The sequence below is a fragment of the Apus apus genome, chromosome Z (genome assembly GCF_020740795.1).
Source record: "Apus apus isolate bApuApu2 chromosome Z, bApuApu2.pri.cur, whole genome shotgun sequence".
NCBI lineage: Eukaryota > Metazoa > Chordata > Aves > Apodiformes > Apodidae > Apus > Apus apus.
This window is the reverse complement of record NC_067312.1, coordinates 16,252,087-16,324,175: the sequence shown is the minus strand read 5'-3', so window position 1 is coordinate 16,324,175 and position 72,089 is coordinate 16,252,087. Positions and strand designations below refer to the sequence as shown.

The 72,089-nt window shown below is 40.0% G+C and overlaps 1 protein-coding gene across 1 annotated transcript; it reads right to left on the bottom strand.

Annotated features, from left to right (window-relative positions):
• Positions 1 to 37,630: 37,630 nt before the first annotated feature.
• Positions 37,631 to 42,514, bottom strand: MRPS30 (mitochondrial ribosomal protein S30). Its single transcript, XM_051643277.1, has 5 exons — positions 41,847 to 42,514; positions 41,456 to 41,601; positions 40,033 to 40,135; positions 39,346 to 39,522; positions 37,631 to 37,930 (listed from the first exon to the last, which is right to left on the bottom strand). The coding sequence occupies exons 1-5, from the start codon at positions 42,475 to 42,477 to the stop codon at positions 37,662 to 37,664; spliced, it is 1,326 nt and encodes a 441-aa protein (XP_051499237.1). The 5' UTR covers positions 42,478 to 42,514; the 3' UTR covers positions 37,631 to 37,661.
• Positions 42,515 to 72,089: the final 29,575 nt, after the last annotated feature.

The following is a 72,089-nucleotide window of genomic DNA, read 5'->3' as shown; positions in this document are numbered from 1 at the left end:
CAGTAGTTCCCAGTGTCAAAAAAAGGGGCAGTGGGCACAAGCTGGAACACAGGAAGTTCCATTTAAATATGAGGAAAAACTTCTTTACAGTGAGTGTGACAGAGCGCTGGAATAGGCTGCCCAGGGGATTGTGGAGTCTCTTTCTCTGGAGATATTCATGATCCTCCTGGATGCAGCCCTGAGCAATGTGCTCTAGGTGATTCTACTTCAGTGGGAGAGTTGGACTAGATGATCTCTAGACGTCCTTTCCAACTCCAGAAATTCTGTGATTCTGTGATACTTACAGTTCTATATGGAGATTCAAGTATCTGAACTAGCATTTACACACTGCCTTAATATTCCCAGAAGGTTGAAGCTGAGGAACTGTCTTTAAGTTTTAAATGTGTTTAAGACTTTTAAAGAGGCTACATATACTTTTAATACATTTGGGAGGTAATTATCATGTCCTGTTTTTGTACAACCATGGTCTTGGTCACACCATTCCTGCACTACAGCAACAAAAGTCTGTAAATCAGAGTGTGGAGTCTTCAGCTCCTGCTGCACCAGAGAGAAAATAAGTGGTCTTGACTCCAGCAGGGTATTTCCATTGCAATTCCAGTTGTCTTTCCCTCTCTGCACAAAATTTAAAATGAGCCTCTCCCAAGATACATTTAATTTAATAAACTGCCCTGAAAATTCCATTTTCTGAGTCTCTCTGTTTCTAGTTCCGTGTCTACCAAGTGATCTTCCTTTTGTATAATTGTAATCTAGTTGCCGTGACTGCTGGAGTTAAATAGTAAGGGTTCCTAAAGTAAAAGTAGAATTGGTCTCAGGCAGTAGGGAAACAGTCATTCACCATTCTCTAAGGGTGCTTGCTGGGTCTGCGATCTTCCCCCACTCTGCTGCATTTCCATGCAAAATCTATGGAGCTGTCTGCACAAATAGAATTGGAGGCTAAGAACATGGGCTGTCACATATTTTAAGTACACAGGCATGAATAACCTACATCTTTAAAAACCGCTCACACCAGCAACCTTCAACAAATCATCACACAGGACCCCAGTGTGTGACTCCTCTCCCAAGTCTTCATATAAAATAATAAAATTTCACAGTTTAGCCAAATTAGAAAAAAGGGCCAGCTGGAACAAGTTGATGTTTCATGCCTCTGGGACAGAAATTTGAAACTACTGACAAAACTCAGGCTGGCAGAATAATCTACTACCAGGACTGCTCACTCTGGTTAACATACTCTTCATTAAAAAACCAAACCAAACCAAACCAAAAACAAAAACAAAAAAAAAAAAACACCACAAAAACCACATTCAGAGGCCCAATTCTTTCACTCAAAGCATGCCAAAATATTCTGATAAAATATTCCTTTCTAGAGAAAAAAGCAACTCTGTGCCATTCCTGAACCTGTTCCAGTCAGTGTGTAGTTTCTGTGTGGCCCAACTGGGAATGCTGGAATAAACAGGTAATTCTGGTTCCCTGTTGTAATGGAATCAGTCACAGAATCCCAGTAGGTTTATAACTGATTCAGCTTCTGCAAGCACTGACTTTTCATGTTGCAAAAGTGAGAGTTAATCTGATCATATTAAACAAATAAATACATTGATGTGTGTATTGGCCCTACAGCCAATCAGCTAAAACGTAAAACAGGGTTTAATTCCTTTCTGGGCCATAAATTAGTGAAATTGCTTTGCTTTACTAAGTAGAAGCCCAAGCAAGGCAACATTTCCAGGAAGATCCTATGAAGCTCCAGGAATTTCCCTACTAAAAGATGGGGAGGTGCTTAAATATTTATAACGTGATATAATAATTTATCAAAAATAATCCCATTAGAAGCATCAAGATCTGCTATGCTCTCGTTAGTAGACCAAAAGAGTGCAAAGAAACAGCAGCATCTGCTACTATAATTCCTTCCAGCTACTCATTTGCAAGTGCGACTTGCTAAATGACAGAATCATCCAGCCGATCACTGCTGTAAAATTTAGATATGTCTCTTTTCACCTCCTTTTGTGTGTGTGTTGTTTATACATTACAGAAAGCCATGAATATTTCATTCTGCAGCTAAATTAACCTCATACCACAACTGCAAGTTTTTATCCCAAATGCAGTCTATTCTGCACTTGGTATTTTGTTTCCTTTCAGACAGTAGAAAATAAGTACTTTTCTGCAAGGAGTTACTGTTTCAGAACAAAATGTTCTTTACCTAGGAAGTCTGAAAGTTTTGCCTTTAAATACTGTGTATAATAAAGACTTTTTCTACTTGTACTTCAAATATCAGTTGACAGATGTACATCTACTTGAAAACACAGTCCAAGCAATCAGACAAAATAACAAGAAAAATAAAGGAATTACAGAATCACAGAATCTTAGGGGTTGAAAGGGACCTCGAAAGACCATCTAGTCCAACCCCCCTGCCAGAGGATCACCCAGAGCACATCACACAGGAACGTGTCCAGGCAGGTTTTGAATGTCTCCAGCCAAGGAGACTCCACAACCTCTCTGGGCAGCCTGTCCCAGTGCTCTGCCACTCTCACAGGAAAGAATTTTTTTCTGATGTTTACGTGCAACCTCCTATGTTCCAGTTTGCACCCATTGCCCCTTCTCCTATCACTAGATATCACTGAAAAAAGCCTGGCTCCGTCCTCCCGACACTCGCCCTTAACATATTTGTAAACATTGATGAGGTCGCCCCTCAGTCTCCTCCAAGCTAAAGAGACTCAGCTCCCTCAGCTTTTCCTCATAAGGGAGATGTTCCACTCCTTTCATCATCTTTGTGGCTCTGTGCTGGACTCTTTCAAGCAGTTCCCTGTCCTTCTTGAACTGAGGGGCCCAGAACTGGACACAATATTCCAGATGTGACCTCACCAAGGCAGAATAGAGGGGGAGGAGAACCTCCCTTGACCTACCAACCACACCCTTTCTAATACACCCCAGGATGCCATTGGCCTTCTTGGCTACAAGGGCACATTGCTGGCTCATGGTCATCCTCCTGTCCACCAGGACCCCCAGGTCCCTTTCTCCTACACCGCTCTCCAGCAAGTCAGCCCCCAACCTGTACTGGGACATGGGGTTGTTCTTCCCCAGATGCAAGACTCTACACTTACCCTTCTTGAATTTCATCAAGTTTCTCCCCATCCAACTCTCCAGCCTGTCCAGGTCTCACTGAATGGCAGCACAGCCTTCTGGTGTGTCAGCCACTCCTCCCAGTTTAGTGTCATCAGCAAACTTGCTGAGGGCACACTCTGTTCCCTCATCCAGGTTGTTGATGAAAATATTGAATAGTCCTGGTCCCACTACTGACCCCTGACGGACTCCACTAGTCACAGACTTCCAACTAGATTCTGTCCCATTGACCACAACTCTCTGGCTTCCTCCTTTCAACCAGTTCATGATCCATCTCATTGCCTGACCATCAAGACCACACTTCCTCAGTTTATCTACGAGGAGGCTGCGGGAGATAGTGTCAAATGCTTTACATGCAAATGCATGGAATCATACTATGACCTCTTCAGTAATCAATCAATGATGAGACACCCCATAAGACTAGGTTTCTTTAGTTTTGGTGTTCACAGATCTTCTTGTTTATCATTTTTATAATTTCCCATGATCCTGGACAGTGCTTTATGTTGGAACTGTTCAGACCTGCATGCAGGAATGGGCTTAACAGAAATGCATGTATGTTCAGTACAAAATTAACCTCATTCCCAAGTCACTGCCTGACCATAAATGAACCATCACCCTCTGCTGGAAAGAGTTTAATCTACAGTCAGAGATGATTGAAAATGTTAGATCCAGAAAAAAACTTTGGCACACATAGTTAAAATATTGCAACATATAATTTTTTTAAAGATAATTATCTCCTGCATTAATGCAGATCATTGCACAGAACACCAAGACTTGCAATCTAGCACCAGGGCAAAGTCAGGCTTCTAAGAACAGGAATCACAACCAACTCTGGGATGGTGGCAGAAAATTCCTGAATGTCAAATAATAGGGAATGCTAGTGATACTGACTTGTCCTCAATCTATTTTCTCACCAGGTTATTTTGGGGTTTTTTGTTTGTTTGTTTTTCCTGGGGTTTATTTATTTTGTAGGGGAGGAGTAAAGCCCTAAAGAGTTTGATTTCGTTAATGGAGAACCAAATTCTAACTCTGCTGATAGTGAGATATTTAAGGGCACCGCACTACGCAGCACAACACGAGTTCTGGGAGCCAGTGGTGTGTTCTACCATCTCTTCAGTTTCCTTTGTACCATAAGGCCAGGACAACTCAGGCAAAAATCCCACCAGCATCAGATAACATTTGGACAAAGAAAATCTACTGCACTAGACTACATCCTTTTGATATTGCTTAGTTATTTGTTAATGTAAAAACTCTATTAATGAATTCTTATTAACAATTTCTACAGACATCTCAACCAACAATTAAGCAAAGATCTTCAGTCCTTAAAGCACATATACAGGACATCCACTCACTTAGAATTAAAGTATTTGAACTCCTATTCCTTTCCTTGTATATGTTACTGTTTAGTTTTAATATTAGAGCTGTTTACTCTGTTTGCAACATGTAAGAGACATGGTAGGCAAAGAACTCTTGATGGTCTTACACAATCCTTAAAAAAATAATACTAAAAAAATCATTGTCAGCATGAGACAAAAAATGAAAAGCCAGCAGCTCAAATTCCCAGGTTGAGAGAACTAAAAGAGTAACAGATGGCACAGACCACCTTTGGCCATCAAAATCAGGCCCAAGTAATATACTACCCAGTTGTGCAGAAGACTGGAAAAATAGATAGGTTCAAGTGAAGGGAAAAACATAACGGCTTGAGGGTTCAAGCAACAAACTTATTTTAGTGAAGCAATGTTAATGGATCACCAACTGAATCTCTGTGAGTCTCTTTTCTTTCAGACCTGCAAGCAATAAAAGGTATCCACATCTCAAAAATGTAAGATGAAACGAGATATGAAAAAAAATCTCATTTCTGCTGTTAAAAATAATATCATATTATATGTAAAGTGATTATGTGTTTCCATGTGGAAAAATGCATGCAGTTCTGGTCTCCCCGGTCTTAGAAAGGATAAGCTGTTACAGACATAGACGCAGATCTATGATGAAAAGCTACAGAGACCACAAACAACAGGGCATACTGGAAGAAAAATTAACAGTTTCTTGTTTAACAGCACCTTTTCACTTAATTTTCACCAGTTTCTGTCAGTGTATTGGGCACTGCTTGCTTCCAAGTGTAACAACTCAGTTTGACAAAAAAAGATTATCTCACACACTCACAGCTACAGACATTTAAGGAGAACATGGTAGAAGCCATGATAGTGGGGTGAACCCTTTCTCAAGCTCCAGTAGGCACCAGCTGGAAATGACAGACAACAGGTTCAAAACAAGTCTGAGAAGGTGGTTTCCACACAGTGTGTAACTACTCATCAAAGTCTTTGCCACAGAATGTTGCAGATGCTGAATTTTAATGTCTCTAAAAAGAATCTGGACATGTTCATTGAGGAAACTCACAGCAAGGACCATGAAATATAAAGACATCCATCTCTGGCTTGATGAAAACATGTGTCTCTGCATATTCTCATTCTGTTTCCCAGGTACCCTCTACTAGGTAACCTCAGGGGCAGAATATTGTTTAGACTGGCTTTTGTCTTGATCTGGTGCAGTATCACATTTTCCAAACTCAGAGTAGTGTGGTTTGCACCTTGCTCAGGTTCTGGCTAATTCTTCTGGTGCTTAAAACTAGCCACTATCTTTGTGGAGTCCCCTGCATATCTAAATATCTTCTTCTGAATATGCACAGATAGCTATCAGTCTTGACAACAATGTGCAAGTCCTCTGTCCCTCCCCATCTCCTTCATCAGCTAGTGCTCTCTCAGAGCACACCCTAGAGATGACAGTTACCTGCAGCTCATGTTGTCCCATCCTTTCTTCATCTCACATGCTTTTAAGCTGTTAAATAGTCCAGTGGGAAGAGCAGTCATGCAGACTGGGAAGACAGGATACATTCCTTCTTGGAAGTCAAAACATAACTATTAGATGGAGCATGAAATGCACTACTTGGCCAAGTAAGCAATGTTTGTCATTATACCAAGCAAAGAAACCATTTTTTTCTTTCCACAGAATAGCCTGAGAATGAAATACATACTGTCTGCTTATCAGGGCAGAGGAGAACTGGGGGTCTGAATGCGTTTAGTCAGAAAAGAATTGAGCATAAGCCCCTCACAGGTCAGGAAAGCTCTTCACCTACTGAGGTGTGAAGCACACAAAAACAATGCCACCACTTCTTCAATCAGTTTGAAAGAGAAGTTTGACTCCCTTTCTTCTTTCTGCATAGATAAACCTTATGCATCTAGCTCTAAGAGAAGATCTTGCACTGCACCCAACACAGAGAGAAGTGTGATCCTGGACAGTAAAACAAGGAGCTTTGTGGTACATTTAGGACCTCTGGAGGATTAGCATGAAGTCTGGCATTGGTTGAAGTGCTGGAGGTTTTGAATCTTCTCCTTCAGTTCCTTATCCCAGGCTGTGGATGCCACTTGTCTCAATGATCCTAATAGCTCTCTTCCAACTCAGCATATTCTATGATTCTATTTCTTTTTTTTTTCTTTCTCATTTCTTTTTTTTTTCTTTTTTTTTTTTTCTTCCTAATTTAATCTAAATAACAGGAGATTAAAAAATAAAAGGGAAGCTGTCAAAAATTTCTGACCATACCAGTGAAAAAGTAAAAGAAACCCTTGTTGCAATATGGTGCTAGTATGATCTAAAGAGCCCATTGCTATAGTTTTGAATACACATTGGTACTACCACTCTGAGACAACTCCTTGCTCAGCCTTGACCTCTGAAAGAGGTTATGGACCAGCCTGGCATCCACATGAAAACCTTGTGATTTTTTTTCTCAACGCTGTTCCATCAATAGAAACTTGAAATTCATTATTTAAAATAACCTGGTTCATTCTGACTGAGACTAAATGATATATTCTAAAAGTTCTCAGCTATTGGTTGTGGGGAAGCCAGAAACTTGCAAGGAAGAGGTGCTCAGGGGATATATAGCAGTGATTTCTTCGAGTCAGCACAAATGGAGCTGGAAAAAGACACATGCTACAGTCTGTACCACCAAAGAAATAATTAAACTACTAGGTAGAATGAAGAACTGAGCAAAACCGGTAATTTAAAAAAAACCCAAAGATATTTGACTTTCAGAATATTGAGTTTGAACTGAGAACAGAACATCCAGAAAGACAGACCAAAATGTGAAGCTAAATTCAGAGAGACAGAATGGGGTGAAGAGGTAAGCTTGGGAGCTGCCTGCAAAAAGAAGCTAGTGAAAGCTCTCACAATGGTTTATATCATTTCAATACTAAGAAAAGGAAGAGAAAAGATTGAGAAAGTAGGGCCCATGGATGCATGTGAAAGAGTTTAAACAAGGAAGAAGAGATGATGTTAAAGGAGATTATTATACAGCAACCAGAGGAATAAGAGGAAATCAACATAACAGCAGAATAATACAGAAAAATGACAGGATTATCTGTGTCAAAAGAAATTGGCTGACTAAATAGGTTAAGAATTAAATAAAAGTCCATTTGACTATTACTTTCATGTATACTCCTGAGGGATTTTTTAGGCCATGGCAATGAAGCTGAACATTGGAAAGATAAATATAAGAATTATAGGAAGCCTTGTAAAAGCCATTCTAGAAGTTGGCTTGCACTTTCAAACAAAAGGAGTACTGAACTATTCAGATTTATTTTGGTTTCTTTCAGAAATCTCTGTGGCTCAAGTGTGTCTGTACATACTCATATCTGTCATTTTATTACAGGAGCACAGTATACCATATCAACTCTCTAATGATACCCTGACTATGCAAAGACTGACCTATTATTTAACTAGATATTTCAAATTTCCAGATTTCCACAAAATTTTCCTAAAAACCATGCTTATATAAATAAGGTCATTTCAGGTACTACTTTAACAAATTAGCAGCTGTTATGTCACTATTAGTCACTGAGAAATCCAGGCTGTTCCCTCATTCAATTATGATGCTGCCAATTTCATTTCCTGGGTTTTGTCTTTCTGGCCAAAGCGTGTAGCTCGGGGAAAATTCATTTCTGCTGCCCTATAGACCTAACAGTACTGCAACACAACACTTTGACCTTAGAAAATGACAAGTAGTCACTGGTCAACAACACAGACACTTTTGGGTGAAATGCACATAAGCCAATTATACTGACATCCAATAAATCAAGGAGGGAGATATGTTTTAGCCCAGCCCAGTCACATAAGGCAGCAAAGTTAACTTTTTAAAATTCAGACTGTTTTAAGATATATCTTTTACTTGTACATTTAGTATCATATCCAGTCAGCTTACATACCACCTCAATTTCTGTGCTTAAACAACAGGGAAAGCTAAAAGCAACAGTATTATGTGACAACCTACTTCTCAAGTCCTGTCTGGAAGCCACCTATGTTTCTTGCTCTCACTACTTCTATTGGAAAGCCACTTGAAGTACTGCTAGACTGGTAAGAAAAGCAGGGCTAGTGAAACTCAAACACAACAATGGTATCACCTATAAGAAACTTGCAAACCTTTTTCTAATTCTTGACTACTTCAAAGAAAGCATGTAATTATTATTTCCAGTTCCAGAATGCCTTTCCATGCAAAAATGTTTTTAACCTTTTCCGACGTTTCTGCAATATGTTGTAATCATTTCCCAATTATTTGACAGTTTGAACAAAATCCTCTGTTTCATAGACATTTTGCACCCTTCTTCCAGGTTGAGATCATGATTTACAAACACAGGTGACTAAATAGCACAGTCTTGCAAAAGGCTATTAGTGTCTTGGGTACTGCTATTAATCTTGACCACTTTCACCTTGTGTATATATAAAAACACCTTACCATATATTTCAGGCTCCCAGTTGCTTGTGTTTTGTTTTGTTTTCTCCCCCCAAAAGCAATAGCCAACTGCTGTCTTACAGTAATTATGTGATTGACCAATATATCAGATTTTTTTCTCTCTCGTAGGAGTCCCCAGTTTATGGCATCACCTACATGTGCAAAGTTGCAAACTATATTAATAAAATTTATTTTATTTCTGGAACTGCAGTACTCAAATATACTATTTACTGCATCATGTATTGTAGTGTATATATAGTTCCTATATTGATAATTCCTCCCAGTTTTGTCTCAAAAATTATTAGAATTCTTCTGCCTTTTACAGCTAATAATTAATTAATACATTACATGACTGACCATAAGAATAATCCTTTGAGAAAGTCCTTCAGATCAAATATTCATTTCAGAGATCCCATCAGCACATTAACCTCATTTTTACTAAAGCTAACTTAAGTCTGTCTTACAACTCACACATTAATAGCCTTCTCCTCTACCTTAAGTAATAATATCATTGCTTTTATTATATAACAAACACTTCAGTGATATGAAGGTGGATTTCTTGTTTTCAGAGAATCAGTTCAACATGAAAAGCACTAAGCGAGTACAACAAGATCTACATTTTGGTAAACAGAAAATAGGGTGAATTACGATCTGAGTGTCTTCAATCATTATCCTCTCCAAATTTTTTCTTAAAAAGTAATATTGAAATAATATAACAAGTTTGTAATCACCTGAACCACTTCTCCACTCTTTTATCTGGATACTTAATTTTTTAGTCCTGGGGTGTTAGATCACAATAATGCTGCTTGAAACAATCCAATATCCCCCACTTTTGTGGGATGGAGCTAATCAGGTTCCCTCCTTCTCCTCAGGCAGCTGAACTCCTCTTTCCACAGAATCACAGAATGCCTTTGGCTGGACGAGGCTTCCAAGATTACCCAGTCCAGCCTTAGACCTAACACTGCAAGCTTGCCACCGGACCATGTCCCTAAGCACCAGGTCCACATGCCTTTTAAATGCCTCCAGAGATGGTGATTCCACCGCTTCCCTGGGCAAACTATTCCAGTGCCTGACAATGCTTTCAGAGAAAAAATGCTTCCTAATATCTAACCTAAACCTTCCCTGGTGCAGTTTGAGTCCATTCCCTCTGGTCCTATCACATGTCACCAGGGAGAACAGGCTGTCCCCCTCATTGCTCCAGACTCCTTTCAGGTAGTTGTGAAGAGCCATGAGGTCTCCCCTCAACCTCCTCTTCTCCAAACCAAACAACTCCAGCTCCCTCAGCCACTACTCATAGGACTTGTGCTCTAAGCCCTTCACAAGTCTTGCTGCCCTTTTTTTGGACAGGCTCTAGCACTTCTATGTCCTTCTTATAGTGAGGAGCCCAGAACTGAACACAATACTCAAGGTGTGGCTTCACCAGTGCCTAATACAGGAGGATGATCACCTCCCTGTTTTTGTTGGCCACAGTGTTCCTAATACAAGCCAGGACGCCATTGGCCTTCATAGCCACCTGCGCTCACTGCTGGCTCATATCTAGTCAACTACTGATCCCTAGGTTCTTTTCTAACATGCAGATTTCCAACCACACATCACCAAGTCTCATACACTGATAAAATTAATCCCCTTCTTCATGTCCTTTACTAGTTCATCTTCATTTTAATATTTGGTCATACACCCTTTTTGCAAAGAAAGGTATTCAGGTACTTCCTCCTATCCAGAGTGTCTTTAGTCTTGGCCCATTCTTGCTTTTCAGTGTCCTCACAAACAAAAAAAAATACTATTTGTTCTAGTTTCCTTTTAAAGGCTAAACTTAGCTTAACTTATCACAAATTTAAATTTATTCCTACCTTTTCTGACTTCCAAGATATCTCTTTCTTTGCCAATCAGTTTATTTTTCCATTTCGGTATTTGGTTCTTCGGTGAACATAATTCAGTTAAAGAAGTCAGACCAGCCTGGCTTCTCACAGGCAGCACTCAGCATTTTACAAGATTGTATCCTGCAATGGAATAAATCTGCATAAACTAACTGTGCATAAATTGTGTCTTAAAACAAAAGCAAAGTTCTTGATCTATTAAAGAAATATGTTCTGAAACAGTTTCCCAACAGAAGGTGAGAAAACCCCTGAACTCATTTTAGGAAAAGATTTCCTCATTCTGTGGAAGAAACTTGTATTATCTATAGCCTTGCTTCTATTCAGGGTATTCCTCCTAACTGAAAACAAAATGTCACTTCTTAAACAAATGGACATTTGAAGCTGTATGCAGCCACTTCTCAGCCTGTCTTATGTATAAACATTTAACCTGCACATCAATCCTCAGAAAGAGGACCACAGTCCCAAGGTTGTTAAGCTTTATTTGACTATCATGGCTACATATTGGTGTTCAAAACAGGGCACAGGATTTGCAGAACTTCACATCATATGAAACTACTTTAACTTCTTGATTTTATATCTCTGTCCATAAGGGAAGATAAGTTGGTTACTGTTATTCAGACAAAACTGAGTAATTCCTTGAGAATCTGAACTATCAGTGCTTAACTATATACAGATTATGCTTTTCATTTGATTGATTTGGGTCTTCAAGACATTCTCAGTAAAGGTTTGGGATACTCCTAAGTCTGCTCTTTCCCAACATTAAACTAATTCAAAAATTTTTTATTCTGTTCTTGCACATCTACTATCTCTTCTACTCAACTTGATACTTTCAGAGGTTGAAACACCTTAATTGTCTTCCTTATCTCAGTCTTTTCCTACATTAATTATCTGGATACACATGATATGAGCAATAACCTTGATTTCTACATACTAAACCAGCAGAAAAGTAACATATTTCAGATTGTCTTCATTCCTTCCTTACACTGCAGCTAAACCTTTTAGAGTCACGAACAGAAAGAAAGGAAGATGGGTCTTGTTTCAACCTAAGTTTTAAAAAATATCTACTGGTTTTGTGTGTCTTATTGCTAACTATATGATTACAGAACTGTATTAAGAGTTTCTATCAAGTCAGATGCATATAAAACCTGACATTCTGCATCCTTTCCTTTAAATATATTTTTCTATACAGATGCAAATATTTTTTGCATTTTTTCTGACCCAAATGTAGCATATTAATTTATTTACAGATTTTACTGATGTATATAACAGAAACCAGCACAAAAAAAAAAAAAAAACCCACACACAAAAAAAAAAGGCACCAGGACACAGTCTGCTTTCAGCAGTATTAGTGCAGGCAAGTTGAACTAATATTTTCTTACAGCACACCAGTCAGATGCAATTAAAAGCTATTGCAAATTTTGAGGATTTCAGAGAACCGTTAGCAGTCACAGCTGTCTGAAAATATCTTCCACAGGAAAAATGTTGGTGTCTGATTGTTACTGGTAAGACCTATAGGGACTATAGTCCTAAATGGATAGACCCTGTAGATTTGCTCAGAAGAGACATTTTCACAACATTAGAGGATCTGAGATTCCATTTATCATATCAGAGACAGTCTGGGGTTTTCTTGGCAGAGCAAGCTAAGGAATAGTAAGTGGTATATAGAAGTTCCAAAATTTCAAAAAAAAGCCAGCAAAATTGTCACCCTATGATGGCATCAAAGCCTCATATGAATCCAACAATACAAGTTTGGGAAGTGCTGGCTTGGAAATGCATTTCTCTAATAAAATTCAAACAGAAGGTCCTAACAAGAACAGAGACAGCCATGCCCTATGCCCAGACATGCTCAGCAGTTCCTAGAAGGCAGAGTGAACACTGAGTGCAGCCAGTCAGATAAGGATTTGAATGAAAGCGGAAGTTTTTGTCCCTCTTAATTCTGTGTTGCTAAAAATTCCTCCTTGTAGTGGACCTACCACCACATGTGAAACTTCTCTTGCTTTAACAGGATCAAGCAGGTATCCAGAGATTGGATAGATAGGGAGGAGGCTGTTCTCATCTGTAATGGTACTGGAGTCTAACACTGCAGCTCCCCTCCTCTTCAGGATATCATAGAATGATAGAATCATTAAGACTGGAAAAAGATCTTCAGAATTATCGAGTCCAACCATCAGCTCTACACCCCTACGACCACTAAACTATCTCTGAAACACCACGTCTAACCTGTTTTTTTAATACCTACAGGGACTGTGCCTCCACCACCTCCCTGGGCAGCCTGTTCCAATGCCTCACCACTCTTTCAGTGAAGAATTATTTCCTAATACCAATCTGAACCTCCCCTGGCACGACTTGATCCCATTTCCTCTTGTCCTATCACTAGTCACTAGGGAGAAGAGAGCCAACTCACTGCAACCTTCTCTTAGGTGGTTGTAGTCAGCAATGAGGTCTCCCCTCAGCCTCCTCTTCTCCAGGCTGAACAGCCCCAGCTCCCTCAGCCTCTCCTCATAAGACCTCTTCTCCAGACTCCTAATCAGCCTATCCACATCACTGAGCACAGCAGTATCTGGGCTTCATCTCTCTTATCTCTCTCCTGGCTCTAGCAAACTCCCAGCTGTACCCTATTGCATTCACAGTTAATATTATTACCATTTTCAGCTACAAAAATAGCAAATGGAGAGCAGAAATATCACACTCCTTTGTTCATTCACTGTTGCTTTTTCATTCACTAACAATGAAAAAACCCCACATCCATTGGAGTAACAATTTAGGAAAACATGACATATATGACATAATACAAGTATTCACATGTTCTAATACTTACTTTCCCTTGATGCATTGACTTTATTCAAACAAATTTAGAAGACTTAGAGCCTCACTGGGAATTTACTTCATATCAGAAACACAATTGTCTCTCCTTTGAATTATCATAGTCTAAAAGGTTACCAAACACTAATATAAAGCAAATAAAAAGGGAAAAACCTAGTTTATTTGAAAAGTAATTACTCTGCCAGGAATATTTTCCTTTATTTAATCTTAAAGGTATAAAGGGAGCCCAAGAAATGTGTCTGTCCTATGGTATTCAGGGAGACAGATCCAAAATATCATCCAATGCACCCTCATCCTCAGAGAGGCCTCCAGCTTGAGGACTGGAAAAGCTTGGCCAGTGAGAAGGGTCAGCCAGGCTCTGCCCTGGGAGGGCTGTGAGCAGTGGTGCATGCAGGAGGACGCAGCTTGGGAAAGCCTCCTCCACAAGGAAGGGTGCCTGTAGGGCCAGGTTACCTTCAGCACCTCCATCCTCTTCATTTGATCTTGCCCACAGCATCCCTCAGTTGGCCTCTGAAGGAATACAAAATTTTGCTTCCTGAAATCTTCCTTCTGTTCACATATGTTCAAGAAATAATCAGAAACTCTTGTTAATTCATCACTGTCAAAATCTCTGCCTTACCAAGCAGGGTAACAGAAAATGACCCATCCAGACATTCATGCAAAGCAAACAGTGATGTTCCTTCTTTCCAGGAGCAATTCTGTCAGGCACAAATTCCGTGTCTCAGACAAATAATGACTTGAAGCACTTGACTAATTATTCCCAACTACTTCAGTCAGCAGTGACTGTAAAATGCACCTCTGATCTTCAGTCTCTGGTAAAAGATCTATAATTTGTTATTTGAGGACCTCTGGTGGCAAAGACTAAGCACTGGCCTTCCCGCTCTAATTTGAACACAAACATTAAATCTCCACTGGAGAGGCTCATACAGTGATTTTGAATAGTAATCCTGTGCACCTTTGAACAGCTTGTACAGTGGCTGACTGCAATTTGCTGTAGGACACGATTCCTGGAACTAATATATCACTGTCCTCATAATACCCTGTATCATGAATGATTGCATAACTAGAGACAAGCAAATAATTACTTTAGCTTCTTTTTATGCTTCATGGAATTATCTATAAATTGCAACTGCTGTAGGCATAATGTTAAATGAAATAAAAGAAATAAAGGTTATTCCAATTACTCATATTTATTTCAGCCTCTTTCTTTTGCCTCCCTTCATTTGAACTACAGGGATAAGATAGGAAAGGATAAACGCGTATGACTTACACCCACATCTCCTTCACTTCAAGAAAAAAAAAAAACACCAAAAAAAACGAGCATTCTATAACCCCAGAAGTAGTCAAGATAGGTGAGGACATAGTAGATGAGGATTGGGTTAGGGATCAGTTGCATAATCTGGACATCCATAAATCGATGGGTCCGGATGAAATGCATCCAAGGGTGCTGAGGGAGCTGGCGGAGGTCATTGCTAGTCCACTCTCCATCATCTTCGGTAAGTCATGGGTAACAGGAGAGGTGCCTGAGGACTGGAGGATAGCAAACGTCACTCCAGTCTACAAGAAGGGCAAGAAGGAGGACCCGGGTAACTATAGACCGGTCAGCCTCACCTCCACCCCTGGAAAGGTGATGGAACAACTTGTTCTTGTCGCTATCTCTAGACATATCAAGGAGATGGGAGTCATCAAGAGCAGTCAACATGGTTTTACCAAGGGTAAGTCATGTTTGACTAACCTCATAGCCTTCTATGAGGAAATTACTAGGTGGACAGATGATGGTAGAGCGGCAGATGTGGTCTATCTTGATTTCAGTAAAGCATTTGACACCGTCTCCCACAGCATCCTTGTAGATAAGTTGATCAAGTATGGGTTTGATGATCAGGCAGTGAGGTGGATCAAGAACTGCTTGAAAGGAAGAAGTCAGAGAGTTGTAGTCAATGGGGCAGAATCTAGTTGGAGGCCTGTGACTAGTGGAGTCCCTCAGGGGTCGGTACTGGGACCGGTGTTGTTCAACATCTTCATCAACGACCTGGATGAGGGCACAGAATGTACCCTCAGCAAGTTTGCTGATGACACCAAGCTGGGAGGAGTGGCTGACACACCAGAAGGCTGTGCTGCCATTCAGAGAGACTTAGACAGGCTGGAGACTTGGGCAGGGAAAAACCTGATGAAGTTTAACAAGAGCAGGTGTAGAGTTTTGCATTTGGGGAAGAAAAACGCCATGCACCAGTACAGGTTGGGGGCTGACCTGCTGGAGAGCAGTGTAGGAGTAAGGGACCTGGGGGTCATGGTAGACAGGAGGATGACCATGAGTCAGCAATGTGCCCTTGTGGCTAAGAAGGCCAATGGCATCCTGGGGTGTATTAGAAAGGGTGTGGTTAGTAGGTCAAGAGAGGTTCTCCTCCCCCTCTATTCTGCATTGGTGAGGCCACATCTGGAATATTGTGTCCAGTTCTGGGCCCCTCAGTTCAAGAAGGACAGGGAAGTGCTTGAAAGAGTCCAGCGCAGAGCCACAAGGATGATTAAGGGAGTGGAACATCTCCCTTATGAGGAAAGGCTGAGGGAGCTGGGTCTCTTTAGTTTGGAGAAAAGGAGACTGAGGGGGGACCTCATCAATGTTTACAAATATGTAAAGGGTGAGTGTCAAGACGATGGAGTTAAGCTTTTTTCAGTGAAGACCAGTGATAGGACAAGGAGTAATGGATACAAGTTGGAGCATAGGAGGTTTAAGAGGAATATCAGGAAAAATTTTTTTACTGTAAGAGTGACAGAGCACTGGAACAGGCTGCCCAGAGAGGTTGTGGAGTCTCCTTCGCTGGAGACATTCAAAACCCGCCTGGATGCCTTCCTGTGTGATGTACTCTAGGTAACCCTGCTCTGGCAGGGGGGTTGGACTAGATGATCTTTCGAGGTCCCTTCCAACCCCTAGGATTCTATGATTCTACGATTCTATTTTTTTTTCTTTTGTTGATATTAGTTCAAGTCTTCAGAGTTATCCAAGCCACTCTATCAGAGCAAAAATCTGGCTATAGATAATTTTGGACACTATATGCTAACTAGTTCTTTCCAAGATATAAAACCATCTCTCTTAATGACCGAATTTTCAGAGCTTTTGTTCTATGAAATACCTTGTTGTCAATGCATCCAAATAGCTTTACTTTTTGCTAATTTCCTAAATCTCAATGGTAATATATACAAAAACACAACATAAACATCATGAAAGATTGAATTGGCATCCTAGTATTTTTAGCCACTTAGAAGAAGTTTTAGTACATCCATTTCTCCCAGACAGCAACAACCATTTGTCATCAATAAAAACAGTTAGGAGTAAATGAAAGATTATCTTAATTTTAAGCTGGATTTTTACAAGAAAGGCTGAAATCCTCTCTATTTTCCTACACATATCAAATGGCTGAAGAGATGATTTATCTTCTTCAGTAGCATCAGTAAAAAGCACCACCACACATGGAGGAAAGAACACCAGCTGGAGCATTTGAAAAGTAGAAAATTTTGGGGACTCAGAGTCCTTGAAAGCCACAGTTCACACATTGCCCTGGTAAGGCCGCATCTAGAATACTGTGTCCAGTTCTGGGCCCCTCAGTTCAAGAAGGACAGGGAACTGCTTGAAAGAGTCCAGCACAGAGCCACAAAGATGATGAAAGGAGTGGAACATCTCCCTTATGAGGAAAAGCTGAGGGAGCTGGGTCTCTTTAGCTTGGAGAAGAGGAGACTGAGGGGTGACCTCATCAATGTTTACAAATATGTTAAGGGCAAGTGTCGGGAGGACGGAGCCAGGCTTTTTTCAGTGATGTCGAGTGAAAGGACAAGGGGCAATGGGTGCAAACTGGAACATAGGAGGTTTCACGTAAGCGTCAGAAAAAACTTCTTTCCTGTGAGAGTGACAGAGCATGGGAATAGGCTGCCCAGAGTGGTTGTGGAGTCTCCTTCACTGGAGACATTCAAAACCCACCTGGACACGTTCCTGTGTGATGTGCTCTGGCAGGGGGGTTGGACTAGATGATCTCCAGAGTTCCCTTCCAACCCCTAACATTCTGTGATTCTATGATTCTGAATGCTGAGTACTCCAGCTTCACAGGCTACTACCTTCTTCTTTATTTAAAGAATTGCTAGTGTTTCACCAAGCTCTAAGGTTACTTCATAGTAGTCTGCTGGAGTCTGGCTCCACCAATGTCTTAATAACACACAACTGAACTTGAATATCAGGTCCAAACTGCTCATTACAATGAAAAAAAATCTCATATATCTTATTACAAATGAGAAATTATTGTGATATAGCTAATTTGTGATGATATATTTACATATTTTTAAAATAAATTTGTTTGTTTTTTACTACTGATCACATAACAGTTAAAGCTTCCTTGATTAAATTACTGTGGGGCAGTGGAAGGTGCCCTTAGTAAGGGGGTTGGAACTAGATAATTGTTAAGATCCCTTGCAACTCAAACCATTCTATGATTCTATGACAGAAGCAGAGATTAAAAATATCATTTCCATTGCAGATTTTGCAACTGGTCTTTGCACCACTACAAAAAAAAACCAGACAATATACATGGCAATGTGTCTAAATGTAATGGCTCCACTGGCTTAAAAATCGGCCTATGAACTTCTACTACTGCATAGTATAAGTCACAGTTTTCAAATGAACCTCAACACTTTATATACTTCATGGGTGACTGAACCAATTATTTTGTAATTCCTATTCTAATAGGTATATTGAGGAGGAAATCACAGGCAAGTGAAGAAGTCAGAAACATAATCAACTGTATGTAAGATATGCAGGGGAGATCAGCAGCCAGACATGTACTTGTTTCAGAATATCAGAACACCATCCATATAGTTTTGAATGAAAAAATCATCAAAGCTATTCAAGTGGTCATTCTTCCCTGTTATAGCACTAGGGATACCTTTGGGCTCTCCTAATTGGTCTATAATTCACTTTATCAGAGGCAGGAAAAAGACATTAGCCTGTCAAGGACTGCTCCTTTCACAGGCAAAGAGGTGGCTACAAAGCTCTGAAATGTGTACTGTTAAGAAAAAGTTGCTTTCACACTTCACAGATTAGTAGCAAGGAAGAAAATACCAATATCTCATCTTTATCTCAAGAATTTTCTAAAAGTTCACAACTAAACCACAGAAAGCTGGGGACTCAGCTGTTTTGGTAGCAGGATCACAATTAAATAAAGAATATTCAAGGATCTAAACAAGAAAAATCAGTGCAACTTTTTCAACAAGATTCCACTGTTACTCAATTTTACAAAGTCAAAGCTAATCTCACAGAGACATCAGAAAGAAAAAAAGGGACAAAATTATACCCCTACAGGTGAATCTTCATAAGGTTCAATTTTCTTCTCCAGCACAGTTTGTTCAGAATATTGTAGTGACTTATTCTAGAAGCCTGCTCCTACTATTACATCCCATTAAGTGTAGCTGTCTTGTACAAAATAAGTTGACAAAGATAACGTTGTTTTTGCCTTGAGCAGATAGGACCAGTTGGGTTTTTTTTGCTGTTGCCTTTAACAGCACATTATGTCCCTTACCTTCAGTATTCACAAGCTAAAAGAAGTTGTGCCAAATTATGATATTGATTACTGGAATATTAAAATAGGGAACTCCACTGAATCAAGATTTATTAGTAGCTTTTAGTGCTTAAGTATAATACTGTGTCATCAGTTGGCTTTATACACATCTGTAAAACATGTAAAACTGACCCCAACAAAATACTGAGTTAGTTAGGTTCAATATTAGTTGTAATAACCCTCTGACTTCAGCAAAATCTGTGTAAGCTCATTCATAATGATTCTTCTCAGATTGAATTGCAGAAAATATCATAGTTACTAATGCAACCTCCATTACTTGAAAAAGTGCATTTTACATACAGGGATGTAGCTTAATAATAATGTTGCTTAACGGAGCTTGGTGTAAGAATGTAAGTAAGGAAAGTCTGAAGAAATGTAGTACCTTTGTTTGGACCACCTGATACAGCCAGAAGAACACCAGACAAGCTTCTGGACATCTCTTTAAGTCTGTTGCGTTGTCTGAACTACATTGCCCTCAAGCAAGTGTGGAAATACAATTTTCGTTTGAAGCGTAAATTCATAGGACATTGGCAATGGTAATAATTTGGTCAAATCATAGTTCTAAAGACAGTTCCCATTAGTGAAAAATTATTTATTTCTTCCAACATATTTCTCTAGTCCTTAGCCAGACCATTTTTCAAAAGTCAATAGGTAAATAATTCATTATAGTATCAATCAACAGAAATTATAACTCGAGTTATTACTCCCTCCAGCTGTATAATAGAATCATAGAATTATAGGGGATGGAAGGGACCTCTTGAAGAACATTTGAGTCCAACCTCCCTGATACAGCAGGAACACCCAGGGCAGATCACATATGAACGCATCCAGGCAGGTCTCAAAAGTCTCCAGAGGAGACTCCACAACCTCTCTGGGCAGCCCGTTCCAGTGCTCCATCACCCTCACAGTAAAGAAGTTCTTCGTCATGTTGAGGTGGATCTTCCTGTGCTCAAGTTTGAACCATTGCCCCTCGTCCTATCACAGGGCACCACTGAAAAGAGACTGGCCCATTCTTGACATCCACCCTTCAGATATTTGCAGCCATGAATAAGGTCCCCTCTGAGTCTTCTCAAGACTAAACAGCTCCAGGTCTCTTAGCCTTTCCTCGTATGACAGATGCTTCAGTCCCTTATTCATCATTGTAACTCTCCATTGGATTCACTTCAGTATATCCCTATCCCTTGAATCAGGGAGCCCAGAACTGGACACAAAGATATAGACTAATTTCCTTGCACTCTTATGAACTTGTAAGAACAGATCTGAAATCTGTATTTTCAGCAGACTGCAGATATATCATAAGGAATAGTATCATATTCATTATTTATCATTTACACTACAGATGGTCTCAGGAAACACCAAACAGTTGTCTCAGGTTCTAAAATCAAGATTCTCAGTGGTTTTGTAGAAGTTAGAACAATGGAGATTTTGCTAACTGATTGCTAAACTTCCAATTCAAAATGTGTGTTCAGATATACAGCTTCATTCTAAGTTGAGCAAAAACAGGAATCTGACCCTAGATGACTACAAGTCATCTAAGCTGGTCAGGATGAGGAACAATGAGGAAAGGTGTGGGATGTTGTTACTTACTAATTTGATCTGGCCACAAGGATATCCCAGCATTTTCTACTGCATATCAGTCTCTTCAATCTGAAATTAGACATCCACCTTCCAAAAAAAAGAAGGGAAACCATCACCTGTATCTGTCAGGTCAGAGAGTAATGCCCATATTGGACCATGGCAAGACTATCTTATTTTTCCGTATCTGATACATTTCGTCCAAACTCGTGATTTGAACGTCTGTCCCCAGTAAGTCTTCTTGACATTGCTTAATCTCTCCATAGTACATCACCCAAATTTGTCTTCTAAAGTTTAAAAAAATATTAACACAAAATCTATATTCCAGTGATTAATAAACTCTCTGTATAACAGGAAACAGGGATTCATAACACTTCTGCAAACCCAGACAAGCAGGAATATCAGCAATGGTCTTCTACATTTTAGGACAACTCTTTAGCTATCACTGAAGTTATGCAAAATCTAGTTCATCTTTTCACCACTTTTCTGAAGACCACTTCTGCTTTATTGTATCTCTATAGGATTGTCTTCACATGCATGATAGACCAGGTGCATTAGAAAGGGTGTGGGTCCATTAGAAAGGGTGTGGTTAGTAAGTCAAGAGAGGTTCTCCTCCCCCTCTATTCTGCATTGGTGAGGCCGCATCTGGAGTATTGTGTCCAGTTCTGGGCCCCTCAGTTCAAGAAGGACAGGGAACTGCTGAAAAGAGTCCAGCCCAGAGCCACAAAGATGATGAAGGGAGTGGAACATCTCCCTTATGAGGAAAAGCTGAGAGAGCTGGGTCTCTTGAGCTTGGAGAAGAGGAGACTGAGAGATGACCTCATCAATGTTTACAAATACGTAAAGGGTGAGTGTCAAGAAGATGGAGTTAAGCTTTTTTCAGTGATGACCAGTGATAGGACAAGGAGTAATGGATACAAATTGGAGCATAGGAGGTTTAAGGAGGTTTAAGGTGAATATCAGAAAACATTTTTTTACTGTGAGAGTGACAGAGCACTGAAACAGGCTGCCCAGAGAGGTTGTGGAGTCTTCTTCACTGGAGACATTCAAAACCCGCCTGGACCCGTTCCTGTGTGATGTACTCTAGGTGACCTTGCTCTGGCAGGGGGGTTGGACTAGATGATCTTTCGAGGTCCCTTCCAACCCCTAGGATTCTATGATTTTATGATTCATTGATTCTATGAATGTCTCGTCTCACTGGCTGGACAGTCGGGCCTAAAGAGTGGTGGTAAATGGAGTCAAATCCAGCTGGTGGCTGATCACAAGTGCTGTTCCTCAGGGCTCAGTTGGGACCGTTTCTATTTAACATCTTTAATGATGATCTTGATAAGGCCTTAAGAGTATGTTATCAGTAAGTTTGCAGATGACACCAAGCTGGGCGGGAGTGTTGATCTGCATGAGGATAGGGAGACTCTAAAGAGAGACTTGGATAGATTGGATCATTGGGCTCATGTTAATGGTCTGGGCTTCAACAAGGACAAGTGTTGGGTCCTGCACTGGGGCCACAACAATCCCACGCAACATTACAGGCTTGGGGAAGTGTGGCTGGAAAGTGTCTGGCAGAAAAGGACCTGGGGGTTCTAATTGACAAGGAACTGAATATGAGCCAGCAATGTGCCCAGGTGGCCAAGAAAGCCAATGGCATCCTGGCTTGTATTAGAAATAGTGTGACCAGCAGAAGTAGAGAGCTGATTGTCCCCCTGTACTCAGCACTGGTGAGGCCACACCTGGAGTATTGTGTCCACTTTTGGGCACCTCAATTCAAGAGAGATATTGAGGTGCTGGAGCAAGTACAGAGGCAGTCAAGGAAGCTGGTGAAGGGCCTAGAGAATCAATCTTATGAATAATGTTTGAAGGATCTGGGAATGTTTAGTTTCAGGAAGAAGAGGCTGAGAGGAGACCTCATCAGTCTCTAAAACTACCTGAAAGGTCATTGTAGAGAGGTTGATGCTGACCTCTTTCCACAGGTAATTAGTAACAGAACAAGAGGGAATGGCTTCAAGCTGCAACAGGGGAGGTTTAGACTGGACATTAGGAAAATTTTCTTCACAGAAAGAGTGTTTAGACACTGGAATAGGCTTCCCAGGGAGGTGGTTGAGTCACGATCCCTGGATGTGTTTAAGGGTCGTTTGGATGTGGTGTTGGTGGATATGGTTTAGGGGAGAATTTTGGAGAGTAGGGATGATGGTTGGACTCAGTGATCGCAACGGTCTTTTCCAACCTGAATGGTTCCGTGATTCTATCTGAGAGAATCACTGAGGGTGACCTCTGAGACTTTGCTTTTATATATGGTTTCAAGTGGCCTACATGGACAACATAAGTCCTTAGATACCTTTGTACTGCTTGAACTACTTGAAAGGCAGATACTCAAATTATGTATATATATATATATATATATAATAATCAGCTGAGCTGAGAATTAAAAATTCTAGTGATAAAATACCTAATGACGAAGGTATCTAAAGATGCCTAAAACCATAGGTACCTAACTACTTTCAGAGTCTGGAAGAGTGTATAAACATGCACAGACCAATTAATATCATTCATTCCACATGCCAGAGCAAAACAATGAAGCTATTCCAATTTTAATGTTTTGCTTTTTAAGAGTGTTTGTAATGACTATTTCAAATGAAAAAACCTAAGGGGCTCTCTAACCTCCGTTTGATAGATGCTTTTTTCTTGTTTAGAATTTGAAAAACAGATTGTACTGAGACAGAGTATGACATGAGAAAGTTAATTTTTAAAAAAATCTGTAATGATGCAGACAAGAAACTGAAAGTACTTGCTCTGAAACTGTATTACATCTAGTGCATGATATTATAAAAATTCATCCATCCCACCCCTAGGGACATATGGAGATTTAAAATAGAAAATAGAAAGCACCACATCAAAAATTTCTCCACAGAGCTCTTAGATCAGGACAGCAGCAAAATGGGAAGTTCCAATGATGCTACGAGAAGTCCAGTTATTTTGGGGCATTGCTGTCTCAGGCATATTTTAAGGACAGAAAACAAGCCCATTTGCAAAACTGATATTTGCCCAGAATTTAAGTATATGGATGATGAGTGGCATCATCCATTTAACAAAGAGAAGCAAAAGCTTTGTACTTATCCTTTGTGGCCCTTCAGCAGTTTTATAAAAATTGCATCATGGCAGTAACACTTCAAACTTTTTTTTACTTTCTTTATTATGAATCCTGCTCACCAATATCCTTTTGAATTCTCCAAATACTTTCAGTATTCTGTAATATGTAACCTTATTTATACAATAATTTACACTTGTATTACAGACCAAGTTTCTTTTCAATCACAACATACTTAAAACAAGGTGGAGAGTTCATGTTATAATCCTGTGTTGTAATAAGCCTCTTTTCTGTGATTTTTGCAACAAGAAGTATAAAAATCAATTGCATTAGCCTTTGACTTGCAACATGCCCTTTACAGCTATATAAATGCTGTGTTCTCCGTTTTGTTTTTTGATGTTATGTTTGACTCTGCACTTGACATCTGTGTTTTGTTGTTTGGTTAATAAAAGTAGACCTCAAACTATTTCAAGACTACATTTCTTCTTTCCATCTTACCCTCATTGCTCTTGAAAGAATCGAATCCCCAAATGTATTATCTAAAGAAATGTGAGATAGACAAGCAAGTGGTTCCAATTGCAGGTCATAATCTCCCTACCCCATCAACATGATCTTGATAAACCCTCCTAAATCCCCTAGCTTCTGCTCCTCTAATCATGAGGGTTAGAAGCTGCAAGGGCTGCTTTTCACTTCATTAAAATTTCCTTTTAATCTTTTATAATCTGTTAGTACAGTACATAAACGCACATCAGAAGCTTATTGCTTCTAATTTCACAAAAGGGGATAATTTACTATACATTGCATATTTGCAAAGTTAAGCTTCATTTCACACCACTGTAAACCTTGGTCAAAAGGATGAATAGTTAAGCAGTTGAGCAAATGACATTTACAGCTACAGCTGGGTGCATTATTCATTGTAAATAATTTTTCTGATGAACATAAACCTTGTTTTTTCTTATGAAATATCCCAAAGTTGATCCCAAAAGATTTCAGTACATGGAGCTTTTTTCAGAAAGTACAGTTTAAATCATGTTGTCTGTGTGCCACTTGTGTGACTGGCTGTCTAAATTAGACTATTTTTCCTTCCTGAGTGGGTGACTAACACTTATTTTAAAGAGGAACATCTGCTTACCCCAACTACATATTGAATAAGTCACATTCTGTTACCAATTTTCAAAATTTCAGAGTAAATTAGCAATTATCTAAATATTCTGTCTCAATTATTAATAAAGCATGTTTCCCCTAGCAATACTGGTTTTACCTCATAGCTCTAAATAACTAACATAAATTCACGTTTCCATAGCAGAAATTCCTTCAGATAAAACCTCTAGGAAACCATGATATACCTATAATGCAAGCTTACAACATAAATTAAGAAGTAAAAAAATTCAATTACATTCTTTCAAAATATATTCTCTGACAAGCAACCTAAGAGAGGTCTCATTCCTGAAAGCAGCAATTTAGCATCACTTTACTTCCCTTTGTAGACATATAGAAGGAGAAGACTGGCAGGGGTTCTAATTAATTAATGTCTATAAATACATAAGGGCAGGGCATCAAGGAGGCAGGGACAACCTCTTCACTGTGCCCTGTGATAGGACAAGGGGCAATGGATTCACACTCGAGCACAGGAAGTTCCACCTCAACATGAGGAAGAACTTCCTTACTATGAAGGTTACAGAGCAATGGAAAAGGCTCCCCAGAGAAGTTGTGGAGTCTCCTTCTCTGGAGACTTTCTAGACCTATCTGGATGCCTTTCTGAGTGTGATCTGCACTATGTCCTGCTCTGGCAAGGAGGCTAGACTCGATGATCTTAGGAGGTCCCTTCCAAATCCTAACATTCTGTGATTCTGTGATACAGAAGGATTTTGGTTGGAAGGTACTGGTATAGGTGACCTAGTCTAACCTCTTACTCAAAGCAGGGCTAAATTAAAAATTTTATGCCATTCTGTTCTCATTCTTACATTTCCTTATAAGCACCTCATGGCAGAATATGTTAACAATAAAGTAAAAGGGAACCAGCAAATTTCAAGCTGATATTGGCTATATCTGATTTATTATTCTTTTACTTAGGTTCCTCTTCTTGGAGTGGGATTTTGTTTTGTGGGTGTTGGGGGTTGTTGTTGTCGTCGTCATCGTTGTTGTTGTTGTTAAAAAGCATTGAGGTCCTGTTTTAGAACCCAGAAACAAACATGAGTAACATGAAGATTAAATCAGTACGGTTTTCCCTGTACCCCTGTAACTAGAAGCCATCTCTAGTCATAAACATAGGCCAGCTCCTAGTCTCCAAAGCAATTTGGAAAAACATGGAGTTGTGAATGGCATGAAGGTTCTGAAGCACTCCTGTAAAAAAAGACTACACAGAGCTGCCACTTACAAATTTGAGGAGGCACAGTTTAGCAAGTATTTGCTCATATATAGTTTTGATAATATGTTAAAAAAGGGAGCATAAGAGGGGTTGAATTTATATATTGGTTGCTAGTTCTAAGTATGGTTAAGTATGGAATTAGGTGGTTCTGCACTCTCCCCAGTATTTTATCATGCACTGTTTATTTTATTTTGTCACTTGTTTCTAGTTCATTTAATGGTTCTCAGTTCTGTTCTTTCTTTTCAACTTTAACACTCACGCCCACTCTACCACTATGTACAAAAATCCCCTTGTCTTTACTGGCATCTCTGTACACAAAAGGCAGAATGTCTCCTCACTCTCAGAATTTTTTTGGCTAGCAAAAGTCAATAACTATTATTAGGCATCATACATTCATATACAGTAACACAGCAGGCAAGTGTTACAATTACTACTCTAGTGAAATCTTAAATAGAGTAACTCCAAATTTATACCAGTGTAACTGAGACTACAATTTGCATATTATTAACTGCAGCAGAAACTTTTAAGAACAGCTTCCCAGTAAAAACTGATTAACAGTCAGGAACATCAGGTTAAGCTCCATCTGCAAACAAGCTCCTTGGTTCTCTCCACAGTACCCAAAATAAGCACTTTCCCATTCCACTTAAAGTTTAATTTTCTTTGCTTCCAGAAGACAGTGAAATAAGTGGCAGTTTATTTGAAGGAAAAGCACTCTTCTTGCTCAGGGAAGAGCTTTACTCATCTGAAAGTCATGCTGCAAATCTTCCATGCTAATCTTTACATGGCATGAAGGCCAGCTTCTGAATGTATAAGGCTTCAGCTTTCTCCACACAACACATAAAGAGGAATCCACATCAGATTTAAACAACAGGAAGTAAGATTTGAAGTTAAGCAACACGAAGAAAAGTGATTATGAAGTGGTAGCAAATAATTCAAACTTAGCAGTAAAACCTCCATGGAAATATTGTCAGGTTCTTTTAAACCTTCTATCACTGATTTCAACACTGCATCCCCCTAGACCTCAGCTCCAGCACTGTACTCTATTTATTCACTCTTTCCTCATGTAATGACTCCTCCACTTCTGGCAAACTCATTATGTACCATAACAACTATTGTATCCTCCACAGGAAACAATAACTGCAATATTAAAGGATTTTGAAACTGCTGACTGGTTTCAAATTAAATATCATATTTCTGTAGACAGGAGCAAAGAACATTTATTTTAAAGCATGGAATGTAGTTAAAAGTTCCCTTGGCTCTCCCTAATAAGATTCAGTAAAACTCCTTCACAAACACAACAGAAAGCTTTCAACACGCTATGATGCCACATTCCCACTCCTCCCAATATTGCTGAAGACTGCCAAGTAAAAAAAAAAAAAAAAAAAAAAAAGTCAAAGAAAGAACAGTCACAGACACAAAGCTGAAACAAGTAAAAACCCTCAGAAGTCTGTCCAGCTATTCCTCCTACTGGCTGAGACCAAAACAAGGAAAGTTAATCAGATAATATTGTTGCTTTTAAATAATAATTGTTGTGTCTTCTGTGTACAACAGCACTTGATGTTCTGAAGGATAAAGAGATTTCTGCATGAATTCCTGGGGAAAGTCACCTTGACTACCCAGTCCAGTCTCCTTTTGAACAGCACTGGCTGGGACACCCAGGTCAGAAGGAGGCGTATAACAGCTATTCCCCATGCTATCATATTTCAAGCATCACAGAACACTTCAAACAAATTAAGACCTATAGGTGAGAAAAAATCAAAGCTACTATCACTGCAAAAAAGGAGGGAGACTGAAAGTATCACCACTGTCTTTGAAAAGGCAGCAGCAGACAGTTACATTAATTCTAAGTGGGACTGTCTAGTGGTCAAGATTTGACATTGTCACCACCACAGCCCAGGTATGATTCCCCATCAGGGAACTTGAGCCATAAAACCACAGGCCAGTCAGGTTTACATCCATCCCTGGAAAGGTGATGGAACAGCTCATTCTGGATGTCATCTCTAAACATGTGGAGGTAAATAAGGTTATGAGGAGCAGTCAACACGGATTCACCAAAGAGAAATTGTGCTTGACCAATCTGATAGCTTTCTGTGGTAGCATGACTGCCTGGGTAGATGAAGCAGCAGTGGATGTTGCCTACCATGACTTCAACAAGGCTTTTAACACTGTCTCCCGTAATATCCTCATAAGCAAGCTTAGGAACTGCAGGTTAGATTATTGTACCGTGAGGTCAACTGAGAACTGGTTGAATAGGAGAGCTCAGAGTCTTGTGATCAGTGGCACATGGTCCAGTCAGAGACCTGTAGCCAGCACTACTGGGTCCTGTCCTGCTTAACATATTAATCAATAACCTAGATGAAGGGACAGGGTGTAGCCTCAGCAAGTTTGCTGATGAAACAAAACTAGGAGGAATGGCTGATATACCACAAGGCTGTGCAGCCATTCAGTGAGACATTGACAGGCTGGAGAGCTGGGCAGAGAGGGACATAACAAAGTTCAACAAGGGTAAGTGTAGGGTCCTGCACCTGGGGACGGATAACCCCATGCACCACCACAGGTTAGGGGCTGACCTGCTGGAAAGCATCTCTGCAGAGAAGGACTTGGGAGTCCTGGTGGAAAAGTTAACCATGAGCCAGCAATGTGTCATTGTGGCTAAGGCAGCAAATGGCATCCTGGGATGCATTAAGAAGAGTGTGACCAGGAGGCTGATAGAGGTTCTCCTTCCCCTCTACTCTGCCCTGGTGAGACTACCTCTATGGTGACCCTACTGTGTACAGTTCTCGGCCTCCAGTTCAAGAAAGACAAGGAACTACTGGAGAGTCTAGTGGAGGGCTGGAAAGATTATTAGGAGACAGAAGCATCTCACTTTTGAGGAAAGGCTGAGAGGACTGGGTCTGTCTAGCCTAAAGAAGAGGCTGAGAGGAGATATTATTAATGCTTATAAATATCTAAAAGAAGGATGTCAGATGGGCCAAGAGGCACAAATGAGAACACAGAAAGTTCTCTCTTAACATGAGGAAAAACTGCTGTACTTTGAGGGTGACAGAGCACAGGAACAGGCTGCACAGAGAGGCTGTGGCTGTGGAGATATCTCCTCTGGAGATATTCAAAAGCTGCCTGGATGCAGTCCTGTGCAGCCTGTTCTTGATTAACCTGCTTTAGCAGGGGAGTTGGACTAGTTGATCTTCAGAGGTCTTTTCTAAACTCTACCATTCTGTGATTCTATGCCTGAATTCTTTAGAGGGATCTCTCCCTCCAGTGACTCCAAACAAGGTGAAGCTACTACATAAGACAACTATGCCTTGGTCCTTCCATTAGGAAAGGTTAAGTCTCCACTCTCTATTAAAAATTTCTTCAATATGCTTTAGCAAACAGACATAGACACCTAAATTCTAAAGTACTTTAAAAGCAAAGGAGGGAGAAGCAAGAACCCCCTGCATAATTTGTGAGACCAAGCTGTCAATGCTAACCCAATTTCTGGTGAGATTCACAGAGAAGGCTTCTGTCCTGGTTATCATACGTGAGCTGAAATCCAGGATGCACAGTTCAGAGCCACCTGAAAGAATCTGCTCAGAAAGATTTTGGGAGAAGAAGGGTGTATGATCTCAGTGAGGAGACTGGCAAAAGTGAAGGAGGCTGGAAGGCTCCAGGATGAGGGGAGAAAGCAGCTTTCTTCCTCACAATCCTTCACCCGATTACTACAGGGTCTCCACACCCTTCCCTCTACCTCACAGCATCCAAATGCTCTGGCTTTTGCTCCTGCCTCTGAACACATAGACAGACTTGCTAGTAGACCTCTCTTTCAGCTCATCTTCTCTCTAATAGGATTTTGGATGCAAGTCATTCAGTATGGACTTAGCTAGCCTAGAGGCACCTCATTTTAGTTATTTATTGTCAATATCAATTAAATACTTTACTATGCAACCAATGGAGCCACGCAGTTTGCATTATTTTAATCCCTTTAGCTACTATTTTTCAAAGTCATCATTTTTAGATCATAGAAATAATCTATCCTCTTCTGTAAAGACATTCCTGTTTACAGTTTCAATATGCACACTTCAGTTTTAGTCCACTTAACTCAGAGTTTGCTTTGAGGAGACAGACTTGTTTCCTTTCTTCCCAATTGTTTCCTTGCATCATTTGGCTCAAGTGGTACCCAGTGAGGTGTTTAACTCCACGCTGCCCTTTCCTAGACATCTTTTAAGACAGAAGGTAAAACAGCAGCATCAGACTTCACATTTTAAACTTCAGTCCCAGTTATTTTCAGCCATTTGCAGATTCAGGGTAATGCCATAGTCTGAGCTAATGGCTTGCAACAAAAATATAGTTGATATATTTAAGCCGTAATTCTTCGTGCACCTACGCCATTTTCAGAAAAAGCACAGTAGATATGTCTCCAGAAAGAGCAAATGTCAAAACACATGATCATTATGTGGATCTTGTTTAGAGTCTCTTCAATGCCAGCCTAGCCATGTGCTAATTCAGGTCATGGTCAGCGTAATACTATACTTAGAAGCGTGAAACATAGCACACTTCAGAAGTTGTGCACTGTCCAGCACGAGTAAAGCTGAATGCTTTATTTACTAGGTTTGTATTGTAATGAAAACTTGCTGAACATTTTCAGAAGGCAGATTTAGTGTCTTCAGAAGTACATTTAAAAACTTATCAAAATATCTATGGACCTTAGTAACCTAAATTAAAACTTAAAGAATTAGATTTAGGAACCTACCCTGTTTAGATACTTAAAAAAATTGTAATGGGAACCTACCTAATTGCAACATCAAGCTTCTAAATTGTTTCTTTTTAAATATCCAGTCCCAAATGTTTCATCAAGAGTATCATGCTATTAAATAATAACGTAAAATTACAGATTATTACTTTCAAAACTATAGTCAACAATAATGCAAATCCCTTGTGTAAACACAGTTATAACCCTACATCTTATTGTAATACCAAAGAATCTGACTCTTCAAAATTTCGTCTTTCTGCTCTCTCTACAAAACAGGAATTACTGTTCCCTGTCTGTTTCTCAATTGTTCTTTGCCTTCCTTATCCAATTGAGAAGCTTTTCATGTGAAGGTCTGTCTGTGTATTCACACAAGATTTCCCAAAGAGTTTATTTTGGCATATCTGCCCTATTAAAACAACAATAAAATATTTGATGTTAGCTTCTTAACAGTAACTGGATTAGAGTGGGCCATTATTCACAAAGGTAAAACACTACTCACCTTCAGAAAGAATGGTGTCCTACTCTCACAGTTATCATTAGGAGGTTCAGGAAATGTTTGAATTTTGTATCTGTCCTTATATAAGGACTGAAACACCTACATCCATATACAGACAACACGCAATGAGTCATCACTACCTGCTGTTGGCCTCTGGAAGGGAGCAGACACCTGGGCATGTCAGATGTCATATGTAAAGCCTTAATAACTTGACAGGAAGCTCAGAGGAAATCTGCTTTTTGATAAACTTGGAGACACATCAATTCAGTGTACAGCCTTAAGTGCATTCTCAGTGTCAGCACTCTGCCAAGAAAGGAAGATATAAGGGTCACTTCTGCTAAAGCCATTTGCAGCTGTGTATCAAGTAACATTTGTTTATGCTAAATTAATACACAAACATAGGTGACCACAGTAAGACCAAAAGAGAAAAGGTATAGGCCCAATGTCCACTATTTACTTAAATCTCCACGCATGGTTTCTTCCTACACATTTGTAGTGTCTCATCTACATGCAGACCAATAATTTATTTTCACAGAATTGTAGAATGGTCAAGGTTGGAAGGCACCTCTTGTCTAGTCCACCCATCCTGAGAGCAGCATCATCTACAGCAGGCTACCCAGGGCTTCAGGGCTGATCAGTGTGGCTTTGAGTATCCCTGAGTTACCCTCTACTGAGATCAATTGCCATTATAGGGGGGGGAAAAAAAAAAAAAAAAAAAAAAAAGTAGAACTTCCTGGTTTTCAGTTTCTAGCCATTTCCTCTCACCCTTTTACTGGATAACACTGAAACAAGCCTAGCCAAATCTTCTTTGCTCTTTGCCTTTAGGTGTTCACATACACTGATAAGACCCCTCCATAGCCTTCTTTTCACCAAGCTAAACAATCCCAGAACTTGAGTTTTAAAATTCCAACACCTGATCCCCTTCAATTACCTAGAGAAATGTGCTTGTGCAGAAGTTGCTTTTAAAAAAAACCCCACAACCAAATAAAAAGCCTTTACAGGCTGAAATTTGAGGCTGAAATTTAAACCTGCTCTGGGATATCTGACTGACAAAAGCATGTACATTTGCAGTGCAGACACTCTTGTGTTAGAAGCTACACCTTACAACAGTGAAAACGATCCTGTATCATGCCCCTTGGGAGCAGTGAAACAGTGTACCAAGTTGATCTCAAGTTAAAGTTATATTAAAAGCAAAAAAGAGGAAGAAATGGAAGGAAGATTTCCTTTAAAGGAGACACATTAAGAGCAACTCCTCTTGCTATACCAGAAAAGAAATCAATGAAATCAAGAATGACTTAGTAAGTGAAAGGTAATACAGAGGAGATTCTGTAGCAGGAGATGTGGTTCAATAAATTGAACTTCAAACAGTTATTAAAAGACCAAAAAGAAATATTGAATGTTCATTCAAAGAATATTTCAGCTAAAAGCAGAATCTTCAAATTATGCAGAAACCAGACAGAACTGGGGGAAAAAAAAAAAAAAAAAAGAGAGGATAGATTAAAAATTATTGCAGATAGTTACAGGTCAATACAGCTGAGCAGACATCATAGAGCTGTCTGTCCTATCTGGAAAAAATACTTATCTTTCAATAGCATAAGCCAGATAGCACTTAGTCCTGTAGAGACACAAAAAAGCACGCCAAGTGTTCTTCTACCTCTTTGCCTTCCTCAAGGACTTTTTGTAAAGGCTGTAAATAATCTCTTCATAGGGCAACTGCTACTGGTTTTAAGTAGCCTGCCTAGGTCATCAACAAAGCTGAGGTAAACAGTTGTTTACTGCCCATCTCCAAACTCCAGCTTCAAGACCAATGGGTTAGTTATCAGGCTGGATAGCATGTCAGACTTTAGACAGCCTTCATTCTGAATTAGATATTAATAAATTCTTTAATTCTAAACTCTTGTTCCTGTAGGAGGATGTAGTAAGGTTCCTTCCTCCCTTTGCATCACAACATGCATTAATAAATGTGTTAGTCGTGTCCACACACCAATTCCTTGTAGCTTGTAATTTTTCTTAGCCTATGTTAAGATGTGAGCAAGCCAAGACTTTCAAGAAACTATTCTGAAAATCCATGGTAACATGTATTTACCAGGTAAAATTTACATTTGTCAGTATACTAGAGAAGGGCTGAACCACAATTCCTGTAACCATTAGTGGCCTCCATTTGCTAACATCTTCCAAGAGCTCATGGTCCAGGACTTCCAGAATCAGAACAGCATAGGCTTCTTCAGTACTGCCTGGAACCTCTCCCGTGGCTAACCAGCTACAAGCTGATCAGCCCTGCCAGGAACTCCCCTCAAGGATCCACCTGACAAATGTCTCAAACCAAATCCACCTAGACTTGGCTAAGCACCTTCTCATTTCTATCACATTCTTGATATAAACTCAACCTGTATGAGACTGTCAAATACAGTCTTGCCTGCACTTGCCATCATTTCACAAAAGCAACTATGGGAGCAGCTTCCTGCTAACAATCCCAGACTTGTCAGATTCCACTCTGCCACTACTCAGTATTACCCAGGAGTACCAAAAGCAAGGGTCAGTCATGGAAACACAGGAACAAACCTCTAATAGCAATTCCCTGCCCTTTCTTTGTCAGCAATTTATGTTCTGCTTTATGGTGACTGCCTTTCTTGGGTTTTGGTGGGAATGAAACTTCGCTGGAAAATAGAAAATGTGAAAAAACCCCATCCCTGTCTCATGTCTGCTGTTCCCTGGTCCCAGACACAGAGGACTTCATTTTAGCCAACGACAGAAAACCTGATTACAGAAGAGGTAGCAGGAGGCATCTCTGCACGACCAAGCAGACACTGTAAATACTAAAGCTATTTCTCCTGTCTGAAATGAAGCAGGTCTACCTGAACAACTTTGTGCAACATGATCCTATACAGATAGAGGAAAATTCAGGCTTCCCACCTGCCCCTCTCCACTTTACCTTCAGGAGAGGCTGCTTAGGCAGTTCCATTTCGAGTCACTAATTGTAGCGCCATAATCTCAAACAACAGTACAGGTAGAATTAATCAAAACTCACTTGAAGGTGATACAGGTTTTGAGCAAAATAGTTCAGTACTTGAGGAGATACTTGCCTCATTATTTAAAACCAAATCTTATTTTTAGATTTTGCTTTATGTGCCTTTGTGATATACTCCAACAGGCCTAAGCAGAAATTTATACAGGAAAAGGTATCCTAACTTGGAGATTCCCATCTGTGCTCTTTGAATCACCTTTCTTTGTTTATTTTAAACAGCAAACTCAACAAAATAGAATGCTAAAGAACAACGCTCCCATGAGACTTATAGGAGTAGACATGAGAAGTTTCTGCTGAGCAAAGCTCAGGAATAAGAATGCTGCAGCTTCTAAGCTTTCTACTTTAAAACATTTATGATGTACACAACCTTTAAAGAAAAAAAGACTGTTTATCATTCAAAGGCAGCATTAAACACCCTGAACAAATAAGATGAAAGATTACTGCAGAAAACTGCATACATGAAGTCTCAACTTCACCAGTCAGTGACAAAAAAGCATAATGCCCATTACACTTTTTCCTCAGCAGAAGGTAAAGCAGTGCCACCCACTGCTTTTCCAGGGTATCCCCTTGCCTTTTAAGACAGCTGCAGAAACCTGAATTTGGAACTTCACAACTACAAAATAGCCAGCTCACACAAACCTTTCCTCCCTCACTCCAGCACTGGGTTCTTCTACTAGGTTAAACATCTACCTAGTGGTATTTCAATCATTAGTAAAGCTGCACAAAGAAAAAAAAAAACAACAACAAAACCTTTCAACTTGTTCTATCACAGCTGAAGCCTAGGATGGACAAAGGCTGAAATGCAAAAAAATTAGTAGCTTTTTTACCCTAGGACGAGGAGACTTTATGACAGCTTTCCACAGCTACTACTTGTATGCAACTCACAAAGTTTCAAGCCAAAGTTTAGTAGGACACTCCATCTCTCAATATGCCTGTCTCAGCTTCCCTTTATGATTCAACTGCTTTTTGCCTCTCAGTTTTGCAGGCCCAGGTATAAAGCAAAAGATTTCCATAAGAGAAAAGGCCTAGCAAGCACTGAGCTGGTAACAACCCTGAAAGGTACAGAGGCCAAGTGGATGTGCAAAATACCAGCTGCTCTCTGGTGTTGAACAACATGGAGCTCAGCCCAGTCACAAATAGGCCTGAAATGGAGATAAAGTTAAGAATGAACAGATAAACAAGAGAGTTTGCTAGATAAGAACAAGGCCTTCAGAGCTTTTGTCTACTGTTTGCCTTTATTCTCCAATGAGAGATGTTGGAGGTATGGCTAATGGTTAAATGACAGCAGCCTGGTCCCATCTTTCATGGGGGGATTTCCATACACTTTCCCAGTAGGCTGCTGGACCTTCTCTCTTCCAGATAAGATTGATTCTCGAGAATTATGATCCACCCAAGGACGCCCAGCTGTGGTCAGGCAAGTGTGAGAAATATTAACTCTTTCACTGTCTTTATTAGTAAACGTTAAGTAATCTTCACTATTGAGACTGTAGAACCCTTTAAAAGTGTAATTAATATTCTAGTCTAGGTCTAGAATATTATAATTTTATAATAAGTAAGTTGCCAGCATTTTAGTGGTTAACCTTGTTTGATTTAAGTAGTAAAATTCACTGCTAATATACTTTTTTTATTAAAACCACACTTGTCGTTATCTCCCAATTTCCCTATGCTTTTGCTGTACTTGTGCCTCTCATCCAAACACTTAAGACCCCAACGTTATACGCAATGGAACTTGATTACTGCACATACGTCTTGTCTGTTATCCATTCCACCAGGGACACAAAGGTAACACCATATTCCACCAACTGTAAAGATTGTCCTTTGAGTCAGAATATCCAACTGTTTTTAATGTCCTTCCATTCCTTCATCACACCAGAAAACCAGTATCAATCACTCACTTTTCGGCTATGTCACATGCCTACCCAGCAGTTTATCTTTTCTTCCTACATGGAATGTAAATTTAATCCAAGGATCAGCAGCAAGCAGTACTCAAGCACTGTGAAGAGAAAATGAGCACATAAGGACTCTTTTACTCCTGTTAAAAAGAAACAGTACTCATGTACATCTTACTCATCTAGAGTATCCTCCACTGGTGGAAAAAGTTGCAACTACAGCTCATTCCAACATGGCAAAGGACCAATTAAATAAGATTCTACAACTACTTCATCTTTCATTAGCAAAACACTGAAGACCAGTTTACAACAGGAAGCAGGATCTCCAGTTGCTCAGGCTGAAGAATGTACAGGCAAGTATTTCAACAAGTCATGTATGATTAGTATTCTCTTTAACAAGAACCCTAGAAAATTCTGAAAGGTCACAGTGTAAGGAACTACATAAAATTCTAGGCATGCTTTTATGATTTTAAAATCAGATATACATTGTTGATAAGAAAGTATTCCTAACAGTCCTGTTCTTACTAATCAAAGACACCAATAATAGTTTTGGTTCAGCTGTGGTCTGCTGAAAACAGTAAGATATCAAAGTATCAGCAATGAAAACATCCAAGATGTCTACAGCAGATACAAAGGTGCCAAGCAAAAGTGAAAACTGTTGACTCTGAATGCATTTTAGAGTCCTTTCTGGTGTTCCTGCAGTGATAGCACAAAAATGTGCATGTATGTTCATAACAGAATCTTTAGAAGCATTTTTTATCTTGTTTAGACAACTGCTCAGTAATTGTCTAAATATTTCACTTGTTATGTAACAAGCAGTTGCCAACTACTCACTTTTAAGAAACACTGTGTGTTCCAAGTTCATTTTCTCTTTTGAATGCATAAGAATTTAAAACAACTGATTTCTTCTCAGAAAGAAAATCAGAAATTTTTCACTGGTCCTGAATATGAAGACAGCAGTTACCTAACAACATAATCACATGGTCATATAAATTTGTAGTTTGCTGTGACAGCTCAACACAAAGCCATGGATCTCCTAGAAGAAAGTACTCACATGACTTTCAGTTGATGTAATATAATTCTGACAGTATAAATATATAAAGCCAGTAAGGTACTCTAGACCTTTAATTTTTAGTGTACAGTACCATACATTTAAAATAAACAAGACCCAAATATCATAAAATACGTATATATAGTGTTTGCCAGACAAACACTTGACTAAAACAAGGGATATTCTAGCCCATGCTTTACTGAGTTACAACAAAGTTCAGGCACATACTTTATTGTTTAATACTTTATTGTTTAATGATTTACAACTCTTTTGGTCTGTTCAACAGAAAACGAACCAACAGAAGCAGAACTTCATCATTAAAGCCTTTCACACTACCATCTTCCACGACATCATACAATGGCTTACTGTCTGTACCCCAACAGATATTCTTCCGGGGGTTATTTTTAATAGTTTCTACAGTTAGTGCTAAAGTATTTAGCTGGTAACAAAAGAAAGCAAAGTATTTTCCATCAGTCACTACTGCCTGTGATACAAAAGGACGAGTCACATCTGCTTCATTCCAGAATCCTACAAAACAAAAAAACTGTATTAGTTATACAGAGCACGAAATTCCTATGAGCACACACATCTAATACCCAATCCCAAAACACAGAAAAATAATGAGGACTGCAGCAGCCACTCTGTAGGGGAAAACTTCCTGTCTGCTTTAGCAACACAAGTATTCTTCACAGAGACTAACTAAAATGGAAGCACCAATTAAGGATACTTCAAAGATCAGGGAGAGACACAGAGGCATATCTGCATTTTGCACACAATTCCCTATTGCTGATACAAAAGCCCACACTGATCAACCAAGTGACTTTTGAAATTGTGTTATTAATGCATTCAAGACCTGCAAATTACTGAGGGGAAACATCTTTAGACCATTCCATGCTTCTCACAGGGCAGTGAACATTTGTTTCGTGACAGAAGCACACGTGTGTATGCATGAACACAACTGACTACAGTAAACAGCCAAAAATCACCAAGAAAATCACATTAAGTATAAATGCTTCTAAGAAGGCCCACTGAGCATGAAAACTCTCTTCAAGTATTTTCTTCACATATTTATGCATGTGTGCTAGCACACACAATAAAAATTTTAAAAAATATTTGTTGTTATGTGTAACGAACACCGCTAGAAGCTGCTACAGTATAAAGAAAAAAATTCCACAGATTTGAATTGCACTGTCCTTACAACTGCAACCAGTTTAAAGCCAAGACTTACCTGACTTCAATGTTCTATGTCCACAGAAAAAGCCAGTATTTCTAACAGAATATTTAATTTTAAAAAGTATGCAGAGCCAGCAATACACATCACAGTAAACAGATTTTCCTCCATGTGTTGTTACACCAGTGAAACTACAAGGCAGCAAGTATCTTCTAGTAACACTAGATACAAACTACATCTACACATGAATAAGCAAAAGCCTTATCTCATCTGTATATCCAGGTTTTCTGGGTTTTTTTTGACAAACAGAGGCATAACATCCTAAAGTAAAACTGCTGATAGTTATCTTTCACTCTCTGTAGGATTTCATTAACGGACATTTCTGAAATAAGGAGCTAAGCAACATATTTGTTTCAGAAAAAAAAAAAAGAAATAAACAAACAGCTTGATATCTACCACCCTTCCCCATAACAAATGTGGCATGAGCAAGAGAAAGCAGGATTGAGGGTTTTGTACAGCTTGTTATTTTAAGTGAAAAAATATTTTAATGCATAATTAATTATCTGTAAATACAAGTACTCAAAGTCCTAACCAGCCCCTAGTATAAGGTCTACTTCACTCATTGGTTCAATTAAATTTTCAAACACCTATTTGAAGGACGGTTTTCAGAAAAAATAAAAAGCATGAGAAAAAGGAGGTGGAGAAAAAAGGTTAAAGAACTTTACATTTGGCATTCATCACCCGGAAGAATTTACCAGGTTGACTTTCTCACCTTGATACATTGCTTGTGCTGCTGTCCAAGCAAAGAGACTTGCAATACCATTAGCTCGATAAAGAACTTCAATCTGATCCTCCAGATTTGCTCTAACATACCTCCGCCGTTTTAGTTTATCAGGAATAAGATGAAACTGGGTGTGTCCATAACAGCATGGATCAGCTACATTTGATCCTGTGTTCCCCCAAAATGAAAAAAATTAACAGGCAGTCAGAGGACATCCTTTATTATGCATACAAATGCATCTTTACTATCAGACTCAAAACATTGTAACTTCTAGATCTGTAGATCTGTATAAAAGCTGAGATTCCTCCATTACTGGGTGAGACTGGATGGTTCACCCAACTCCAAAAAGTAAGAATTCACATACTAAAATGCTTCTGAGGAGATGTATCAAAATCCAAACCCAGTTTTCTGCCAATCTGCTATTCCACCCAACTCCTTCAAGCAATTCTGGACACAAGAGTAGCACACACAGGAGGATGCTACTCTCCACTGCCTAACTGACATGGAATCTCAACAGATATTTAAATACTATATTCATGTATATACACTATTAGTTACATATAAAAATATATTGTTTTTTTCTGTTGATGCGAGGAGAAACACTGGGTGATGGTGTTTGGTTTGAGGTTGTTTTTATGCAAAAGAAGTATTTAACATTTCAAGACTACAAACTCTTACCTATAAACACCTTGTTTTCGTACTGCTTTTTGAACAATGGCAGTTTGGAGGGTTTGTGATCAATAACAGGAACATTCCCAAGATCTGACTCCAGTGCTACAATCTTGAAGGAAGCAGAAGAAAGAAAAGCCATGACACAAGTCAAGTTTCTGACATCAGAATCACAGAATCACAAAATATCAGGGGTTGGAAGGGACCCCTGAAGATCCGAGTAAAAACCCCCCTGTCAGAGCAGGACCAAAAAAAACAACAAAACAGGGCAGATCACACTCAGAAACGCATCCAAAAAGGTCTAGAAAGTCTCCAGAGAAGGAGACTCCACAGTGTCTCTGGAGAGCCTGTTCCAGTGCTCTCTAACACTCACAGTAAAGAAGTCCTTCCTCATGCTGAGGTAGAACTTCCTGTGCTCGAGTTTGAATCCACTGCCCCTTGTCCTATCACAGGGCACAAGTGAAAAGAGGTTGTCCCTGCCTTCTTGATGGCCAGTCCTAAAATGCCACTTTCTGGTCAGACAGCAGAAGGTGTTAAGTCTTGCTTACATACAACTTCTTGTGATGAGTGCTAGTACACCCATCTCATACTGATGTCTGAATGTTCTGCAATGTAAAAAACACATTGTGTGATATGGTTCTAAGGAAGTTGCCAATAGCTAATAACTTCAAAACTAAAATCTGCTTCTGTAGAAGCTAAGTGAAACACTTCTAGCAACAGTCATTGAACTATCTCGAACCAGCTGTGTGAGTTAAGCACGTTCAGTTCTGCAGTATGTAACATTTCTGATTGCCTAGACAGTTCTTCCAAAGTGCCAAGGTTTGTAACATCTGACAGTACTAGCCTAAGAAAATGGTACAATTAAGTTAGCAAGAAACATTCAGCATTTACTGTTTGTGATAGAAACTGGGCAACAGAGACCTTCGCAGGGTACACAATCACCACTGTATAAACCTACAAGAAAAAGGTTAGAATATTGAATCAGCTTCCAGAAAACTGAGCATTCAAGGGATCAACCATCAAGCAGAACAAACAGGCAAAAACGGTACTCAGATCATGTGTGGTTTCTCTTACTCCATTTTCTTCTCCATTTTTTCCACATCATTTTTCTCCACTGAGAGCATTCCACACTACCTTTCACATTCTTGCCCCCGCTTACAAAAAAAAAACAAGTTAGAAACTCTATTTTATTAAGTGCAACCACACACATTCTATTTGAAGCACAAAGATGACCAACTTGAAGATCAATATACTTACTCAGGATCTAGAAAAAACTTAAGACAGTAGTAAGAGCATTAACACTTGCAAAATGCACAAACATCCTACATGCCTGATTAATCAGGTTCTCCACAAACTACCTACTGTATGGTTTCAGTGGCTGTCAGAAACAAAAGTAGAAATGCGATTAAGTTGCTGTTGAAAACATCCACACCTCTGGCAGTTGCTTTGGTACCCGGATCTGGAGGTGGGGCTTATCATCTATCTGAAAGCGCACAGGATCAACTCTACCCTTGCGATGTCCATGAACAACAACTTCCTCACCATGATGCCAGTAATAGTTAACTTCAGGTTTTAGATCTGAAACAGACCAGAGGGATACAGAGAAACAGAGGTTGCCTCTTTGCATTTAAAAGCCTCCCAATTCTTGTCCTGTAGCTGCAGTAAAGCAGACAAATCAAAATCCATGCGCATCCCGTGTAATGATGGAGACTCGTGATGGTCTAAACAACTCAGCCACACCATCAACACTCCCGCGGGCTCACAGACCGACCCCACCGCCCACGAGCTCCTCGTTCCCTCCCCCTACCACCCCTGCTACGCACCAAGGGAGGAGGCGGCCAGCAGCGGGTTGCGACCGCACAGGGAAGCGGTGAGGGTAGAGACGAGCTGCGTAAGGAAGGGGCCGGGCGTGTGCTCCTGGTGGCGGTAGAGGAGCGGCGGCTTCTTGGCCTGGTAGAAGCTCTCCTGCAGGAGGGCGTCGCAGGCGAGGGAGCGGAGCTCGCTCACGTCGAGGTGCGGCGCCGCCCCCGGGGCCTCCGCGGCTCCTGCCGCCGCCGCTCCAGGCGCCGGGGCTTTGGCGGCCTCGGGTGCCACTGCCGGGGCTTCCGCGGCTGCAGGAGCCGATCTCGGGGGCAGCCCCGGCACGAAGACGGTCCTGGTGAAGCTCTGGTACCAGCGGTCGGCGTTGAGGGCGAAGGTCTGCGGGTACACCATGTACTTGGGCCGCTGCCGCAGCCCGTAGAGCCGCAGCTTCTCCTCGATCGAGGCCGCCGCGTGCACCCGCTGGTGGAAATACTCCTGCCGCCGCCGCTTGGCCGCTTGGCTCTTCGCCGTGGCGGAAGCCACGACAGGCGGGTACAGCGGGCCGGGCGGCTGCGGGGGCACAGCGGGCTCCGCCTGCGAGAACCAGCGCCGGCCGCGGCCCAGCAGCCGCGGGCCCCGGGACGCCGCCATCGCGCGCAGCGGCCGGACAGCGGAAGCGCCGCCTGCGGCGACAACAGCACCCGATTGGCCGGTGGCAGTCACGTGAGCGAGCCAACCACCCAATCGCCGGCCCTGCTCTAGACGGCGAGCGCGCAGCCGCGACGGGAGGGGGCGGGGCTTAGGCGGGAGTCCCCGAGGCCCCCGGAGCGAGGGCTCTGCGCATGCGCCAGTGGCGAGGTGCGGATGTGCCCGCACGCGAACTACATCTCCCGGGAGGCACCGCGGCGCGCCCCGGAAGTGCGGGGGTGGGGCGGCCCCCGGCAGCGCGGGCTGCTCCGTGGGTCCCGGCGCCCGGCCGCCCTGCGGGGCCCCCGCTCCCCCCCCCGCTCCTCCCCGCGCTCGGGAGGCCCGCGCTGTGGAACCGGTTTTCTGCAGCCGCATCTTAGGAGAGAGTTCCCCGCCGCACCGGCCCGTTCGCGCCGGCTGCTCGGCAAGACCCAGCTGCCCCGTGCGGCGGGGATAACCGGCCTCTAAAGACAGACTGAGTGCGTTTCTTGGCAGAATCCCTACTAAGGGCAAAGGGGCTTGTTCAAGAGCTGCAGCAGAAGCACGAGATGATTTATTGGCAAGAGTTTGAAAGCTGGAGCACGGGCGGGGCCACCGGGCCAGCCCGCCGTTCCGAGCCCCGGGCTGCGCCGGCGCTGCCGCTCTGCGGGAAAGGTTCTTCGTCACCAGCCCCTGGGGACCCTCAGCGCTGAGCGTCAAGGAAAATAACAGCTTGTTGGAAGTAGGGGAATCTGTGAAGCTGGCTTGGATAAAGGAATTCAGCTTCGTTAAAGAGTCGTCTGTTACAGCGTCTATTTATGAAGCTGGTAATGATAATAAGTTGGCATGCTGGCACCACAAGAAGTGATACAGCTACTGTAGTTTATCTTTGACATAGAACCATGGGATGGTTAGGGTTGGAAGGGACCTTAAAGGTCACCGAGTTCCAGCCCCCCTGCCATGGGCAGGGACTCTTCCCACTAGACCAGGTTGCTCCAAGACCCATCCAGCCTGGCCTTGAGCACTTTCAGGGATGGGGCAGCCACAGCCTCCCTGGGCAACCTGTTCCAGTGTCTCACCACCCTCACAGTGAAGGTTTTCTTCCTAATATCTAACCTAGATCTATCTGCTTCCAGTTTAAAGCCATTACCCCTTGTCCTCTTGATGTCAGAAGAGGCAGGCCAGCTTGACCAACATAAGGGAGTGCTTTTCTGGCCTTATTTTGATGTGGATACCTGTAGCCACAGCAGATGGGTATCACAGCAGAGAACAAGAAGTAGTTAACCTTACCAGGAAGGACCCCCTTCTCACAAAAGAACTTGCCAGACAAGTATGTAGATTATAATATTGGTATACTTGAGAGATAAGATGAGTTTGCGTTTTTAATGTATAAAAGAAACCTTATCTTACATGGAAGGTGTGCTTGATTTGTGGCAGCCCACTGAACACCCAACTTTGTGCAAACCTGCAATAAAACCTTACTTCTTCCTAAGCGTAGTCTCTTTCTCTGTGTTTCTGGAGCTAACTCAAAACACTATTACTATCATTCCATACCCTTGTAAAAAGCCCCTCCTCAGCTTTCCTGTAGCCCCTTCAACTACTGGAAGCCTGCCATAAGGTCTCCCCAGGTCTTCTCTTCTCCAGGCTGAACAACCCCAACTCTCAGCCTCTCTTTGTAGGAGAGGTGCTCCAGCACTGACCATCTTCACGGCCTGCCTCTGGACTCACTCCAACAGCTCCATGTCCTTCCTGTGTTGGGGGCTCCGGAACTGGACACAGCACTCCAGGTGGGGGTCTCACTGAAGTGACGTGAAAGAGTGGAATCGCCTCCCTCGACCTGCTCACTACAGTTCTTTTGATGTAGCCCAGGACACGATTGGCTTTCTGGGCTGAAACCACACATCACTGCCTCATCAACTAGCAATCCCAAATCCTTCTCTTCAGGGCTGTTCTCAGCTCATTCTCCACCCAGCCTGTATTTGTGCTGGGGATTGCCCTGACCAATGTGCAGGACCTTGAACTTGGCTTTGACTTCTTGTGATCTGCACAAGCCCATTGCTCAAGCCTGTCAAAGTCCTTCTCGATGGCATCCCTTCCCTTCAGCTTGTTGACCACACCACACAGCTTGGTATTGTCAGCAAACTTGCTGAGGGTGCACTCAATCCCACTGTCCATGTCACCAAAAAAGATGTCAAACAGCACCAGTCCCAATACTGACCCTTGAGGATCGCTGCTTGTCGCTGGTCTCCATTTGAACATTGAGCTGTTGGACACTACTCTTTGAGTGCAACCATCCAGCCCATTCCTTATCCACTGAGTGGTACATTTGTCAAATCATATCTTTCCAACTTAGAGACCAGGATGTTGTGTGGGACAATGTGTGGGACACTGCACAAGTCAAGGTAGATGACGTCAGTTTTTCTTGCCTTTTCCACCAACACTATGACCCCACCATAAAAAGCCACCAAATTTGTCATGCATAATTTGCCCAAAGTAAAGCCATGTTGGTTGTCACCGACCACCTCCACATTTTCCATGTGCCTTAGCAAAACCTTCAGGGGGATCTTCTCCATGATTTTGACAGGCACAGCAATGAGAAGTCTGGTCTGTAGTTGTCTGGGTCTTCTTTTTTCACCTTTTTGAAAATGGGGGTTATTTTCCAGCTTTCCAGTCAGTGCACTGCCATCACTGGACTGCCACAATTTCTCAAAAACTGTAGATAATGATGTAGCAACTTCATCTGATGTGGGGGAATCTTCCTTCTCCCAGTCTCTGCCTTTGCCTTCTGAAAAGTGGTGGTGTGGCTTGAGCCCTTGCCAGTGAAGACTGAGGCAAAGGAGTCAAGGAGTACCTCAGCTTTCTCCAAATGTCGCCTGGCCAGGTCTCCTGTTTCCTTCTGGAGAGGGCCCACTTTTTCTCTAGTCTTCCCTCCATCACTGACGTACCTATAGAAGCTTCTCTTGTTATCCTTGATGTTCCTGGCCAGATTTAATTCTATCAGAGCTTTAGCTTTCCTAACCTGATTCCTGGCTGCTCAGACAACTTTGTACTCCTCCCAGGCTGCCTGTCCTTGCTTCCACCCTCTGTAGACTTACTTTTTACATCTAAGTGTGTCCAGGATCTCCTTGTTCATCCATGTAGGCCTCCTGGCATTCCTGTTTGTCTTCCTTTTTGTTGGAATGAGTCACTCCTGATGTGATCTTTGAATATTGACCAGCTTCCATGGGCTTCTCTCCCCTCCTGGGCTTTATCTTATGGTACGATACCAAGAAGATCCCTAAAAAGGTCAAAGTCTGCTCCCTGAAAGTCCAGGGTAGTGAGCTTGCTTTCTACCCTTCTTGTTGCCCTAAGCTTCATGAATTCCACCATTTCATGGTCACTGCAGCCGAGTCTGCCCTTAAGATCCATGTTAGCCATCCTTGTTAGTGAGAACAAAGTCCAACATAGACACTTGGAAAAGTAGAGGGTATTTCTCTTTGGTGGACAGATGAAGCTTATTTTTTATTATTCTTATAAGTTGTTGTTGTTGTTGTTGTTGTTGTTGTTGTTTTTTAACTTGATCACGTGCACTATTCTTGAGAGATGGTTTGTTTCTGTATTTCCATGACATTTCTGTATTGTCTGCACTGTCTGAAACATTCAGACTGACTGGGTGTGGGAGAAATTATGACTGGAATTGGAACAGGAGACTCATCCCAGATAATCTTCTCCCTTTCATTAAGTTCATCTTCACTTTCTGCTGAATTGATTGTCAGAGCTGCAATGGTATTTGGATGAAGTTTTATAATTCACAACAAAGATTGAAACACAGTGTTTGGGTTTAGATTTTCAAATAATATAGAATATAAAAGCATTGTCTTCTTTAAGAGGAAGTAAAATATAAATTAATATATTGTTAGTTCATAGGTAAAGAAAAGTTGTCCTTTAGTTAAGATTCATAAGGTATTTTGTAAGACATAAGACATATTCAAGTGTTAAATTGCAACTCAGTTAAATATGGAGTATTTAAACGTTGGATGTTTAGCTTTGATGCCAGCAACTCTCTTCACCAGAAGGGTGAAGGGACCAGGCCTTAGGTCAGGTGACTGACCATTTAGGGAGCAACCTTCCTCCTTTTCCTCATCCCACATACCACAGGCTCCAAGGGCATCCGGAAGCCTCTTTTTTCTTTCATTGATAAAGGACACTGGCCAAATGTGGCCAAGATAAAGCTATTTAATCTCTTCCCTTGTGATCACAGCCAGCGATGTCCTAAACTTACACAAACTGTTATGGAAAATCTTCGTTACTCGTCTTAGGCATTTTGCTGCCGCATCTCCTGTTTCAAAACTTGTTTTCTGTGGTGGTTAGGAATAGTCTTCTCATTTCATGCTTAAATGTATTCATGGCCAATTTATACCTCCTTCTCACTGTGCCAACATTGTCCTTTAATTTAATTAGCTCTTTTTCCTCTCCAATGTTTGCCTTCTAAAATATTGATGGAGATCAGCCATATCACCTCTCAGTCCTCATTGATGGAGACTAAACAAGCTCTTCTCACCCAGGCAGGTCTCCATTTCCCTGATGATCTTCACAGCCCTTTCTTGCCTTTTCTCCAGTTTTGCATTTGTCTCAGGGATATGTGACTAGACTGTACCCATTATTTCATAAAAGGGACTGTATGACCTGCAGCAGGATTACTAACATTTTACCACTGTAAAAAACTTTTCCATCAGGTTGCCAAATCAGAATTGCCTGCCTTGCAGCTGGGCAACACTGTGAGCAACTTTTGCAAAGGGTGTTTTAAACCATCAAGGAGTTCAATACAGAAGCTGAATAAGTGATGAGGTAAGTGCATGTTTAAAGGTACATTTTTATTTTCCCAACTTTATTCAAAGGCTTTAGATGTTTCCTGCACCCTGATACTGACTATACCATTAGATAAGACATGTCAGGAACCAGTGCTACACTTAAACCTACCCTTAAAATCCCTGAACTATCTAGTGATGTTTTGGTTACAGGTCAATTTTATTTGCTTTGTGTACATTGTAGTATCATTCATCTTGATGTAGGAGCTGCAAGAGCTTGGATAAAAGGGCCCAACAGACATCTGCTTAAAGGTACTGGCGTGCTTTGTTGACAGCTCTGTCATAAGCTTTTAATAAAAATATATTATCCAGACATAGATCCCTTGGTTCAAAAAAGCAATCCAGCAGTTCAAAAAGGGTCTGCTTTCCTTCATTACTGAGATAATGCCTCTGCAATATCCAGATTATCCTAAATCTGTAAACCTAGAGCATCTCTATGTTGGTTAAATGGATGCTCTAAAAAAAAGCCTGGATTAGAAAATGTATACCCTGCCTAAAATATTCAATACAAATGCTAAAGCCACTATGTCATAGCCTCAAAATAAATATCTAAAATTGAAACTAGAAAAAAACCCCTACATCTCAGTTCCAGCATAAAGGTCAATGGAGACAGTCAGAAGCCCAAAAGTAGTGCAGAAACTAGTGCTGTTCACTTTATTGAACATAAACTATAGGGAGGGACCACATAGAAATGATTCTGTTTCTGAAACTCAGAAATTAGACAAAGTGCATTAAATATACTCACTGAGAGATGAGATGGCATAGTCATTACTTACTGGACAATTTTTATGTCTCCACTCTACCAGTGTAGAAGCTGTTTAAATACACATATTTCTTCAGTAATTTTCACCAGAAGCACAAGCACAGCCCAAATGGGATCATAGGGATCACATAATGGAGGCATATCTTATCCAAGGCTCAGGAGGAAGCTAGAGGTCTGTGTTTGCTTCATCTGGCCATAGTGGGGTTGCCCTGTGTCTGTTGGAGCCACTGCCAGATCTCTATCCACTGAGAAAGGGTTCAGCTTTTGTGCCTGCTAAGCCATTTTTTCCATACTTGTGCCATGGTGCTGGCACCATACACCTTCTCAGACACCTGCAGCTTATTTTTGAAGGCAGAGAAAGGAAGTAACAGTGATACTGAAGTTCTTCAGATTAGGAAAACTCTAAAGGGAGCCACAAGCTAGGCATGTGTTTTGTTGTAGGCTGAGTAACAAAAGATACCGTAGCTTGATTCTAGAGCAGTGATGGCAGACCCCCGGCACATCTGAGGATGTGCTGAGGGTTGATGATATCCCAGTCCAGTTCTCTTAGGAGGTAAGTCCACGGGTACACCAGAAAACAGGTTAGAAGTAAGTTCTGGGAAGTTTAGAGTTAACAGATTCTGTAGAGCTGTGAAAAGCAAAGTTAGTTAATTGTACCAGCTATTCCTCTTTTAATAGTATCTCAAGAGCTTGGAGAAAGACTGAAGCTCCATTGTACTAAACATCACATCCTACACCTACATAATAATAATAATAAAAAAAGAAGTGGTTCTTCATTTCGTAATGTACTTCTCAGTATGTTAGATTGTAGAGCGGACCAACGCTCTAGTCAGGTTAGTGGTACAAGGCAGACAAACGTTCCTTTCCATTTATTCTTCTAACCAATTCAGTTTTATTTTACAATTTATGCAGAAGCTGCAGAGTCAACCAGTGTCTCTCTTCATCTGGAGACAGATTTTGGGCAAGGCATATTCCCTCTTACTGGTATTCGTCTTGGAGAATGAGAATCAGATTTCAACTGAATAGGAATATCTCCAGGTTTGACCAGTTAAGGCTTAATTCCTTTTCCTAGCCACATGTTTTGTGTGTGACTCAGGGATAAGTCCGCAAAAGAACTTTTTGTGAGGACTCTGCCTGTCCTTTGTATGGCTACCCAAAGAAGTAACTACTAGTAGAACTACCCTTTTTATTGCTGAAGTTTATAGACTAACAGAAAATGCATTAAATATTTCAAATCTGGAAGGAACAGATCTCTGCAGAAATCTTTTTGCTCTCTTACTGGCCCAACTCTCTTTAGAATACATTTGAAAAGTTTAAATTCTTTTTCAAAGTAACTGTGATATTGGATATCCATTGGAGAAAAAGGCAGAGTCATGTTTGTACTTAACAGTGTCTCTCTCTGACTTATTTAATGGCTAGAGAGAGGGTGTCAGCTTCTTCAGATGAGATTCCTTAGTTGACAGATATTTTATGTACAGTTTACAGCTTAGGTAGCATCAGTGGGACTCCATACTCCATGTACATACAATTCCACATACTGCAATAGACACAATCTTAACTGCTGAAAATACATGTATTATTTTCTTACTTATGTCTTTAGCTTATTTTAGAACAGATTATATGTTACAACAACTGCAGCTAGTAGCATAGATACATGTAATAGGGAGAAGCCATTATCATTCTAATAATTGAAATATGTGGAAAAAAGCATGTTTCTTATATGATTTCCAAATATGTTTATAGGCGTATGAAATACATGTGATAGGCTAAAGACTTAAGTCTTCCATTATGTATCCTTCAAAATAAAGTGCTTATAGGACTACTTACCATGCCAAACAGCACCAATTAGAATTAAGTTTGCATTATGTTTCAACTACTATTTTAATGTAGTTTCTCAGACATACTCCTTTTGGCCTAAAATTGCCTATGTTCATCTACAGATCAAAGATCACACCACACACACCACCACCACCACAGTCGTTTAAAGCAAGATGAAAGCACCTTTGTTTCTGGACTATGGGAATAGGGTGAAAATATGTTTATGACCTTTAATTAGGAAAAAAATGTTAAAAGACTTAACACTGAACTTTCTGTTTTTCTATTCCTAGAGATGGCAGGAGGGGGAGTAGCAAAACTGCCACCCTAGACTTCTGAAGGGCAAACTTTACTGTGTTCAACACCCTGATTGCCAGAATCCCTTGCCAATCTGTTCTGAAGGGTATAGGAGTACAGGAAGGCTGGACACTCATCAAGGAGGAAGTCTTGAAGGCACAGGAGCAGGCTGTGTGGCTATGCAGGGAGGGAATTAGAAGGTCCAAAGCCCAGCTAGAAATAAATTTGGCCTCCATGGTAAACAATAACAAGAAAAGGTTTTACAAATATATTAACAGAAAAAGAAAGACCAGGGAGACCTTCCATCCCCTACTAGATGCAGGAGAAAACATAGTGATGAATGATGAGGAAAAGACTGAGGTGCTAAATTACTTTTTTGCCTCCATATTTAGTAGCAGGACCAGTTATGTAGAGGGAACCCGACTCCCTAAGCTAGGAGACAGGGACCAGGAGCAGAGTGATCCCCTCACAGTTCAGGAGGAGACGGTACACCATCTGCTACAACATGCAGACGTGCACAAATCTGTGGAGCTGTAGGGTGGATGGTTGGACTTGATGATCTTGAAGGTCTTTTCCAACCTTGACAATTATATAATTCTATGATTCTAGTTCTTACATGATAGTCAAGAGTCCAGATGATGTAATGAAAGTCTTTAACATTGTTTCTAAGAAAGGAACCTTCCACCTGGGAGTTCAGAAGACACACAGGCACATTTTACCTTCTGTGCCTTTAGAACACACTACAGCAGAGCAGCTGAGAATGGTGGTGACATTTAAGACTACTCTGGCTTCATAGTATAATGAAGATAAAGCTTATCTTAAATACATGCTTTCACAAAGCTTAGTTGCACTGCATCAATGCCTTTTAGTTGTTTTTTTTGTTTGTGTTTTTTTTTATTCAGAAATCCTTTGAGAAAACCAGATTTCTTACTCAGTTTTATTTAGTATTTCAGTGCTATTGTAGCAATCACAAAATAATACCTCACATATTCCTTGTGCACTTTGGGGTATGTCTAACTAGTTGGCATCCCCTACGTGCTGTTTCAGGCCATTGCATGCAACTTTTTCAAGCTCTGCTTTGTATGTGCAGAAAATGCTGCTAATTTTAAGCCCTACTGTTTGAGATAACTTAGTGCTAAACAAAAAATCTTTATTGTGAAATTAGTGAGTGAACTGAAACAGAAGTTGATTGAGTGGAGGAAATAAGATACTGTAATTTTGAAAGTCAGAGCTATTTGGATTCTGATGTGATAGCTAGGTGACCATTCAAACATTTGCAGTAAGAGACTTTATAATTCACACAATTACAATGTTGAGCTGGTGAAAAAGGTACATTTTTATGAGAATATTTGTGGAGTCATGTTCCAAAGATCACACAAGGGGAAGACTGATGAGTAGACTTGGCTCAGTATGAAGATGAGGGACTGGATGAAGAACACTGAAGACTTGCAGAAGAAAGCTAAAATCTATGAATAATATTATAATTAGTGTTACAGAGATGGCAAGTGTTAAAAGATGTCATGAAGGTGGAATGTGAAGAACAGCAGGCATTCCGCTTGCTTTTTCTTTAATTTTGGTATCAAGGACACCAAACGTTTTCATTGACTTTAAATGGAAAACTGGAAACCTAACTAAAAGTCTTCATTTTGGTAAATGAGGGCTGATGATCAATTATTTCTCTGCCACTTAAAAAAAAAACTCACACCACTGATTTCCTAAATCTGTGTTATGTGAGCTCTGTTTTACCAACTTTGACACATATTTTAGGCAGCCAAAAGATAGTTCTAAAACTTGAAAATGAAAAGTGCAGGGAGGCAAAAAGCAGGCTTTTCAATACCTATCAAAATGAAAACTGCCACCACAGCCTGTGACTCTAGTGTATCCTTTATATTTCTGCAGCTTCCCAAGCAAGCTTGTTCTCACCAGCAGGCAAAAATGTAGACATTGCAGAAAATCCTGAAACTTCATTTCAGGCTGTGGCAAGCTCAAGGAGATAACGGATCTGAAGGATATAGCATGCTACATGAGGAGTATCCTCCCATCTTCACTGTCTGCCATTTCTGCCATGAGACACGCTCAGGGAAGAAGATAGCACATAGTTGAAGAAAGGCACAGGTTTGCTCTTTGTGGACATTCTGCATGGCATTGGGAAGTGTGCTGCCATGCATGACATGGTAAATGCACACACTGGACTTGCTAGCTCAAACCTGTGACTGTGCAAAAATACATTTTCTGGTGATTAAGTCTGGAGGATGACTGTAAGATAAATACATGACTTGACTAAAGACTCACAAGTGAGTCATAGGCAAACATATGACAACATAGGCAAATGATTGCTAAAACTATACTTCTAAGAAGAAAAGTAAGTACATGTAGATGTTTTTTTCTTTCTGCATATCCTTAAAGTGCTAACTTACTGACTTATGAAATGGCTTCCTTTTAGCATCATAGAAGCATACAGACCCGATGGGACCTCTGGAGGCCACCAGTCCAACGTCCTGCTTAAAGCAGGGACTAGTTAGGGCATGTTACTCAGCACTGTGTCCAGCCAAGGTTTAAATACCTCCAGCAATGTAGATTCCAGTGCTCCTGATGGTCCCTGCTCCAGTGCTGGATCATCTTCATGGTAAAAACATTTTTTTTGTGTATAAAAAAAAAATTGCCCAAGTTTCATCTTGTTCCTGTTGCCTTTCAGCTTTTTACTGTGAAAAAGTCTCTTCCTCCTAAAAAAAGTCTACCTTTGTCTTCTCTAAGCTTTCCCATTAGGTACCTGAAGACAGCAGTCGTCTTGCCTGAGCCTTCCTTTCTTCAAGCTGAAGAAATTCTGATCCCTCAGCTTCGCCTCAGAGGTCATGTACTCCAGCCACTGAACATCCCTCCACAATGGTGCTCTGCTCCACTAAATTCACTTTGGTTTGTCAATGTCTTTCTTTTACTAGAGAGTCCAAAACTGGACACAGTACTTCAGATTCAGTCTCACAAGTGACAGACAAAGGGGAAGAATTACTTCTGTCAGCTTAATGGCTGCCCTCCTGTTCATGCAGTCTAGGATACTGGTGGCCTTCTGCTGGTGGCCAGGGCACACTGCTGGCTCATCCTGCACTTAACTGTCTATCAAAACCATCAGCACATTTTCTGCAAAGGTGCTCTCCAGATATTCAGTCCCCTGTTTGTACTGATTCTGTCTTGAGTGTTTAAATATTTTTTTATTCAGCTTCAGGCGGTTCCCATCAGCTTGTATCTCTAGATTATAATAGTCTCAGTACAGTCATAGCCATAAAATTGTGTGGACAACATACTATCCTACTTACCGCATATAATACCAAATCTACCTGGGAACCTGGTACTGGGCTAACTAAAGGTGAAGACAAAGGAAGAGGGAATCAGCATATACTGACATTTTTTTCAAATTTTCTTAATTGTTGCATTTTCAAGCTGCATCACGAAGCATTTACCTCTAGAGTATCTCACAGATACATCTCCCATTAGAGTAACAGACTACATATCTGCTAGTGAAGCAACTGGCATGGAACAGTGTATGTCCATACTATGAACCTGTCTTAGCTCCCAAACCAAGGGACCCATATGCACAGCTGGTTGTGAATGTCTCATGCCCATGCCCAGTAAGGACCTCAGAGGGTCTGGCTGGCCCAGATCATGAGCTGGTCCAGCAGGTGTGGATAATAATTAATGTATTTGAGCTCCAGCAATAAAAAACAAGCCCTGACGCAGGTAAATTTTCTGTTATACATATTACTTTAGTTTCTCTGCATACCACTATCTTTTATCTTTCATTGTCCAATCTTCTCTTTAAGACACCTTTCCAGAGATTCTTGCAGTGACTGAACAGATTAAACTTCATAGACTTTGAACGAGAGAGAAGCACCAAAGTAATTTTAGTATGACTCATCTTACCTAATTTCAGCTGTTGTAGTTAAGCATCTAGGCTATACTAATTACCAAACCAGAGAGAGAAGTGTCTAAAGGATGCTTTGTTCCATCCTCTCTTAACACTTTTTTTTTAGGAGGGACAAATCATTCCTTAAAGCTAAGTCCCCACTGAAACAGTCTGTCATGTCATTCTGATGCATGTAACTCTTGAACTTAATCCTGAATTTAGAGAGAAAAATCTAAGTTGTTATGTCAGTATTTGCAAAGTGCTTTATGATACAGTTTTATTTCCAGACTACTGAATCACTTCTTTAAGACTTTTGTTTTTCAGTATAACGACAAATGGGTTAATTATATTTGAAAAAGCCAGAGGACACTGTGTTTGGTGAAAAGAAGATATACCGCAGTAATTATTTCAGCTTGTAAAAAGCCAATGAACTATGTAAAATAACATGTCGGCGTAATACTGACAACATGCTTTGAGATTTCATGTGAAGGGCTGCCCAACAAGCAGTACCACTAGGTGTCACCATCCTCCCACCGAGAATTTATAAGCATCCAGCTAGCTTCTCCTGAGGATTTTCAAGGACCACTGGTACCACCACCATCACACTGAGATGAAGTCTTAGGTCTCGTTTTGCCAGATCTGTTGCTCCATAATCCGTTCAAAAGCTATGTGGTCTTTGGCATATTTTGGTTTGGTTTGGGTTTTGTTTGTTTATTTGTTTGTTTGCTTGTTTTGTTTGGTTGCTTTTTTTTCTGGTGGCGTTGAGTTGATACAGTTTTAAAATGCTAATTCTCAGGGGAGAACTCCATTTGGGGTTTGATGCTAGCCCAGATTCATGAATCTAAGAGGAAACATTGTTGGTTATATTTATGCTTCTGCAGCACAGTCCAGCAGACAGTGGCTTGGTGGAAATTATGAAGTCAAGATCCTATTCCTGTTTCTTTTATTGATATGGTGTATGAGTTTGGCAGGCCATTCACCATGGCTTTTCTGTTTTTAGTTTGCTGTTAACACTGACATCCTCAGTGCAGGAACTATACCCACTTTAGTTAATTGTTATATTATCTTTATCCTAATTCTGTTACAGATATTGCACAAAGGATCTGAAAAAATAGCTGCGTAGGTCTAGTTGAGAAAAATACTGCAGGGAGATAAACACCCCTATTCTAGGCTTACTCATTTCCCTCTTACTCAGTAATCACTGACACTTCCCTAGAGCCCAAGATAGGGTTAGAGAATTTAGTGGATCCACTTAGTACTGGACATCTGCAGTCATCGATTCCTGCTCCCTCTCATCTTGTTCCATTGCTTGACATCACTATGCATTCAGGATTAAGTTTGTGGTTTGATACAGATAAGAGCCATCTATCTTCTATCTGTTGTGATCCACAGTGTGTTTTCCTATTTTTTTCACCACTATCTTTCACAGAAATACAATAAAATGTAACAATATAAAAACATTCCATTGGTTGGATCTATCTTTCTTTATAGATCTGATAATTTGGAACTTTAGGGGAAATATCTATTCTCCAGATTAATAAGACAATGGAGAAAATACAGCCTTCCCTTCCTATGAATTTTCTCCTATCTTACTCCATTAGTTCCTTTTGTTCTCCAAAGAGGAAAACCCAAAAATATCTGCACAGTATCCACAACAGAAAAGACCATAGATAAGGTCAAATCAAGTAAGTATATTCTAAACACAGACCCAACCAAATATACTCAACATGGATCTAATAAAAACTCAGTTTCTCACTGGCAGTCCCCCCTCACTCCTGCAGTGGTCCTCTCCTTGAGTTGAGCTCCCATTGTATCAGGTATGAGCAGAAAAGACCCCAAACATGGAGGTTTGTGTGCTGAGGAGACTACTGCATTTGGGATTTGAAGAAAAGGAATTTTGAGTCAACTGTCCTATCCCATTACCACTGCATTGTGAATCACTAGAAAAACAAGAAGTGACTGATGAGGAAAAGTACAAAGGTTACTAAATACTTCCTATAAAAGGAGTATAAACTATAAGCCCTTATATGGGTAGTGATTACATTTAATTACACATTTAAATGTTGAACAGCTTGACTGAGACACACTCATGTCTATCAGTATATGTTACCAAGGAAAGGCTGTGCCAAACATTTTTCTTCATCCTGTCAGCACACTAGGTGACAACACAAAGTAATAGTCTGCACTGTTCCCTGCAAGCTACTCACTTTGGAATGATGCACAGAATGGAAGACACCACTTAGACTGCAGAAGAAGCAGCAATAAGCCTGCATAAGATCCTACAGACTTTAGTTTAAAATAGGTGCCATGTAAGCAAACATTTTTCCAAAAAACACAGTTTTAATTACACATTCTGAAATGACCAAAGGAAGAATTTCTTATATTCCAATATTAGATTTGAAATGGATTCATAAAACCAGAACACCAGGGATCCTTTCAAAATAAAGGAGCTCCATAGTCTTCTGTGACAAAGCATTTGACAGATATTGGTCAACCACAGGATTACTCCTTGAATGAGTCTGACCTGTTCTGTGCAGTGAAAGCTGTCATATACTCAGTACCCCAACCATTTTTCATGAGATAGTAATTATGTCATAACAATAAGCTTTTATTCTTTATACAACATTGTCATGTGTCGTGCACAACACAGATTTAAATGGTTTTCAACTCCTATTTCAGAGCCATTTGTTAAAGAAGAAAATGGTCTGGAGCTTCCCTTAAGACAAAGCTGCTATGCTAAAGTTGGATTGGGAAGAAGGCCATGTCTGTACACTTGGTTTTGCATGCACTTGGTTTCTGATAATTCATTTCAACACTGTTATATCATACTATGCTAGTAGCCATGGCAGTGTTAGTAGCAATGCTGCAAAAGGCAGTGTCATCAGGCAAGAATGTATAGCTTTGTGGTTTCAGAAGAATGAAGGCATTCAAAGTCATTAACATATAAAGGATTGAATACTGGGTTTTACAATAGGCTGCTAAAGAAGACCAGATGTTGCTCACAGGAGATCTGAATCTGGGCGACAAGATGTTGCTACTTGTTCACTAAATTAGACAATCCAAAATTACAATTGCACTTCCAACGAAAAGCTCTGTAGATACTGCAGCTCTTCCACTCTTAGCATTATTTCAACATGACAGTCATGCAGAGATTGTGTTATAGCAAAGATAGAAGGTTCACTATGAAAGAAATGAGTAATGCTGTTTCTCAAAAATGCATATAATTAATATATTAAAATAGAAATAATAACATTTTCGTATCTGTTGTAGATTAAAGCATAGAGGAACTTCTTTCCTAGAGTAGCATGTTTGCATAGAGACACTTTTCAAACAGGTGACTGTTTATTCAGAATGATGTAAAGAGAAGCAAAAAGATGGTGACTAGATAAGGTTCAAAGATTAATACGGTATTAGCAAACTGTCACTATATTCTTCTCTGATTCAGAAGTCCACTCAAAAGTCTCCAGACAAGATCACTTCATGAACATGCATGTATGAGGTTTTAGATGAAGACAAAAAATACAAATTGGCATGTCACTTTTTTTTTTTTTTTTTTTTAAATCATAAACTTTTAAATAAGCTTGAAAAGTCATGGTCTAAGATGTTCATTGGACAGCCCTAGGGCTAGCCAAAGAAGCATTTAGTATTTTTACTTTACAAGGTTTTAAAGTTTGCATATGATGTATTTTTATGTAGTCAAAAGGGCATCTTGGGTAAAATTAGTCTCTTCAATTCATTGGTATCTACACCTGAGCCAGTGTTTAGTTTAGGTAAGTTGTCCAGACTTCTCCTGTAATTAGTGGCTATGTAGTAAATGGAGTCAGTGGAGTCTAGAAGACAATTTGTTTCTCTTTTGAGCAGACACCCGCATTTAGTCAGCTGAGTAAGCTCTCCAGCTGTTCTCTCTAATGGAAAATTACACATCCAGCCACCAAAGCACACACATGGTAGACACCAAAGCTTAGTCCATCCCTGATCACTTACACATATAGAACTTTTTCTTCAGCTGACATATTAGGGTTGGACAAAGCTGGCTGAAGGTGTTTCAGCAGTGTAGGCAAATGTGAACGTTTCTGTGATTCGAATGAAGCACTTGCTGTTCTTCTTGCCAAGGGAATGAAGCAGCTGTTGTTTTCTGGAGGGAATGGCCTGGTCCCCTGCAGTAACCTACTCTGCATGCCCCTGCCCCTCTCACAGTCACTCCAGCAGCAGCTGGCTTGCCTTGGGGTTACCACTTTAGCGAAGCAAGAAGATGGGTTATTGTTCATTTCCTGCAAGTGTGTTGCTCTCACCAAGTGTCTTTATAGTGCTGACGGACAGTCCAAACCTGTTGAAAACAGTGAAAAGTCTGCATTTTTATTCAGAAGACTCTGAATTAGGTTTATGCATTGTTTGAGTGTCTGAAAAAGCCATTCTTTTTTTTAATTTTTTAACTAATTGAAAGTATTTAAGTATAACAGGTTTCAGCTACCAAAATTGAAGAGATAATTCTAAAAGCAACTTGGTTTACTGTCTGGATTTTGAGACTTTGGAGTCACTCGCAACACACTGGTTTTGTAGTTCTCCATAACTATATAGAACAGAAACTTTCTGTAAAAAACTTTCCCCCCCCCCAAAAAAAAAAAATATTTTTAAACCCCCCTATCTTTTCATTCCAGTCCAGAATTGGAATAAGTTTCAACATACCAGATTTTTCTGTTGGACGATATGCTTTTCTCCTTGTTATTTTAGAACGTGTGCAAGAACAGCATCTGAAATGCCATGATCTCTGATGTACTTCCTTATGTGTACAGTTTACCTTTCTGCCTGTCCTGGAATTTGCCCTTTCCTTCATTCCTTTTTCTCATTTTCTTCTTCTCAAATGTTAAATTAAATACTGGGCCTGCTTTGCTCTTTTCACTCCTGCATTTCCTTCAGAAAAAAAAAAAAAAAAAGAAAAAAAAAAAGAATATCTTATAAAATTCTCCTGCTATCACACATGGCCTGTTATATATCAAGAAATCATATTTTCATTTGATTCCAAAAGAAGTGGAGTCAGCAGTTGGAACCAGACAATATCCTTAATTTTTCTGGTTTTATTTGATGGGATAATGTACAGGATAAAATATTTATAACATTTATTGCTCTTATATTTGCTCTTCCACACTAAATTTTCAAAGTAGCAGTTTGGTTTCTGACTTTAACCTAAAAATATTTTGGAGTGTATGTAATTACTTTACTTCTACTTTAGTTTTGCTTTCTATTCCCTAACAAAATCTAAATTCATTCATCCAAGAAGTAGCTTTGTCTGGGATTTCAGAAAAACTTTTAAAATTCCATTTTTAAATGCTCAACTTCCCTAACCTTACTCTCTGAATATCTAAGTTCATAATTTTTCCATTCAAGCAGAGGGAAGACAGTAGTTATAGCTGTACTTAGGGTGGGTTGTAACCCTGCTCTTATTACTATGAGCATTTCTGGACTTGCACCTTAACACTATTAAACACTTCTCAGCACAAAGTCATTGGATACTGTTAAAACACCAGCAATCTCCAGTACCTGGACTCTTCTTACTGCAGGGAGAGCAGAGGAATGTTAGAACATATACACTAAGATTTGTATCATCAAAGGCTTTGTATTTCATAGAATCACAGGATCATTTAGGTAGGAAAAGACCTGTAAGATAACCTAGTGCAACCATAAACTGAACATTGCCAAGTCCACCACTAAACCATGTCCCTGAGCACCACATCTACATGTCTTTTAAATACCTCCAGGGATGATGATTCTACCTCTTTCCTGGGAAGCCTGTTCCAACACTTGATAACCCTTTCAAAGAAGACATTTTTCCTAATATCCAATCTAAATTTCCCCTGGTGCAACTTCAGTCCATTTCCTCTTGTCCTACAACTTATTGCTTGGGAGAGGAGACCGACTCCCACCTCACTACAACCTCCTTCCAGGTAACTGGAGAGTGAGATAAGGTCTCCCCCTCAGCCTCCTTTTCTCCAAGCTAAACCAACTTTCTACCTGAAAATTAATGCTAACCATGTTTGCAACCAACACTAGCCCGTTCCTTGTCTACCAGAACATTTGAACAAGACTTTTCTGCCTTTTCAGCTGGCTGCCTCCTTTTGTCTCTTTGCATTGCCTGCTCTCCATCTGGAGATGCAGGAAGCCATACAAGGCAGAGCTGCATGGCACAGTGGGTGTGCTCTCTAAACAGCAATCTGGTCTCATGTCATCATCTGCCATACTTTGACCTTATGTTCAGAATTGTTCTGGCCCTCTCTGTACTGAGAAAATATGGTCTTCTGGGGACCTTAATGAATAAATAATTTATTTAATATTCTTGTCAGTGTGCACATGCTTAAAATTGGGCAGAAGCTTAAGTAATAGAGGTAATTTACAAAATCAGGGTATAATTCTGGCAGAGCACTATGTATTCACAGTATAAATTCTTCCTCACAAAAAGCTGTACAAAGTCCGTCTGCAGGCTCAGATTCTAAAGCACTGGGGCCAAAATCATCCCTGGAATTACACTGTTAAGCTTCCAAAAACAATTCCGCAAAGAAAACAGTATGTAAGCCCAGCAGATGATTTTGATTAATAAGAATATGTTCCTAAAAGTAGAGTTACAGAGACTCTTAAAAAGTGTTACAGTATTCTTAAACTACTAAAACAAAATGTGAAGCAAAGACGCCTTCTAAGATAACAGACACTTAAAGTTACAAATTACCTGACAGATTTCTCAAAAGAAAATAGCTGATCCTAAACAAAGACAGAGATGCTGAGGGGCAGTCCCTCTAAGTGTGTTTTGCCATTGCCAACTACATTCTGGAAACATTTTTGGAGGTTGCATTGCCTGAGGCAGTCACATCGCCCCTAATATAGAAGCAAGCATGAGATTAAATAAGCTTTCTGTAAAAGGCTGTTAATAGAAAATCCTCAATTTCTTCTGCTCTCAGCCCCTTTTGTTATCCCTGCTTCACATTCTAAGCACCTTCCAGATGTGCTTTCACATGCATGTGCGTGTCTGTGTGTGCAATCTTTCATTATCATGAGTGCTGCTATTTGCAAGGAACTAGTTTTTATGAATAAAGAGTCAGACTTTGTGTGCCAGGCCACCATCTCCTGCCCTGTAATGAAATTAGTGTAAAAAACATGGCAGTTAAAAAATTTCTAAATTAGGATTGTGTTTGTATGGTCTTGTAGATTTAGAGTTGTTTTGCAGTGAGAATGGGAACAGAGGTCCACTTATTTGCAACTTTTTAAATCTTAACATTTCACTGAAGACTTGCAGAAGGCTTGAACAACTGAAGGGCAATTTAAAAAGACATAAAAATAACAATAATAATGAGAAAATCACAGGCTTTCACAATTCTTTCTCCTTAATCTCTTCCCATGCTCCAGGATATTTTCCTTTTTTGATTAACTTGTTTTTCCTTCTATTTACCTCAGAGATGTACACAAGCACATCAGTGGTGCCATGCCGTAAGTCTTTTTGCTGCTGCTAGCCCCCTGTCCCAGCCCCAAACATGAACTTTCACAGTTTGCCTATAGCAACCTCTTTTCTCATTTCCACTGTTCATTGCAGTTCTTCTCAAATTTTATGGGAAAAAAAGCCTTGTAGCATTTCATTTTGATTTTCCCATTCTGCATTCTAATAACAACTAATCAGTTGATCCCCTAGAGAAACTGATATTTCCTAGTTTTTTAATTCCTGTGTGGCAGTAGGCTAGAAGTATGAGCCATGCTGCTCCGTGTTAAGAAAACTGACCTGATCAGGGGCTGACCTTCACAAATTTCACAAACTGAGGCAACAACAAAGTTGAGCTACCATCCGAATGGATGTGTTAAGGATCATAGTTTTGGGCTTGCATGACCTAGTTAAGCCTCCTTCACGTGCTGGAGTACCACTATACTGACAAATGTGGCCAAACCTTCTCTCATTGACCCCAGAACTGGAACTACTGGAGACATCTGCACAGGCTGACATAAGCTAGCCTGTGTCCAAAAACAGTCTGGCAGCATCAGTCCAACACTGCACCTGAAGTAACATACTTGGCCAAGGGTTTTCTACCTTGGATGCCTCATCACACTAACACAGCTGAACTCCATATGGATCTAACCACCTATTTTCACACGAGTTGAGTCTTGCCACAGCTGTGTGGCCACAGACCTCAAATCTCTGCTAGGTAAAATCTCGTTTTACTTTGGACTGAGCTCTAAATGCATTTGTCTCATGAGCAGAAATACCCCTAAGATGCTGGGAGAAAGAAACATAGACAAGAAACTTTTCATCTTGGAGGAGGAAGAAAAGACCAATACCGAACAGCAGGAATAAGGGAGAATCAAGCAAAGAGTGACAATCTATGAAGGAAGGCCACAATGGCAGGTAGGGTATTGTCTGTGGACTCCTGATGTTGCTTGTTCTCATTCAGAAAAATAAAAACATACTCTTTGAAATTATAGGCAAGTCCTCAATTGTCAAAAAGAAAATGAATTCTGACTTCTGCACACACACACACACAAAAGCTGCAGCTTATGTTTAATTGATTGTATTTTATTTTATATTTTTTTAGTTTCCAAGGGGACAGAACATATAGCGATTGAAAGCACATGTTGCTAAATTGATGCCCTGGAAAAATCCCAAGTGGCTTAATGTCATACAACCTAATTTAATTTGCATTAATAGTACAGTTTGCCAAAAACATTGCTGGTAGTGTGAGGTTTGCTGTGTGCGCTACTGCAAAAAGTAAAGGAAAATTGTATCCATGTTTTAGCATATTGTGTCCACTGACTTTAAAAATATATTCAGGGTCCAGACCCCCAGAATTATTTAGGTTCCTGTCACTTTGAGATGGGTTCTGTCTTAGTGTATGTGGGTGTCTGTGATTGTAATAATGTTAAAGAATTGTAACAGAGGCAGTTTGAAGTTTGTTATAATAACTAATCCTAGATATGCTGCAGATTCCAGTTGTATTTCCTATACTTCCAAAGCTCTAAAATATAAAACTGGTGACCTTTCTAAAACCAGAATGAAGTCAGAGTTTCCACAACATGGTTACAAAAGGAGAGCTGCCAAAGGTTAGAGATTGACAAAAAAAAAAAAAGAAAAAAAAAAAGAAAAAAAAAAAAAGACATATAGTATAATTAGGATCAGGAGGAAAGCTGTTTAAATCAAGCTTAATACGCTGTCATGGTGACAGGCAATCTTCAGACCTCTGTGACACACAAAAAATATCCATACAGCTCAGAGATTTTAGGATTCACAACTGCCACTTACAGGAATAAAGAGAAGTTGTGATATCTGGTAATTCCCTCTGCAGATTATGAGGGCAATAATAAAGATGTAATTCAGGTAAACAGGGAAAAGTCAAGTAACAAATAATATGCAATAAACAAGATCCATCAGGTACAACAAGAAATTAATGGTATTTAATAGAAGTCTGAAGCTCTGCATGTAAACTGGAATAGTCCATTACCTGAATAGAGGATAGAAAGCAACAGACTAGGAAACAGTTCTGCAAAGAAGGATTGGAGGGGAGAGGGTTTAACAGAGGATCAGTCAACAGTATCAGACTCTTATGGAAAGTACAAACACCATACTGTTAAATAAATAGAGGTGTAGCTTCTAAGTCATCTCATATAACCCTTCAGGATTTGTCAGCATTACAGTACGGTGTGCAGTTTCTAACCACAAAGCATTAACATCTTCTTGAGCAATGCAGGAGCAGATCGCCTGAGGAGGTTGTGGAATTTCTGCCAGACCTTGAAAACAGGGCAGACCATTTGTCACAAATGCCTGTACATGTATAGCATTTACATCTGAGCAGGACAACTGTAAAGACCACGTTTATGACTCATAAATGTATCTGGAAAAATTAGCATTGCTATAAAAAATAACCACACCAAAGTGAACTGTGATATTTAACATACCACTCAAATCTAAGTAGATAATGCATGCTTCTCTAACTGGTCTCCGCCAGTCTATGCCCAGCCTGTAGCTGGGCATATGCAGGCTTCTAGTGCAGTTCCTACGCAGGTATTATTGAATCCTGTACTCTCTTGGACAGATTTCCTCAGAAAACGGTCCATGCTAGGAAAGAAAATAACAAGATCTTCCCTACCTGTAGTCATGGTGATGCACACCATGGTTACTCCATGCAGGGGGAGGTTGCTACAATTTGTCTCCCTCTTTCAGCATCTGCAGGCACACACTCCTTACAGTAAACAAGTGTGCCCATGGTTATGAAATATTTCTTTGTGAATCAAATCATAGAAGTTAAAAGTTTTCTTGTACTTTCCAGATCAGTATTTTTGGGGGGATCACATTCATTATCATATTATTACTGGAGGGCTACATGCTGTCCTCTGTGAGGCTGCAAGACATACAGACCCAAAATGGATCAAAAACACAACCACAAGGTTTTGATCACTTGAAAATATAATGGAAATATATCATCTACTCTTCTTTCAGAGCATATTACAAGTAATTACAGCATGTGGCATATGCAGTGGAATAATTTCTGTTTGCTGGCACATGTCTCCACAAAGGTTCCATTGTAAAGTAAAAATAGAATTCAAACTCTACACTTTTTATAATGCATAAGTTCTGAGCTTCTGCTGGGCCTGTTTAATTATATTCTGTTAAGGATTTTGGCAGCGTGACACAAATTGGAGGCCAAATCTATTCCTTGAAAATGAAGTTGTAGGCCAGGATTAATTCACTTTACTTGTTTGAGGGCTAATGTTGGAAGTTAGGGCTTTAGCTCATCTAACTGCCTTAAGGTAGGAATCTATTACAAAATAGAATTTATGGTTCTCATGCACTAGGAGTCAAGTCTATGCTTTGATAATTAGGCAGGTAAGCTACTACTAGGCCTTGACTTGTCAGATCACGTGTCTCTTGGCTTTCTGGTCCAGTAGTAATCTATAAAGCTTGCCTCCCTCAGGGAAAATTCTAGTGAAAAATTATAGCGGTGTTAATGCATTTTCACTGTATAATTGTACCTCACATCAGTGCATGCAGTTCAGTCTTCTGTTTATTTCTTAGCATGATGAATACTTTCCATAGCTTAGAGTACCTCAGAGTTCTAAACCCTTAGCTTTTTGTTAGCTCCTGAGGTATTGTTGTATTTTGTCATTATGCCTAACAGGTTTCCTTTTCCATGCCACAGATGTGTATTAGATGAATTTGCCGAAATACCCAACTCACAAGCTTGACTCTTTAACCCCAGTAGCAAAGATCTACGATTTCAGCTTCAAAAATACCTGGTGGTATGTCAGGTAATGTCTATTTCATTTCAATTCAGAGAAGGAATATTGCCCCCAGCAGCTGTGGCCAACTTAGTTAGCTGGTTCCTAAGATTCCTATTAACTGTGCACCAAATTACATGCTCTGCCTTGCCTTTGCAAAAAAACTACCTGTCCCCCACAGCTAGTGAGGGAGCTCAGGGAGACTGCTTAATGTATCTGGCTAGATTACGTGCCTCAAGTGGGATGGTGCAAATCCCTCCAGCTTTCTAATTTAGAAGGTCTGAAGCTGGAGGAAAGGACACATTCATTTTCCCCATAAATTTCTATGTCTATTTTTTTGGCACTGTAAATAAATTTAAGACTGTTTCTTTCTGTAACTCACTGGCAGAGTTTGTAGAGTCAGACACTTAAATGAGCTGTTTTTTGATTAATCCCATGCTGATTTAGACCCACACTATTCCTTTCCTCTTCTCTTCTCTTCTCTTGCCATTGTCTCTGAATCCAATTTTTTTCTCTTCTGCCAGAACATACTCGTGTGATGAGCACTAAGCAGTGCTCTTATTAGGACTATTAACTTCCATTTCAGGAACTTAACGACAACATTCCTTTTACTCCCTCACTATCCTCTTTATCCAGTTAACTTCTATGGCATGATTTTTCCAAGTTTTATAAGGTTCAGTTTCTATTATAAGCTTCAAGGAAAGAACAATCTTTTTTTGATAATGCATTGAGTTATGCTGTGAGTTACAAGTCGGAGAGACCGTTTTAACAGTCCTTTCCAAAGTTAAAATTAAGTATTCTAAAAAAATGGACTAATGCTCATAATAAAGGAGCAGATATTTTTTGCATGTTAATCTGCTTCCATCTTCCTTTACCTACTCTCTTCTAATCAAATTTGCCAATAACATTTTCCCTGTTATAACTACATGTGCATCTGATGTTCTGTCATACTTGTTTTCTCCTTCCCACAATATATTCGTACTGTTTCCTACATTACAGTCTCCTTGAACTGTCTCTCTGAAAAGGTGTGCTACCTAAATTTCAAAGCATTTTCCATGTTGTAGTTGACTTAGAAATAACAAATAATACTTAGGAGTATACACAAGTTCATATAAATTTACAAAGGTACTTATAAACATTCCACACAAATAAATGTGCTTAGATTTACCACACAATAAAATGGATTCAGTACAAAGGACATTTCAGGCATTTATGTATATTGTTTGCGACTGTCACATGTACTTACCTTATCAAAGTCCAAGGAAAAATTCATATAGGCTTTGCAGGGTTTTGAACAAAACTCTGAGTTTTTTAATATGTTAAATTCACTGTGGAGTTCATAAACATGATTCCTACATAGGACTTAATTCAGAATTATCACCTATGTTTTGGTTTAAGTTTTCGTAAAAGCGAAAGGACTCTCAGGTCCACAGCATGCAGGTGACAGGTCCCTCTTTTGGAGTCACATCATTTTAACATACATTTTTTATCCAAGATTTTCTCTATATCTTACATGTTTTTGAGGTTCCACTGTAGTGGAACCCATTATTGCTGAATCTGGCATATTTTCTATCTATTTTCTGTAACCTCCAAGGACATTTCTCTTGCATTCCATGTAGGTTTGACCCACTCTTTACATTAAACAATGTCCCTTAGTTCTTGCACACTTGGTACAACCTCAAGGAAGGTTTACTGTCTACTCTCTTATTTCCTTCCATATTTTGTATACTTCAGTCAAATCAACTCATAGTTACCTTTCCCCAGAGAAAACAGACTGTACTTCTGCAGTTTCTCCGATAAAGAAGATCACAGAGTTTAGGGCTGACATTTGAAGAAAGAAAAAAAAAAAAAAGAAAGAAAAAAAGACTGCATGGAAATACTTATTATTGTAGTGAATGACCAGTGCAGTAACATAAAAACTAACTGAACATGTTTATTTTCCACAACAGTAAAGTTAATCTCTGAAAAACAATATTTTAAGTGCCTGTCCATTAAAACAAAACAAAACACCAAACCGAAACAAAAAAAACCCCAGCCTATTAGAAAATAATTACAGGAAGGTGCCAACATTTCAGTACAAAGGAGTTATAGCTAAGACCATTCATGCATATTCTGCTCCCTGGCTTCTCCTCAGGCAGAGGGCACCTCTCTACCCTGATAGCTGTATAGTGCAAAGCATAGGAACTCTCTGGGTCTGAGGCTTTAAAGCATTTTGTTGATGTAATTCCAGATTTTTGCATGAAGTGCATTTGAAGAAATATAGTGAAGAAAAATGAACATAGTGAAATATTGAAAGGTTCTGACATTTGGTTTCTTTTCAGAGTGGGATGAGAAAAAAAACAAGATATTTTCAAATAAGTATAATTCTGAAATTAATGTGCAATAGAAATAGTTCATCAATAATAATTTTGTAAGTGTATTTTAATAACTGCTTATTCATCTTCGGTACTAAATAAAGGAAACCCTGACTTTCCTAAAGATAAACCACAACTAAAAAAGTATACTATAAACAAAACAGGTTGCTTTCTCATTATGGGATGTACTTTATTTTTCCCACCACTAAAAATTGGATGAAATATTATAATCATTTACCTTGAGCTAACAACACATTGTTGTGGAAAGTCTGGAAAAACATCTGCCAGGCATTTCTTTTTTGTCCAGACTCCCAGCAAAACATTTTGAATGTTCTTCAAAAATTTTTTGCTGTTCTTCATGTTTCTGGAATCTAAAATCCTGCCTTTTGGGAGCTAGCTTTTAAAATAAGTCCTGATAAAAACTAAAATCACTCACTTCTCAAAGAGTTCACAGGCCTCTTTCTTCTCTCATATTTTATGTGCCATATAAGCACATTGAAAATTCACTGAATGCATTAGATAAACAGTCAGATAAACAAGCACCACTTCTATTTCTGTGGTTTTAGATGCTTTGATTATTGTGTCATAGAACAAAAGTTTCATTCTTTTTTCCATGTAGTTTTATTTCTCCTGATTCAAGTATTTTATCTCTCCCCATTCACGGGGACATTCTTCTCACCTAATTTTGATTATCAAAAAACTGAGTATGACGTTTAAGCCATAAATCATGCATACTCCTTTTATGGTCTGGGCTGCGAGGGCAATATCCAGAGGACAATTCACTGATGTAGTACATGCAATGAAAACAAAAACCAGTCAGATACACATGTAAGTATCACACTGCTGCTACTTTACTCTCCTCTTTTGAGTGTACTGATTTTTTCTCATCTCCCAGGATAACTCCCACTGAGTCATACTTGCAGGTTAGTAATAATTTCATCAGATTGATTCACTCAAAATTTTAGTGACTTTGCTGGAAGGAGTTACTGGTCTGTAGGAAAACCTTGGCAAAATACGGTTATAAACTTTTTAAAGGAAATTCAGATTCAACAATTGAAAATTCATGAAAATCCATTTGGTCTCACTTAACTAAAATTGTACAAATGGTGTAAAATATTATGACATTTCTAATGTAAAATTTTATTTTCATTAACATTTTTTAATCTTCCTGAAGCTACCAAAACTAGGAAAAAAAAAAAAAAGAAAAAAAAAAAAGCCTAATTAGCAGGAAATGTTGAAAACATGCAGCTGTTTTATTATTTTTATTTTATAATTATATAAATTTTATAAAATTTTATATTCTTTATATAAATGTTTATCTGGACTTGATGTTCTTAAAGGTCTTTTCCAGCCTTGGTGATTCTGTAATTCTGTGATTCTGTGTGATAGTAACTTAGTTTATCATATGCAAGTCCACAGTCACTGTTGGTTGGCCACATAGTGGGGTGTGCTTTGGCAAGCAAAAAAAGGAAAAGGAGGGAAAAAGATACGACATAACTTCTGTCTAGTAGATTGTCTCTCTCCAGTATAGTACCTGTAAACTCATCCAGACCAATATGCTCATCTCCCATAAGAAATCAGCTTGTGAAGTTGAGTTTTCTTATGGCCTCGTCAGAACAAGTTTTTCAGGAAGGTGGCAATGGGACAGGCATACAAAGCCCTGGAAGTGCATTTGTGTGGAGATAAGAGTTGTTAATCTCCTTTATCCACAGCTTTCCACTGTATCTTGGCTAGGGAAAGAAGTGGAATTTCGTTTTTCAATCCTTTAAGAACAGAGTCTTAATATGTTGTTTGTTGTTGCAGAATGGCTTGAGCAGCAGGGCCATGGGCCCCTGCTATCTCCTCAAGAGGCCTTGAGAGTGTGGCACAAACAGCAGCTGTACAAGCAATCTCTTTTTTTTAGCCTAACACAAGTATAAACAATCTCTGTTAGCTTAAACTAACTCAAGGACAAGGTAGAGAAGTAGAATGATAGAAAACAAGGAAGAACCCTGGAACTCAGGTGTGTGTTATTATCCAGTAAAATCACTGCAGGTAGTTGCCGTCCAGTGAAATCACTACAAGTAGTTACTATCCAATGAATTCACTATGCGTGGTTACTATCCAACGAATTCACTACATGTAGGTTTGGAAAAGGGTATAAAAGTAACACTGTGTATTCAATAAATCAAAGCTTGCTTTATCAATCACATTGATTCTGGACTGCTTGCTTCCCTCGCCACCGGCAGTTTGTTTTTTGGTGTTTTTGTTTGTTTGTTTGTTTGTTTTTTAAATCAAACACTTGTTTATCTTATTTAAATGCATTAGTATCAGTTGAGCCAACTACAGGAATCATTTTTCATAAATATAATACCTTGATACTTTTTTCTGAGTGTCAAAGCACAGATGCTGGGCTGGCATACTTAGTGTATTTTCTCATGTAGTAGTAGTACTGTTTGTGGTGTTTTGGTGCTATGGTGGGTTGACAGTAATTGTTCAGACTGAATGATCTATTAACTTACAGGCTTCCATATACAACACTATCAAATACTAAGGTGTTGTGCCTCTGTTCAGCTCTGTTGCACAGGGGAAATCAATGAACACTGAGGAATTAAAATTGTCTCTTGCTTCAACCCATATGTATACATATTACGGCGAGAGAACCTGCAGGAATCTTGAGGCTTATCCTATGTGACTAAGAAAAGCTCGGAAAAATAGTAAAAGAAACATAAGCAAAGATGAAGTGGACATTATGAGCATACCAATAAAACTCTCCATCTTTTTGTACCAGCCAATGGCAGCAAAGCAGCTCTTTTACCTATGTTAAGTCAAGAAAGAACACCTTTGCAGAAAGAAATATTTATTATCTAAAATGTCTTTCTCATTCCTTTCAGTTAATTTACTGCATAATTTTCTTCATATGAAAGCGTGAACATATATAGTTACTTGCATGTTTGCTTTTGAATTAATGGGTTCAGCTACCTAATGATTCCACTCTGAGAAACAGAGTAGAAATCACTTGTGTTCCATGTACCCATTGAATAGTACTAACAGCCAAACATGCAAAAGAAATGCTGTGACAAAACCTTTTCATAGAATCTTAGGGTTGCAAGGGGCCTCTGAAGATCATCAAGTCCAACCTCCCTGCTGCAGCAAGAACACCCAGGGCAGATCACACAGGAACACATTTAGATGGGTCTTGAAAGTCTCCAGAGGAGACTCCCCAACCTCTCCAGGCAGCCTGTTTCAGTGCTCCATCACCCTCACAATAAATAAGTTTTTCCTCATGTTGAGGTGGAACTTCCTGTGTTGCAATTTGGTGCCTTTTCCTCTCGTCCTATCACAGGGCACCACTGAAAAGGGATTGGCCCATTCTTGACATCCACCCTTCAGATATTTATAGACATAAAGAAGGTCCCCTCTTAGTTTTCTTCTCTCAAGACTAGACAGCCCCAAGTCTCTCAGCCTTTCCTCATAGGACAGATGTTCCAGTCCCTGAATCATCCTTGTAGCACTCATGGGACTTTTTCCAGCATATCACTCTCCCTCTTGAACTGGGGAGCCCAGAACCGGACAAAATATTCCATATGTGGTCTTAATAGGGCAGAGTAGAGGGGGAGGACAATCTCCCTTGCCCTGCTGGCCACACTGTCCTTAATGCATACCAGGATACTACTGGCTCTCTTGGTCATGAGGGTGCATTACTGTCCCATGGACAACTCATCCACCAGGACCCCAAGGTCCTTCTCCATGGGGCTTCTTTCTAGCAGGTCAACCCCTAATCTATATTGGTGCATGGTGTTTTTTCTCCCCAGATGCAGGACTCTACACTTATTACTGTTGAACTACATTAAGTTCCTCTTTGCCCAGCTCTCCAGTCTGTCTAGATCTCACTGAATGGCTGCACAGTCTTCAGGTGTATTAGCCAGTCCTCCCAGCTTTGAATCATCAGCAAACACTTTGACACAGATGCACCACGGATGCAGCCACAAAAACATTGTAAGTTCAGAACCAGCAGAAAGGACCACAGCCAGCTTCACTCCAAAAGCTCCACAGTATCCTCAGTTTGAGAAGACAATCACAGGACCCCAACTGGAGGCTGTGGTCAGACAGATGCATACACCTTTCCCTGGAGGCCACTGAAATGATGGGTAAAGAAGGAGGGTGCAGTGATAGAGGAGACAAAAGGAACCTACAGATATAAAACAAATTCTGATAAATACATAACCATCTCCAGTAGGGTACAGGATTTAAAAAAAGGCAGAGTACAGTATGTGGATGGAAGTGGGTGATCTTTGGTGTTCCTCTGCAACAAATGTCTAGTAGATATGTAGGTCTAGCTGGAGGGGAATGGACTTGCTGGTCTGACTAGTCTGTGCTGCAGTTTCCCTTATGTCTCAGGA

Coding starts and splice junctions, on each gene's coding strand:
- MRPS30 (XM_051643277.1), bottom strand. CDS start 42,477: ATGGCGGCGTCCCGGGGCCCGCGGCTGCTGGGCCGCGGCCGGCGCTGG. Junction 41,602..41,846: donor GCTGGCCGCCTCCTCCCTTG/GTGCGTAGCAGG, acceptor GGTCTGTTTCAG/ATCTAAAACCTGAAGTTAAC. Junction 37,931..39,345: donor AGCACAAGCAATGTATCAAG/GTGAGAAAGTCA, acceptor TTTGTTTTGTAG/GATTCTGGAATGAAGCAGAT.